At 41.4% G+C, this 72089-nt stretch overlaps 2 protein-coding genes across 2 annotated transcripts; both read left to right on the forward strand.

Annotated features, from left to right (window-relative positions):
- The first annotated feature begins 5458 nt into the window (after positions 1-5458).
- On the forward strand, positions 5459-16827 carry mccc2 (methylcrotonyl-CoA carboxylase subunit 2). Its single transcript, XM_068738316.1, has 17 exons — positions 5459-5607; positions 6516-6582; positions 7128-7212; positions 7977-8078; positions 8284-8411; positions 8502-8614; positions 9191-9304; positions 9741-9805; positions 10857-10956; positions 11033-11128; positions 11676-11748; positions 11844-11920; positions 13439-13505; positions 13719-13875; positions 14438-14552; positions 15192-15277; positions 16453-16827. Exons 1-17 carry the CDS (start codon positions 5476-5478, stop codon positions 16568-16570), a joined length of 1695 nt encoding a protein of 564 aa, XP_068594417.1. The 5' UTR covers positions 5459-5475; the 3' UTR covers positions 16571-16827.
- A 3593-nt stretch (positions 16828-20420) lies between these two features.
- tmem8b (transmembrane protein 8B) lies at positions 20421-47305 on the forward strand. The gene is made up of 14 exons (XM_068760852.1): positions 20421-20487; positions 24280-24469; positions 24818-25025; positions 28280-28413; positions 29045-29313; positions 32123-32199; positions 32287-32505; positions 36974-37070; positions 37410-37533; positions 40118-40260; positions 41786-41964; positions 42263-42409; positions 44454-44570; positions 46970-47305. Exons 1-14 carry the CDS (start codon positions 20421-20423, stop codon positions 47303-47305), a joined length of 2307 nt encoding a protein of 768 aa, XP_068616953.1.
- Positions 47306-72089: the final 24784 nt, after the last annotated feature.

The following is a 72089-nucleotide window of genomic DNA, read 5'->3' on the forward strand; positions in this document are numbered from 1 at the left end:
CCTAATCCTCAATTAAATTAAGCATTGTTTGAAAGTACCTTTTTGATAGAAGAGCATTGACTTTTTCTTCCACCACTGTCTTTTGAGGTCAAGTCAACCTGCTTGGAAGCGTAACAGTCCATGAAATAAGTGAATATATACTTTCTTCCTTTCTAAACTTCAGTGTATGGCTCTAATCCGTCAGCTAAAATGTAAATTGATCATTTTTAGATTTTAATTAAAACCACTGAAGATCTTTATGTTGATGTGCATCAGGTTTCACAACTCCAGCCAGATCTGTTTCCAGCTTCAGAGCCTCCTCACGCTCTCAGCTGCCACATACATGCACATTCTTGCACACATACACACACACACCAATTTCCCCTCTGCCTACATACAAGCTGAACTGAAATATCTAATCCTTCCCTTTATAAAAAGAGATAATGATGTTCGTTTCTCAACTCAAAAAAACATTACCAGCCTTGAATGTAGGATATCAAAGCACCACAGAGCGCCCCCCCCCCCCCCCCCCCCCTCTCACCGATGAATGTGTGCAGCCTTGTTAAGATGGCAGAGATGAATTAATCACCGGTCCACCCTACAACAGGGCAATAAATTGCTAGCAGCAGTTCTTGTGAGGAATGTACCTTTGAATGGTTCCCAATAGTTACAAAACTTATCTTATCAAACTTACTCAATCAGACACGCTCCCTCATGCACTCTCAGCTAACGCCTTTCACAGATGCAATAGCAATGAAACCTTGAAAAACGGAAGGAATTACTGAGCCGGCCGTAGCAAGGACAACTTTATGTGAGTTCAGATGTAATACTGTACATTTCAATGCTGTTACGGGGAGAGGATAAAAGTGCAGACGTGAGTGAGAGACAGGTTAGCTGCAGTTCAGTGCTTTTAATCAAGAAAAATACAATTCAACATGCAACCAAACAGTGTCAATGCATAGAATGGGAATATCAGATTTCATGAGTAAGATGAGCGGATTTGGCAACAGAAAATCCTAGTCAAAGGGAACTAACCAAAATTCAAGACTAGGAAAAGTCCAGAAATGGTAAAAATAATAAAACATTTGCAGTAAACAGAGAAAATATAAAGATGAAGACTCAAGAATAAATGCTGCCATAAAGTAACAATGGCTTCTGTCTGTGGGTAGAGAGATGATCATTGATCAGAACTATAAACCAACCCAACCAAAACAGATGGCCAGAAAATAATTCAAGACATCCAGACACAGAGAACCTGGCTTTCAAATTTTCAGGCCACAGAAGGAAGAAAATTAGAAAACACACACACACACACACACATGTGTATACTTAAATATATCCTGAATGCAGCATAAGCTGTCCCTCCGAATGCCATTGATAGAAATCTGACTTCATGTGATGGGACACATTTGACCTCTGATTGGAGCCACATTTGTTCGTGCCTTTCCTGTGGACAGGAACTGACAGAAATCCCAATGTTCCAGTATTACCGATAGGCAGGCAGGTATAAGTGGGCACAGTGACTTCCAATGCCATGCTTCCATGCAGAGTATTTATCTTGCTTCCTTGTTTGTTAATTTACTCCTCCTCAGTGTGGGAATTAGTATTGCCTTACATACAGCCTCAGGTTTCTTTTTCTTTATTGAGAAGAGTGTTTGTCTGATTTCGGCCTACAATGTAATGTCTTGTAATTAGAAATAATTATTTAATGGCCTGAAGCATGCTTTTTCCTAGCCAATACTAATAAAGGAATATAAAAGCCGACTGTATCCACATGAAAGTACGGGAAACATCCTGGTGAATCAGCGGTAATTATCCCTTCTGTGCAGGCTGGGAAGAAAAGACTAAACTAAAGATACACAGCAGCAGAACCGCCGCTGTCTCCTTGGCTTTCTGAATCCCATGAATGATCAATGAGTGACACTGAAATGTTATGATCAAAGCTTAGCAGCCACTGGAAAGGCAAATTGGCACGGCGTCCTTTTCACCAATGACATCATTCTTGTTATAAAAATCTACACTTTACCAGAAGAATGAAGACAGTTAAATCTTTCTGCAGAGGGCAAAATAATGCACTGCAGATATAAAAGTTTGATTTCATAAGGATGGTCTGCTCTGTAAAACACCGATGAAAGAGAATGTGATCAATTTCTAATCGTTCCTGACACCATTCAGTTCAAATTACAATATTTCATCTACAAATATACATTTATTCTAAATGTTATACCAGTTACACTTAAAAGAATGTAGGGAAGGGAACAACAACAACAACAGGCAGGTGAAAGGTGTGGGATTCTCAGAAACACCTGGTCGAACAACACCAGCTGAATTGTCAACAGGTGATAGTAACGCTGAGGAGTTCATAATTTGTGATTCATTTACTGACCTCAAGGTGAACTGGTATTGCATTTGGTGTTCGCATCACAACTGGCAGGCACTGGGATGCCAACGTACGTCACGACAACCGGTCAACTGCAATGAGTTTTGCGAACGCGTTCATGATTACTGCCTTTGGTGATCACATGACCTTTTCTCTCAAACCACCATGATGTTTACTGCAGATCTGAATCTGATGGATGAAAGGTGAAAGGTGAAAGATTATAACCTTTATGTCAGATTGAATTGTAATGAATGTGGTTGCCACCTACCTTTGGGTAATTCAACATTACATAATATATGTACGTATGAATGTATTTATCTATGTAGGTCTCTGACAAAGTATCTTAACAACAAGAGCAAGAATTAGCAGCTCCTACCATTTAATGTAACGCTGTATGCTAAACCTTTCTTGCAGCCGTGTGGCTTGTTTGCTTAATCCAATTTACATGTCTGCTAGGAAAGTGAGCAATTTCAAGTGCTCTTAATATAAAATGTTTAAGTAGTTTGGCTCGTTCCCACGTTGCATCATCACCTTTACTCCTTCTCTCCCTCTTTTGGCTGCTTGAAGAGCTGCTTGGAGAGCTGCAACAGGAGTATCATTCAACATAATGGTGGAGCGTCCTCCTCCACAGCTCTCACTTAGATCACTCAGTCCACGTGGACAGTTCAGTGCGGTTCTCCATCAGAACACAGCATGTTCACAATGGGAGATTAAACCGAGACTAGACCTGCCAGCTCGTACTACGCACGCTGTTGTTTTTCCGCCTGCTTAATATGGATGTTATTAGATCATGCACTGCACACACTTTCCAAAAAGGTTTTACCTTTTGCTTGTGCTGGTTATGTGCAAACATCCCGCAGCACAGGGTACGGACTCGTCATGTGATCTGGGATGTCTGGTCAGAACTCATGGTCCTCATGAACAAAAACAGACTCACAGAACTGATTTCAAAGCAAACAGCAGGCAGAGAAACGTTAAACCACAAACACCAGATGACTTCATTTGTAGTTGTCATTTATTTCAGGAGCCTAGAAGGAGAAAGTGTCTTTAAACTTGAGAAGGGCCTGGAGTGTCCTGAGCTGGGACATCTAACAACAACCATAAAAAACACCTGGAGAATGAGAGAAAGCTGTGTTTGTTATTTCAATTTGCTCTCCAGGTGTGGAGAGAAACTCGACAATAACTGTTTCAATACGGGATATGTGTGTGTGTGTGTGTGTGTGTGTGTGAGTGTTGTTTTGCATTGTAACTTGAGTGGGAAATGGAAGTCGTATCCAGTTCAGGGGAGTAGAAATATTTTTTTCAACTCCCTACAATATAAATAAATGTTTGCTCTTCCTTTTTTCATTTAACAAAATGAATGCTCAGAAATGTGATGAAATATTTCACCTGATACTCATCAAGACAGACACATTTTAGACAGTTCCAAAAAAGTATTAATGCTCAATAGCTCACCTTGAAGATGCTGTTTAAATGTAGTTTCTCCTGCATTGAAAGTACAGAAAAACTGTATTGGAAAAACATAGAGTGCAGGAAGATATTTTAATAAAAGCAGAAAATGCATTATTTTTAAAATGATGCTACATAGCGCCCTGATAGTTCTTCCTAATCTGACAAAATTTGACAGAATTCCTGATGACTTTCCACATTCATGACCAAAACATTAAATGTTCCTAGTTTCTTTTCTATCCATCATCTGAACCACTTTTCTGCACGCTCCTAACAGCCATCAAAACGGTAGACTTACAGAGGCTTTTCATCCCGCTGCATCTATTGTGTCACTTCATCGCTTTATCAGTGAGATGTGTTCAAAGGGTCATGGGAAAGTAGAGAGAGCTGGAAAAGTGAGAGGGTTTGAGTTCACACAGAGAGTGGAGGATTGCATATTTCCTAAGAAAACAGGAGCATCCATTTGAGTGGAGGTCATGGGCATCCCTACGTATGCTGATGGATCAGTGGAGGCGTTGGAGGAGAAAGGCCTCTTAAAACTGAATGAACTAAAAGCTCTTATTTTAAATGCTCTCCAACCTTTACTTTGCCAAATGTAGCGTATTCTAACGAAATTAAAGCACTCGGGTCATAAAGGAGTTTTTTTTTTTAAGCTTTTAGGCTAACTCTGATTCCCACTTCAAACCAACTTTAGAAGACATCGCTGCACGAGATGTGGACTTTTCTCTGCACCAGTTTCAGTGTTACTTTACATTTTACAGTCAAATGGACTATATTTATGAAGAACTTTTCCAACCTGACCAACCACTCAAAGCACTTTGCAACACAAGCAAGCTTTTACCAATTCACACACATGCAGTGTTCACGCAGACGTGTTTGTGTAATTCTTGTAAAATTCCACATGATGGCAGCATGGATCTTTATAATTATCTCCTCTCTCTTATATGAATCACTCTCAGCAACGTGCAATGCAAGTGCTCTGAACACAAGGTCCACTTGCTGTGTTTTTCTTTTTTCTTTTTTTACATATTTTACATATTATGATCTCCAGTCATGGTATGCAATTAATGAATCTTGAAATGAAGGTAAATGTTTTAGTATAATGATGAACATATACTGTGAAGTACACAGATGTATATATTTCAATCCTGTTCCAGTTATAGTTTTAAGGGGAAAGAAACATCAACATTTAAACATGGTCTTTAGCTGCTGGAACCACTCTTATTTAATAATTTTAATTTCTTTATTTATTTTCGGTCGAAGCCCGGGTTAATGGCTGCTGGTGGAAATTGGATTACTGCTGGTTGAAGACAGAGACGAAGGAGAGGAGGAAGACGGGTGCATCAGTAGCGAGAGAAGAGGGAATAGGGAGTAGGGAATAAGAATGCTGGGACGATGATGAGAAAAGCTAGAGCGCTGGTGGACATACTGATGAGGAGAGGAGCGCGTTCTGACGGGAGATAGGGACTGCATCAGTAGAAGGATGCTGAGGGAGAAGATACATGGACGTAGTGAGGAAGGACATGAGCATAATGCCATGTCTCACCCTAACCAGCAGGTGGCAGTATGAACCTTCCTTCCTCCGACTACTACTAAAACCCAAAAGAAGAACGCTGCAAGGTTTACTTGGAACTTTGACAGCGCTAACGCTAAACGTGAGCAGTGAGATGCTTCTCCGGACAGCGAGGACGTGGTCGCTTCGTTGCAGACGCGCAACTTTGACCGGATCCAGGTCTTACTATGCCGATAAAGTAGCTCGACTCGGATCTCAGCCGGATAAACAGTCCTCCGAATATCAGGTAGGCTGCCCTTGTTAGCAAGCTTAGCTAGTGAGTCCCCTCGATGCTAATGTCAACAACTTTAAACACAAGGAGAAATGGTGCACGACAGTTCGGAGTCACGTCACGGTTAGATAAACAGTTATTTTGTTTAGTTTCACGTCGAGCTGTCATGCTGAGCGCAGTTGTTTCATTTATGAAGCAGTGCATATTGTCCGTTCATGCTCAACGACGACAAAACCTGATTTATAGAAAGCGTAATAACACGATGCAACATTGGAATCTGATCACCGTCATATTTCGATTTCTACACGCCATTATCGATCCCTAAATGGTCAGCACAAAGCACCGCTTGAATGTTGGTGTACACTGCAGACAGGAGGACCGTGTTGATCGATGGTTCTTCACAATAAGTCCTGAGGGAACAAACACAGACATCAAAGGCGCTTGTTGGACCGAGGGACGTCGTCCATTCCTTCATGTCCTCTGGCAGCGCAGGGGCAGAGCCTCCCCGTGCGTCAGCGTCACGCACAAGTTTCACCGCAGCATGCACGATGACTGCGATCAACGACCAGACGGTCGGTTGTATCGCGGGCCTCATCCATCACTGATGAATCGATATATCGATGAACGCGATTAAACGGGTGATTTCAGTGAAGGAGACGTGTCTCCTATGAAACTGACTTTATTATCCTGGTTAGTGAGCAGCGGCTGCTGGTCTTTGAATTATTGTAAAGGAAGTAATGATTTGCAGCATAGTTTTAATAGTTTATTTTAACCGTCTCGGTACGATGCAGGATAGTTCCTCGTTGTTTGTGCCAAAGCATTAAAGCTTTTTCTGAAGTATAAGATCGAAATGTACTCACCATTATGTGTGGATTAAACTATCGCTGGCCTTTCGCTCGTTTCTTCATGTGTTTCTTCTTCAGGAGAATTATGAGCGAATGGGAGTTCTCGTCGATGAGCTGAAAAAGCTGACAGAGAAGATTAAGTTGGGTAGGTACCGGTAATAACGAGTAACGTTTCACATACTACGCTTGGCTTAAAGAAGACATTTGTATGACAGGAGAAACCGAATGGAGGAAGCTAGAGTTCCAAACAATCCAAGCAAATTAGGCGACCTGACCTGAGGGTAACCTGCGCCCTGCGTGAAACGTTTGACTCTCCTCTTTCCCAACTCCAAAGGACGTCTACTGTAAATTCAGTCCAAACAGATTCTGCCATTCCTCCACAGAGTACCTGTACCTCCTCTCCATGACTCACCTCAATTTGGTATCAATCACTTTATCAATTTTGTTGCCTCTTCAACTGCAGGATGGTGGATCAATACCCTGAAAGCAATGGGCTGAGAAAGAAGTCAAATAGCTGAAGTCTAATAGCTGTTCTGTCCTCAGCTGGCAGGATTCATTATTTATTGTAGTTTCAGTTTTTTCCTTTAAGTTATGATTTTTTAATGGTTATTTTTAATGTGTACTAATGTATTGATAATCAACAACAAAGTAGACAAAATGCTGTCAACATTGAATATTTTTTTAATCCAGGTGGGGGAGTGAAGGCCAGGACGCTTCATACTTCTCGCGGGAAGCTCCTGCCGAGAGAGCGTATCGACCGACTGTTGGATCCAGGGTAAAATGTACTTCATCATTCATAACCAGCTGACCAGAGGTTTATTAATATGAAGCATGTTCACCATTTCATTGTCTGGCTTCAGGATATTTAACAACTCGCAGTCTTGCTAAATGTGCAAACAAGGGTTCTTATCATTTCATCAAAGTAATACTGGAGAATTGCCACGTTAAAGTCCTTCAGGTGAAAAGCAAACACAATGGAATCAGGACAACTCGTTAAACATCCAACTGTGGATGTGTACATTAAATATCACTGCCCCGTCAGCGCTCAGTTATTAAGTTGACGAGCTGTAGCCTTATAGCTTTCTCTTTGAGTAATTGTTTTAAAAATGTAAAAGAAGGCCATAATGTTTCATTTCAGAAACACAAGCATCAGTCTCTGCTGTTTAGCGACGCTGTTATACAAAAGAAGCCTGCTCATTTATGTGGCAGTTTAAATATGAATAAATGAACGCAGTCTGGTGGCCAGGGCTTTCTTGTGCTCTGTGGTGTGATGGGGCAGTAGTCTGAGGGTGGTGCACAACAACAGAGTGATCCACAAAGCCGGGGACATTGTAGGGGCAAAGCTGGGCAGGGAACGAAAATGGCATTACTGTCAACTTAAAGATCTTCGTAGATTCCTAAAGTAGCATCAATACCGACATTACACTTTCCATTCTTAAAAAATTAAAACATCTAAGGTGTCAAAGTATAAATATGTATATAAAAATGAAAATGTTCCCTGTTTTTTGCAGTTCATTGCATTACGGGGTTTTCTTGCAGGGCCCCTTTCTTGGAATTATCTCAGTTTGCAGGTTATGAGTTGTATGGAAAAGAGGAAGTCCCAGCAGGTGGCATACTGACTGGAATTGGGCGAGTTTCAGGGTAAATATCATGTCATGTTTTCCTGTTTATCTGATGCCAGGTGATGCCTTTAAAGTTTAAAACATACATACAACATAGTAGAGCAAGTACTTCTGAAAAAATGCCACAAGATTAAATGAGATGTAAGTTTTTTTTGTTGTTATTTTGCCTCATTAGATCTCTCTGTTGTTAGTTCAGGTGTTAAATATTCTTTCATTTCCCATAGGGTGGAATGTGTTATTGTTGCAAATGATGCTACTGTCAAAGGGGGAACGTACTACCCTATTACTGTGAAGAAACACCTCCGTGCACAAGAAATAGCTCAGCAGAACCATTTGCCATGTATTTACTTGGGTGAGTTTTCTAGTCTTTGGTAGAACAGAAACATTGTAAAATAAATACATGGTCATTTCTGATCACTAATATTATTATTGTCTCCTTCAGTGGATTCAGGAGGGGCCAATCTACCCAGACAGGCTGATGTCTTTCCAGACCGAGATCACTTTGGACGCATTTTCTACAATCAGGCCAGGCTGTCTTCAGAGGGAATTGCACAGGTGAACCTTTTGTCTGCCTGATCGTGTCTTTTTTTGTTCACATGTCAGATACATTTAACTGTAGAAGCAGAGTGGAAACTAATTCCAAATGAACTAAGCTGCGATAACACGTTCGTCTCTTGCATCGTCTGTCGGCAGCCCTTTGCCATCTTGGTATTGACTGCTAAAAGGAGATTCATCCTTATGTTGTGCTGGAAGCGCAGCAGAAATGAGTCAGTTTGTTTGGGAGATGATTAAAGCTGTGGAGTAGTCGGGTCTTGTACTGCAGTTCTTGCAGTAGACCCAGGGGTGTTAAACAGCCGAGTATATTCATCCACCTCCACCAAACTGAGTACTATTTATTCACGCTGCTTTTGTTTCTCATAATGATTAAACTGATATATTATTCAGAGTGTTTTCCGTCTGTGGCAGCTATTTATTTTTTTAGTTTTTTCCCCTCGCCAAATTTAGTCTGACACACGGATTTGCAACTAGATTGCTGTAATAACCATTTGCAAGCCTAGTTTCCAGTGCCTATTACATTGTTATTAATTGCATTGCCAATTCAGACAGTATTATTTCTCTTGACTCCTTCAGATTGCTGCTGTGATGGGTTCCTGTACTGCTGGGGGAGCGTATGTGCCTGCCATGGCAGACGAGAGCATCATTGTGCGGAAGCAGGGGACCATCTTCCTGGGAGGACCTCCTCTGGTTTGTCGTGCTTCGGTTTCTGTATGATGTTCAAGAACAGGCCAAAGGTCGCAGCAACATACGAGCTCGTAATCCTCATATTGAGGCACACATAATAAATTAAGTGAACATGTCACATACTGTTGTTATTTACAGTGAGTCACGATGCATCAGGAGCAGAAACGAGTTCAAAGTAGGGCTGCACCGATCTTTAAAAAGTCCTGACATGCCGATTCCGATTTTGGCCGCTACTGATTTTTTTAAATAACTGACCGCATACACCTTCAAAGTTCCAATCTTAATTTATTGAACACAAACAAAACTTGTGCAACAGGTTACACTGCAGACCGATCACGCAAAATTAAGGAAATCGGTGCCGCTCGATCGGCGCATCCCTCGTTAAAAGCGTTATGTCTGTTGTTTTTATTTAAGAATCTCTGTGCCTCTGTGCTTGCAGGTCAAAGCCGCCACTGGGGAAGAAGTTTCTGCAGAGGACCTCGGTGGTGCTGATCTTCACTGCAAGTACGGATCAACAGCATTTTTTAAGAGGATGGACATTACTTTTAAAATTAGAATACCATTACCAGTGGCCCTGAAAGGGGCAGATTCCACGAGATCATTTCAGTAGTTAACCTTTTTCTCCTTCACCTGATACTCAATATGTGTGTGCAAGAATTAATTTTCCTAAAATGGCCGACTTGCAGTACTGGCCCAGCAAATAGAGATTGGTGCTGATTCATTTCAGCCAAAACTTTAAATTTCATTACATGTATTGTTCAGATGAAGGTTGTGTCTCAAGCCTACAAAGGTACCCATAATGCCATTTGTCACTGTTTATCTGTACTAGAGCCCGCTTGGTATTTATTCAAAGTGTTAAAGTGTCAAGAAGCAGCTGTACAGCTCATTTTCAGGAGATGAATGGCCGATGATAGTTTTTGAATAGATCTATATTATTAGACAGCTTTGGAGCAAGGGCAGGTTTTATTTTAAAATAGGTTGGACGCCTGCCATGTTAAAGCCATCAGAGGCACAGTGAGAGGCGAGAGATGGATTGATAACCAAATTGGCTGAATCCCAGGGTAGGCAGGGCCTCTTGAAGAATTTGAAGTGGATTATACTACAAGGACACACGGGATACAGTTTTTGTCTGATCGGGGACGGAGGACTAGTAAATCTGAGGGAACATTAGTATTGTTGAAATCGAAAAGTTGTTGATTTTGTTATAATTGATTTTGAAAAATCAATTATTATTTATCCATGATTTTCTTTTTCAAAAAGGTCTGCTTTTTTCTTACCTGTGCCTGGAAGTATTACAGTACTACAGTACACTACTGCCAGAAAGGGGGGAGGGTTTGCAACCTCTATTAACAAAACATTTCTAAAGTCATGGTGCAATCATGTGCAGTGTGAATTTGTGGCTGAGATAACGTCGCGTCAGCAAATTGCAGTCTTTTCTACCTAAAGTTACATGAGGGTGATCCACCGTTTGTGTAATACAAGATGACTCGTAAATTAATTTGATTGGTACACGGAGATTCTCTTTGAGCGCTTTGATTCGCTTTTTTCTTTCCAGAAAATCTGGCGTGACAGATCACTATGCTTTAGACGATAGCCATGCTCTGCATTTAGCAAGAAAGGCTGTAAGAAGCCTCAACTACAGGAAAAATATTGAGGTCAGTTCAATGACGACACTTTAGAACAGTGTTCTATTGTCTTTCTGTTGGCTTGTAATCGGTTTCTATTTTCCAGGTCACCATAGAACCAACTGAACCTCCACTGTATCCGGCAGATGAAATCTATGGCATAGTTGGAGATAACTTGAAACGCAACTTTGATGTCAGAGAGGTATTTGTCCAGTTTCCACACAAAACATCAATGAACTGCATTTCAAGAGGAAACGCCTTCTAATACAATATATTACCAAAAGTATTCGCTCGTCTGCCATCGCACGCATATATATGAACGTGAGTGACATCCCATTCTGAAACCACATGATTTAATATGATGTCGGCCCGCCCTTTGCAGCTATAACAGCTTCAACTCTTCCATGAAGGCTTTCCACAAGGTTCAGGAGGGGGCTTATGGGAATTTTTGACTGGCTGGCACTGAATGAGTTAAATCTAGGCCTGAAAACAGTCCCAGACATGCGGTATTTGTTGCTGTTCCTCATATGCCAAAGCAAACCCATCCTTACTGAGACTTTTATAAGAAAAATACAAATCTATATTTTTTAGCTCATTTTAGATCAATTTAATCCTCGGTAGGAAATGATAGACCAAAAAAAAAAAAAGGAATAATTCTACTGCAGTGGCTCTTTTAGCACATGTTTAAAACAAGAAATGAAAAATTACGTTTATTATTCCACACCTTTCATCTGTTCATTTGGTTGCAGGTCATCGCCAGAATTGTGGATGGCAGTAAATTTGACGAGTTCAAGGCTTTCTATGGAGACACACTTGTAACAGGTAAGGGAAACATCATTTCCTTTCAACAACCCGTGGAATGGCTTCTTGTGGAATCTACCAACCTCTCTGTTTCTGCTTGTATCTGATACGGGCAGGATTTTCAAGAATATTTGGCTACCCTGTTGGAATCATCGGAAACAACGGAGTTTTGTTTTCAGAGTCTGCAAAAAAGGTAAATATTGTTTGTGTCACGATGGTTGAACTGGTTAATGTGAATGTCAGCTAAAAGTTGTGGATTGATTTTAAAATACATTTTTAAGCTTGAATGCTGGAATAACTGGACAATACTGTGTTCGCTAGGCTGCAAGATAATGCTGAATTTCAAAGGTATTAAAATGGAAACGCGTAACTGAAGTCTCTGAAAGTATTTAATGCGGTGTGTGTTCCTCAGAGATTCGCTGCCCACAGCTCTGACTACTAAATAATTCTCCCCAGAGAACTCTCGCTCCTGTAGAGGATTTGTACTGACCTTTCAGTCAAGGTGCCATGTTTGTCTCGTGCAGGTGTTTTATTTTTTTCTGGTTTATCTCATAAATGCTGTCATGAATGGGTTTGGAATAACAAAGCATTCAAGAAAAAAAAAGAAGCCACAGACGACAGACAGCCGTGATGTTGATCCGGTGTAATTCCGTTAAGATACAGGCCGATACGGCGCGAACGGAGCTGGACTTCACACGGGCTTAAGAACGATGAGAAGCTGAACCTGTGATTGCAGACTAATACATTTTTCTAACACGTTGAATTGAATTACGGGCTCCGTCGTCTTTGATTGGTTCATTTTTTTCTAAGGAACATTGGGGAACATTGGGGGATGCCATCAGTGTAATTACTGTGGAAAGGGACCGTCTCTCTGCTTATTATGTTCACAGAGCATGTCCAAGAGAAATCAATACACAGCACCTTCGATTTCAGATTAAGTCCCGTCACGTAAGCTCTATTATGATGAGAATTGTTAAATTGTTAGAAGCTCTTGCACTGATGTTTGTGAAAAGGAACAGAAAAAAACCCAATGTGATTTCTGCTGTCCAGAAATCACATTGTTTTTCATAAAGCGATATTCCCTAGCAAGCAAACATCATTTCCACCTGCGCCAACTCCTTTTTGCATTTTGCGATGCAAGGCAGGATGCTTCCCTGAAAACTAAGCCGGCAGAGGTAACTGCCATGATCAAATAAACGGCTGAGGAGTTTAGCAAGACAAAGAATATGGAAATGAGCCGTCTCCACGCTGTCAGCGGTCTTTTCTGCTTGTTTTCTTGTGCGATAGCTTTTGGCAACTCTCGTGTTGTGCAGTGTGTTTTTCTGGATAGGCTCTAGGCCATTCGGCTCCTCTGAAGTCAAAGTCATATTTGAAAACCACAGTCTATTGATCTTCCTCCCATGTTGATACATTTTGTTCCTGACTGGTCTCGACTCGCGTGACGATGTCGATTAAGGTGTCAGGTACACACGCTGAACGGTACGTGGTTTGATAAGCGGCTGTTAAACTTTACGGGTCCAGCTTGTGGTGGGAGAGGAGACTTTTGTGATTTCTAGATTTCATGTTTATACAGGTATTCCTGTTGGACAGGTCCTTTTAATGTCTTAGGGTGCACAGAAGAATAAATCTTTCCTCTCGTTTCATTTGCCTGTTTTCTTTCTGGAGAGTTTTTTTGGAGTGAGATTCGTTGAATTTTTGAATTTCTTTTCAGGGGACACATTTCATCGAAATATGTTGCCAGCGAAACATCCCACTTGTTTTTCTCCAAAACATTACAGGTCAGTGATGACCTGCGTTTCTTTTGTTGTCCCTTTCTCTTCTCTTTCTCCTCACTCCATAGAAAGCACAATAATGAATGGTATCTTATTATTATTTGGGTACTAACTGATGCATAATAAAAGGCAGATCAGTTTTTGTGATCGCTGATGTGACGCCACACAAAGCCCAACCCGGTCTTCTTCTGAAAGCTCTCCTCTGCATCTCCATCGTAGGCTTCATGGTGGGTAGAGAGTATGAAGCGGGAGGAATTGCCAAGGATGGAGCCAAGATGGTGACCGCGGTCGCCTGTGCCAACGTACCCAAGATTACTGTCATCATCGGTGGCTCTTATGGGGCAGGAAACTACGGCATGTGTGGCAGAGCCTACAGGTATGGAGAGTTTAATGACCAGAAGTTAAAGACGCTGAAGTAGAAGCACAGCCAAGAGCTGCGAACATGATCCTGTGCTGAGCATTGTGTTCCGTAAAGGGAATAATGTGCACCGAGTGCAATTAGCTTCACGAGAAAAACAGTTTGACTTTTTTTTTTGCAATGCCAAAATGTTTATTTTATAACAAAAACAAGCGTTTTGATTAAAATGATTTGCTTCAGATGCTGTCGTGTGCCGCAGTACCGGTTCTGTGAACGATGAGACTGGATCGCCTGGCTTTCAAGTCCTTTAACATTTGTCGATTCGTGATAAACAATTAAGAAAATAAAGATAAGGATCAAAATGTGTTATTCATTTCGACATTTGTGATCTAGTATTACTCTCCCCAGTCTCAGCTCATTTATCATGTTTTGCTGTGCTCGTCTTCAGATTATTGGACTAATGTATGAGCATGAAATCTTAGTGCAAGTTTGGATTATTTGTTTTGGTCTTATAAATTATTTGTGATTATTCTGGCTCGACAAATATAAGCAAATCAACATTTCCTTATTTCCTTCTCAGCCCTCGATTCCTGTATATGTGGCCAAATTCCAGAATCTCGGTGATGGGCGGTGAACAGGCGGCCACTGTCCTGGCCACCATCACCAAAGACCAGCGGCTGCGTGAGGGCAAGGAGGTAAAGTTCCACTTCAATCATGCCATCGGCGCTTCCCTGGGAAGGTTTACTGCAAAGACTATTTGAATTAAGCAGCACTGTGTGGTGATAAAATGACATCTTGCATGTGTACTTGATGTATGTAAGTATGTTAGGTGCTGCAGTGATCACTTACTCTGAATTTAATTGCAACCAAATGGTTGTAATTCAATTGTCTGGTTGGCTGCCTTGTGTTCAAGATGAGTCGTCAGACATGAAGACACTTTGTAAGATTTTTATTTCAACAGTGTTCCTTCGTTTGGATGCTGTAGTTTGTCTTGGTTTTGAAGCGGCGTGTCTGCTGAAGCTCCAATGTGTGCAGTATGTCACCTCATTACAGGGTCGATAGACTAAAAGCACTGAAACATTGCACAGCACTGATTTAATGTTTCCATTAGTTGCGTTCTTTTCACAGTAATTTCCTGAATGTATTCAAGCTGAGAAAACTCCATTTCGGATGAAGCGGCGTTCTTTCAGCTTTACTTTTCACCTCTCTATAGAAATCAGACAACCTTCAAAATCTCTTTTTGCCTGTTCCTACATTTAAGTATAAATAATAGTGAAAAGGCTCATTTCAGCAGCACCCGCCTGGATTATTTTGTTTCTGCAATTTATTCACAGTTCACAGCAGAGCAGGAAGCTGCCATGAAAGTACCGATAGTGAAACGGTTTGAAGAGGAAGGCAGCCCATACTACTCCAGCGCGAGGTGAGGTTTGGAAATACTGTTTGTGAGCCACCAAAAATAATACAAATACAAATCTTGGTATGGCGACGCCATGAATCCACCTAACGCTGCCTCTGGTAGGCTTTGTATTACCATAACATTTCTCATGTAGGCTCCAACTACGTGCATTTTGGCATAAAATCGGTGACAGAGTAGATTGGATGACGGCATCGCCATAGTAGGAGTCAGGATCCATATCACCCACTACTAATATCTTTGTAAAGGGAAAATGTTTCCTGTTGAATAACAATAAAGGACAGAGTTGGACAAACAAAGAGCCGTCAGCCTGCATCTAAAATCTAGCTGTTTTCCCCAATTAAGGGATCGTGCGTTTCCCAGTGACGAGGAGGAGAGGGTGAAGTTTTTTTTTATGTGAATTTCTTTTCCATTTGATGTCTTGTTGGTCCGCGAATATGAGCCATGCTGACTTTCATTTTGTCCTGTGAGCTTTTGCAATAGCGTTTGTGACCAGAGAACATTCCAGACGATCAGCTACTTTCATCACATGGTGGAAAATTGAGTGTAGGTTTGGCAGTACGAGGAGAAAAATCAAATATAAAAATTTAGCTGATTTGTGAAATGAATGGTCCACACTGAGGTAGAACGTGTCTGACCAACATGGAGCCTAGTACAGAACACTCACATTGATTACTGATACAGTTGTGAACTGAAATAATGTAAAAAAGAAAGAGGAGCAGGAAAAATTAGTCTTTTTCCAGCTGAGTCTTGGAGTTATTCATAAATTGAAGGTATTATATTAATTTTAGATATTATTATAATAGCGGGAGGATCAGGACAGTTGATTCATTGAGACAAAATAAATGTGAGGCCCCAGTATTAAAGCTTAAGTTTAGTAGCATTCAGATCTGGAGTCATATGAAGGGATCCTTGGGACCCAATCGGATTTTAGCTTAGCTCACTGCTGCACTGTGTGAGTGTGCAGCTCTGAGTCTGCAGTGCCAGTCAATTGGAAAAAATCCAAGTGCGCAGTGGATCAGTTTTCATGTTGTGTCCAAAGGTCTTTATTTTTGCTTGATCCGTGCGTTTATTCTGAAGAAGAGTGAAGAAGAAACGTTACCTAACAGACCAAGAGCCAAGAAGCATCAGATGAATGAGGCGTAATGTGCTATCTTTTCATTTGGTGTACTCTTTTCCAGACTGTGGGATGACGGGATTATTGATCCCGCCGATACGCGTATGGTTTTGGGACTCAGCCTCAGCGCAGCGCTGAATGCACCGATGAAGAAGACGCATTTTGGAGTTTTCAGGATGTAATGGCCATCCAACTCGTCCAGGCGTGGATCCTCAGATCTACCTGCCAGGAGGTGGACGTGCACAATGTCTAAAATACTGTTTGTAGATTCTCTTGTGAGGCATCGCCAGACCAACAAAGAGGAAATAAAAGAAACCTTTTCCACTATTAAACTTTGCTTTCACTGTTGTTTATTAGCCAAAATGCAAATCTTTTGCTTCCCCTTTCCCCTTTAATGGATTCGATTATTTAAATGAAAACCTCAATGCTTGATAATAAAATGTGGAAACAGTCAGGCCGTCTTCTTCATCCATAACCGTCAACATCTTAGTGAAAACAGGACATGTGGGGGAAAGCAGAGGAAAGTAAATCTTCATAAGGGGGTGCTGTTTACCTATAAATACCCAGTTTTCCAACAGACTTGAGATGGATTGTAGAATTACACCTGATATTTTTCAAGCTTTTAAAATGACACAAAATAGAGTTCTGATATTGACAAGTGAGCTGTTTCAAGAAAGAGAACGTTCATCCAGAGACACTAGTGGGCTGCTTGTACCGTGGGAGCCCGTCTCTGCTTTCACATACCTGGATATCATTATGTAAGTTTCATTTCATAGCTGGCAAGAATGAGAAGCTATCTGGTAGAGTGTTCGCTGGAGGCAGAATGCTGTTTACTGAAGCTGAGCCAGAAGAGGAGCGCTCAACTTCACCAGCTGCCCACCCGTTCTACCCCCCCCTCGCCCCCCATTTTGTCAGTTTGTCTCTTAACCTGGTCCTGTTGCATCTCGATGTATGCACATACCGATATGGTCCATCTCTGTTGACCCTAGCAACCAGTTGTGGAGTTTCCCTCTGTACGATTTTTAGAAGCAAATGATTTGGTGCAGTAATAAAACTTCCTGTTTGAATCTCTCACTCTGAAGCCAGCTGGTGAAATGCGGTGCTGGAAGCGCTTCCTTTGCCTCTGTGCGGCCGATGCGGCGGAGCTGTGGAGAGCAGAAATAACTCGGGTCATTGTGTGTGTGAGTGAGTGGGCCTCTTTGCCGCCCACGTGCTCGTTCTCCACCACCTCCAACCACCCATTTTATTTATTTTGTTGAAGCTGGTTAAACAAATCGTCCTTTTCCATCAAATGTCACTCAGAGGCTCGAAACGGAACGAGCTGGAGAAAAAGTTTCAATTTTCATCAAAGTAAGTAAAACTTACCAGAAACCTTGGAAGTAATTCAAAAACAGTGCATCTCGTGTTTTCAATAAGATGCAGCAATTGATCTCTGGTGGATCAATTTAGCCAAAATGTTCTCACTGACCATGCAGGTCTGCTGATAATTGCAGTCATATTGGCTTCGTGGGCAGCCTTTCCTTTGATGGAAAGGCGAGATCATCCTTCTGGTCAGAATAATTGGTGTGCTTTCCATCTGATGGCGAACATTTTGGCTTTGTTGTTGGCAACCTTTCCACCAAACAGCGGATCAAAGGCAAATTGGGTTCAAGTGTCCAAACACTGATATTCTCATGAATAGCACAATGTAGTCTGGGTGTCCCAACTTCCATATCTGGATCGTTGGGGGATGAAAGGAAACAAGTTTCACATTGAATAGTTCAAAATGTCAACTTATTCATGAAATCCATTTTACATCGTGTTGTACAAACGAAATGCTGTGTGTGTGGTTTTTTTTTAGTCAGATACAGTGAGGCTAAAGTCTGGCTTGACTAATTATGGCAGTGCTTAGTCGTGAGGCCAGCAGCTCACAATGTGCCTGCTGTGTGTGGGTGGCGGTATCCAGGGGATCTGGCAACCTACAGCTTTGAAGCTGTGCTGATCCTCATCAAAGTGACTCATCAGATGCTACAAGCCATTGTCTTTCTATCAGAATTCACCTCATTTTGGACACGGGGTTGATTCAATGTATTTAAGTGAGTTAAAGACCGCCGGCGTGGGATGACTGTGTTGTCGAATTGATACTCCGCCTTTTGCTCTGCAACAAATTGAAGTGGAGGAACGTTTTCTTCATTTTGAGAAGAAATAGTTTCATCAGTCTGAAAAGCACACAGCAAATGTGTTTGTGTTTTTGTGAGGCTTTCTTTGGCTGCTTATACATAAATTTACACTATTCTGCATTCAGTGGTCTCAGCGTGAATAAACAAACTCCAGATAGGGTGACCGAGACGTGAACCGATTTTCTCAAGAAACTTGTTATGCGACAGGTTATTTTAAGGTCAGCCATGAATTGTCGCAATGTGAAATTCAGACAGCATATCATTCTTAATCCCCTCGACGTCTGCTCTTCCTTCAGTGGGAACAATTTGGATTAATGATTCATTTGTGTCAAATGAATTAAACTTAATTCTGGAGCTCATTCACTCTGACAGATCTGCTTGAAGAAGTATGACTCACCGGCTGTGGGGTGTGGAAGTCACCCCACAGCCTAAAAATAATCCTGCCACTGCTCCCTGGAGGGAAATGTATTGAATGTATGCATTCACCTGCTGAACTAGGTTTTTTTTTTTTTTTTTGTATTTAAACAACTGACGCAGACAAACTATCAGCGATCCAGTGAGATGGGAAAGAAGCGGAAACAAAAACCTACACATTAAAGATATCAGTGAGTCAGACTTGCCAATAGACTCAATTTAAGTCACTATAATAATACATTCAAACACATACATATGCATGCATGTGACCACAAGTGCACCTACACACAATATACGCCTCCCAGTCTGCCCTGAAGACAGCAGTTCAGAAATAATGACTCGTGAACTTCCACACAGTCTTCATCGAGCTTTATAATTTGAGTGTTGTAGCATTGAAATCAAAGATGTTTGCAACAACAACAACAACAAAAAAATGCAAATTCTGAACCCCATATAGGAGAGAGAGTATTGATAAATACAAGTACTTAAGATAACAACTGTGTGTTAATCTAAAAGGAAAACATTTTCTTCTTATTTTGTCTGTTTTAAGAAGACGACATGGCTATAATGAAATCATTTAAATGCCTGTTAGTTTCGCTTTGGGGAAACTATTCTAATGTGCTAATTGTCCCCTGTTGGATCTGAAGCAGCTGGACCTCTCAGAACACAGCTGATGTGTCAACACCAACCTCTAAAGCACATGCAAGGGTGCTTTTGATGGCGGACAGGGGTCAGCATGGGTACTCTGACTGATCTGTGGTCATGCAGCCCCAGCAGCAATACACATTAATGCACTCTGCATTCTAGCACCTTTCTATCAGAACCAGCATTATCATCTTATTAATGCTGGTTAAGTTCATGAATGCTATTACCTTGGTCAAATGCCATGGTAATGTTTATGTCTATGTTTATTTGAGCAAACCGAATGCAAAATGAATTTACTCAAAAGGGAAGTCTAAATGATTCCACCCAAATAATCCGTTTCAAATGAAACAAGCAATGCAGGAGAAGCCGACCAAACTACTAGTCCCTCATCCGGGGAAGCGCAACCATTAGAACGGGTCGCTTCCACTTCCTCTCAACTTTCCGACCCGGGTCCGGGGTGAGCAGCCTCCGGCCGGGGCAGCTGTGTGTGTGTGTGTGTGTGTGTGTGTGTGTGTGTGTGTGTGGCGGCCCGGGAATAGCAATGACGAGCCTTGTGCTGCAATCTACGTGAGCGCCCGTCCCTCGGACTGACAGGGCCGGAGGTCCAATGAAAATTAGACGACATATTGAGCTTGTCAAATCAAAGCCAAAAGGGGAGGCGCTGTCCCAGCCTCGTCGGAATTACGTCATGCACAAACAGCTGGTCGTTGGCAAAAATCTGAAAAAAAAAAAAAAAAAAAAAAATGTAGAGCAGCGCAGCGACTCGGAGCTGCAGCCGGGCTACAGCCCTCCACTGTGTGTTTGTCTCGGAACGATGAGGCAGCTGCGGCGCCCTCCGCGGCTCCTGCTGCTGCTCTGGAGCTCTCTCTGCGCTCTCGGAGGTGAGTGGCTTCTGTTCGGCGTTGGTTCAGAGGAGCTGTCCCTTTTGTCGGTGGTGCTGAAATCCTCCCCGAGAACAGCGTTCAGCTTTCCCGAACATCCACAGCTGCAGCTTTTTTTTTTGTATTTTGTATTTTGTATTTTGTCTTAACTCTCGGCCACCGTCTGAAACCGTTCCCGTGAACACTCTGGCTTCAGTCGGGGTGGCGCATGGAGACGGTTGCTGATCATTATGGCACGCAACACATTGACAAATGGGGAGTGCGCGCTACGATGCCTTGTGGCCAAGATAAAGCGCATCACGCTGGATCTTTTTGTTGCTGCTGTTGCCTTTAGGTGTCTGTCTGTCTCTGTGTTTGTTTGTTTGTCGTTGTTTTGATTTGTTAAAGAAAGGCACAGCAAGTTAAGACAGGCTGGCGTATAGTGCAACGCCACATTCGTCGGACAATAAGGTAATTCCGGAGTTAAATCTGGCTGTTTCTGATTCAGCCTAATTGAAAACGAGCAGATTTAACTGTGGGAATGAATGTTGGAGTTCAATATTTTAAATCACCTAAAATGTGGCCAAAAAAGTCAAATATATTTCCCTTTTTTGTGTAGATTGATCTCAGCTTTTAGAAGATCCTCTGCAGTCAGGTACGAGTTGGGTTTTTGTCCTGCTGGTGGACAATCACTTCGACTGTCTTTGCTGCTTTAACAAAGAGGCATGAAAGGAAAATCCCAATGGTGGGACAATGATGAATCCATAGCTCCAGCGTATGCAGCGCTGGTTCGGCTCGGGATATTAAAATCACTTGATAGATTTGTTCATGTCTCATTCAATCAATTCAGGGAAATGTTCCTTGCAACTTCTTTGAAGTCACTCAAATACATTTTCCTTTTCTACTCTTTCTGCAAAGGTAATTTCTGCAGCGTGAGGAGGATCAAAGGGAAAGGTTGCCTGGAAATTAGGTTCCATTCAGAAAATAAATATTTGAAATAAATTATTGACGTCTATTGTAAGGTTTATAGTTTATTCACACTTGATTGACAGGCAATTAAATGTTGCATTGATCGTTCAAGATTTCTCATGTGACCACATCTTTGAGGTTGGAAGGTGGTCCGCTGTTGTCATGGTGTTGTATTTGTTCCTTTTTGCTTCAGAGTTTTAGATTAAAATGTATTTTCATTGTCATATGGCTCTATTGTTTTGTTCATAAAAGATATTACAAGATTTTGAACATGTAGGAAATGTTAAAGCCGCCTTTACCTTTGATATTCCAAAATGTGGCATTCAACCAGCATCCTGCCTAACGTTCGAGGATAAATCTCTAACTGAGGTGACAAAAAGCCGGCTTATGTCTGTATTAAGCTTCTAACCAAGTAAAACCGAGTTTTGGAGGCGTTCATTGAGAAGATTACTAAATTCAGAGCGGCGCTGAAAGAAAGTCTGTGAGCATGCTGCTGCCTTTCTCTTCCAAATCAAATGTATTCAGTTAGCAGGCAGAATAAACAAATCAGATTAAGCAATCTTGCCATGTTTATACTTTTACACCAAGACTAGTCGCAGTGTGTGGCGTGTGGACTGGGACTAAGAATGCTGTAGTTATTTTTCGACATTATTATTTTATTTTTTTCTCTTATTCAGTGGGGGATTGAAAATGTATATATAATATGCAAGTTCATTATCCTAATTCTCTGAAATTAGCTTGGCATGGGGGTTTCAGTCAGGCAATATAGTAATTTCATATAATGTATTTTAAGCATTACAAAAAATTTGACATGACATCCATTTTAATCCATCGATTTTAAAATTAAAGTTAAAGTAGACGCGTGCACACACCTGTATTCGGAACACTGCACTCTCTACAGCGAGCAAGTCTTTGACGAGGGGGTGATCTCCCTTCCTGAAATATTTTAATCATGTTTGTTTGCCGAAGAACTAAAACTTGAATTTGAATCATCTCCCAAGCCTTAGAGCCGCTGATTTAGAACATCTGATTGCTCATGCAAATCTTGACGTTCTTCTGTCTGAAGGAGGTGGCGAGAAGCAATTCACCCTAACTGGAACCAGCCATATATTTATTCGTGGAAAAAGTGTTTCTTTCAAACAGCTGTCCAATGTTGTATTGTCTTTGATCTGCAGCTGGAAGAAACCCAGCATGCTTCTTTGTAAGCTGAAATAAGCAGAGCACTGCAGACTCCAGCGGCGCTAGTGTCCCATCCCCCATTGCGTTATAGTCCGTCACATGTGACCAGTTATAGGTATTTATATAATGTAAGGGAAAGACCTAAATGTAAAGAAGGTTCAGACTGTCATGCAGATAGTGGAGGTTGGGATGAGAGTGAAATTAAGGCTGGAAGCTTTCTACAGGATTAGACTTCAGCTGCAAGAATGCCTCCTTTTCCGCACCTTCGGTATTCATGGTTGCTTCCAGAGATGAGCGCCAGCGCAAGCTTTGACGGCTGGTAATAGCATTTAGGGAGCAGGGTCACCCCCCCCCCCCCCCCCTTTTCTCACTTTGGAGTGTGCCGCAGATTCACAAGATACTGTTCCTTTATGCGTTCACGGATCAGCACCTTTCAATGCATCAGGGTCTCATCATCATTAAGATCAAGGCAAAACATGGAAGCAACAGCGAAACATGCAGCTTACAAAGGAAAGCACGAGTAGAATCCTCTTACTTAATGTCGCACTATGACTCTTAAATGAAGTGAGCCCAAGCTGTTTTAGTGCTGCTTATTGCTGTTGACTTGCTATTTCCGTACAAATTGACAGTGAGATAAATTGCCCCCTGTGCCCTCTCCTCTCAAAACAAGAAAAAAACCATCACCACAGGCCTTCTGAATGCAGATGGTTGATGTGCATGCACACAAAGGGAATGTATTGCAACTGAAAAATATCCATCTCCAGCGGTAACTAAGGATACCTTAATAGTGTTCCTTTGAAATATGACTCTCATGCTTTATCTACATATGTTAAAATTCATTCTCACACTTATCTCAATTCTGTAATACGTTCGAGCATCGCAGTCGGATGACTGACACACAATTATCCACACATTTGTCTTACCCGCTGGGATCCCAGTGAGGCTCTTGTAGGTAATATAGGAGATTACACCTGTCACTTGTTCTGCGGCTTTTAGACACAATGGATTTAATCCATGGATTGGATGTTATCCAGGTTGCATGACATGCCTGCATCCAATACATATTCCTGAGATGCAGCCTGTGATCACATCTTTAGGTGATCTAGCCCTCCACAAATAGTTTTCCAGGCTCAAGGAGAAGTTTGTCATCATGGTGTCGAGTCAGATATGCGGCTTATGCCTCCGTTTTGTTTTCGGGAATAACAATGTGGACACGCTGGAAAATGCTCCTCTGCTTCTCTGCGTTGCCTTTGTAATCACCAGATATGTGTTAACCACAGGGAGCAGCATGTCCATCACGCCTGCTGTTCCACGCTGAGATCGCTCTGTACCTGAAGTGGGTTGTCATGAATCATGAATTTCACTTACATATCTCAACATCTCAAAATGAATTGGCCTAAAAAAACATACGAATGGTTTCCGGCGGATGCATCCACTGTTCCTCTGACTTTTTGAAGATGATTGCTTATTATTACACTGCATTGCTATACATTAGAAAAGCATTGTCCTTGTGAACGTTTTCGCTGAACTGAGAAGCCGACATATGGGGAGGAACGCTGATTCAGACCCTGACAGCCCACATCATGGCTGTAAACTCCCTGTCTGGCTGATGAGTCTTACATTTTCGTGTTCGGGGATGTCTTATAATTTTTGTATTCCCTGCAGATTGCCTTTTTGCGACCGAGTACTTCACTCGCACACCTCGAAAGCTGAATGCGTTCAACTCCTTCGCGAGTGTGGAGCTGTTCCACTTCAATGTGCCTGATGACACCATGATGGCCGTATGGAACCTCATCACCTTCAAGGAACAAGGGGGAACCTTTGGAGACAGCTGCCCAAACCGGAACGTGACCGTGTAAGGCAATGACATTCTCTCTTTCTGAAGTTGCTTGTATTTTTGTTGAAGCTCCTTATGTGGAGGATTCACAGGAGTCAGCATCTTACAACCGCAACCTTTAAGGAAAAAGGTTCTGCTGCTGATTAAAACAAATCCAATTATTAAAAGGTAGCCTTGACAAATAAAAGACCTGCCTTTCAGTTAATGTTCATTTTCTTTGGTCAGTGTTTCCTCATATTTATAAGCAGTGCGTCATCAGATACGCACATTCTCATGTGTCTGTGCCAAGGTGATGTTATGATTGGTGTATTCATGTTAATTTCATAATTTGGCAAAATGCTTCTGTGAAAACTGTGTTATCCATAGATACTTCCGGTCTGGGGCTCCTCCGGTAATCAATCCCCTGCACACCCGCTTCCCTCGGGACACAGTCGTCCCAGGATCCTTTGCTGTGACTCTTACCTGGACTCTTCCAAACCGCACGACCGGAGCTTTCAATGTGAGCAGCCCGCTCCCTGGAGACTGGTTCCTCGCTGCGCATTTGCCCAAGGATGAAGGCAAGATCTCAGTCAAGGTGAGCCTGAACATTCATCATAGTATCATCTGTGAGTTGTAATTGCGGGACAAAGATGTCTCCTGGGGAGAGCGCGTGTTCGCTTTAAAACATTAACCACCTGACTGGCCTTTCAACAATACAAAAAGGTTTACAAGCCTTGCTGGCAGCTCTGTGAGGGCTTGTATAGTTATAATGGTGCTATCAGCTAATTGGTAACATCAGCACATCACAGTGCTAATGCTAACATGCAGGTGTTTGCAGGTAAGCTGCAACGTTCTTCGTTTCTTGTGAGAGCACGCTAATGGCATTGGCAGATAAAACTGGTGTCAGTTTTACACTTCGCCATAAACCATAAACTGAACGTTCACTTTCAAAAAAAAATAAAAAATGACCCCAATGTGCATCAAAACCGCATCTTTTCTCATGGCCATTTACACTCATCTGATTGTGAGCTTAAGAGTAAACGATTATACATTTCACCCCCTTTATTACATCAATAAACTGTTTCCCAATTAACCGATGGCCTTAATCGGCCGTTTCAAGACTTCATCAGTGTAGATTGGTGCTTCATTTTCTATTTTCTCATTTAGAATAAATACATGATAAAGCAGCTTTTATACATCATGTTACCACATGTTGCCAGGTTTGCAAACAGATCCAATCAGAGCATTCTCCCCAGCCTCTCCCCCTCTTCCATATATGGTTACGTCTGGCTCCAACCTACCCCCCACCCCCCCCCCCCCCAAAAAAAACAAAAAAACAAAGTTGTATACAATGTGTAAAAAAAAATCTAATTAGAGGATTGTTAGAATTAAATTGTGCAGGAACGATTGTTGCAAATTTTTTGTCCAATTTTCTGATAGATTTATTGAGTTGAAAATTTGATCTGCTGTGAATGTTAGATGAAAAGTTATGGGATCTCCATGTGAATATAGGAAGAAACTCTTATTGAACGTTAGCTGTGAGCAGCAAAGCCAAACCTTCGCTATATTTCTACTCTTTTGTTATATTTTTGTTGCTTAGATGCGATATTCCTTCGCATCTAACCTGATTCTCATTCATGGTAAAAATAGAATTCAATTTAAAACTATGTTATTTATTGGGTTCTATTTATATTAAATAGGCTTAACAGTGTCAAAGAGGTTTTCTTCATCTTATTGTATGCTATATTCGGCCTCATAAATGCCTGCTGATTTCCATTTCATTCTCATTTATCTGGGCCCGGCATGGTGTTCAATGGTGCTTCCTTTGTTGGTCAAAAAAGGTTGTACTTGAAATGCAAATCAATCAAAAATATCAAAAGTCACTATGAACATTGCAACAAAAGAATTACTTCGCTTGGGGGGAAAGTGGGAATAGAAGCTGCAAAGGCCAGACTATGACCAGCCGCCAATGACACACCGTATATATATATATGGAAATAATCTAGGCTTTTCAGCTTCTGCTTTCTCAAGCAATTTTCCAGCAACCAAGATGTGATGCTTTCAGATCAGAAGGGAAACACAAGTGGAAGCATTGTGGAGATACACGTTGCATTTTTTTAAAGCTATTTCAAATAAATATTGCACACCCAGGGTAAAAGCTTTCTTTCGTTCAGCAGCCAAAGGCACAGAGGTGGTGATAAACTGCATCTTCTTAAATATAATACACTCAACTAAATGCTTCTCTTTAAACAGTGTGATTGGACAGTGATGATTCTCTCTTTCTCTATCTTCTCTTGCTTGTTTTTTTCATTTTGATTTATATGTTCTTATAGTATTGTGAACACAAAAGGAAACACTGGATATAATGCAAATTCTTCCTCTTTTCATTTCTTATCAAAAGCAGGTGCATCATACCCTGATGTTGGTGTAGTGTGTCAGACAAAGCGAAGTATGAATGAGGATACTGTGAAATATAAGAGTGGCGAATGATATCAGTGTTTACACACCAAGCAACTTTGTACTGCCAAATGTTTGTTTTTAATGTCGGGCAATGTAGGGCAACCATTTAATCTCGTTTCTGGGTAACTATTTGCATCTGCAGCAGCATGTGAGCGACGGCTGGTATAAAATAAAGGGAGCGATCTAACACTTGTTATAATTACTAATCACAATTCAGGAGAGGTTTATTTTGGTTTGATAAAACCAATCACTGAAGCAATTTTTTATTATTATTTTTTTGTATTAACTGTAAAAAAAAACCTTTTCATTTATGTATAATCTAACATATTGGTAGCTTTCATGAACTGGGAATTTACTCTGTGTGAGCCTTAAAATCATATTGTGAGATGTTTCTATCAATTTCATCAATATGTATTAACAGGAATAATAAAAAAAAAAAAATCACACAGTATAATGAAATATGAGAACACAAAACCTCAATCCGCAGACTCAAAAGTGGCGATAAAGTTCACAAAGCTGAAAATAAATGCTCTAAAATGTAGCATCTATTGCAGCACTGTTGTGATGAATTGCATTAGATTGTTCAGGTGTATCTAATAAACTGGAAACTCAGGCATACCCCAGAGTCTTTCCTAAAATTGCATTTGCTCCGTGGTTCTTTCTGACTGGAGGAGCTAAAATCTTGCCATTTGTTAAGGTTTCAATCAGGGGGTTTGTGCTCTGTGGCCTAATTGATTTAACGTCCTGCTAAGACTGAAAGTTTGGAGACAATAAATGAATGACTGCACCTTTCTTGGTATAAAAATAGTTAAAACTCATTACAATGAATTAAGGTGGCATTTGCAGTATAAGAAGAAGGGCTTCAGAAATTAATTTCTCCTTAATTAAAACTCACTTGCTCTACTAGATATGCATGCAGGTGGGTCTGGCAGGCTGTAATAAATCAAAGGGTCACCTCTCAGGGCCTGAACTAATACCACATGCCATGGTGACTCGAGCTGGAGGTGCTACTCACTGGACAGGAATGAAGTACCTCATTTGGCATTCACACCTGTCCTCTTGAATCAGGTGTGAAAAGGCCTTGGTGATTTTAAAAGCACATTTCACAGCAGATCATGTGCAGAAACAGTCTCCTGGCTCAAAGTCATTCCGTCTGCTTAACTCGGCTCACACGTCAAACATTAATGTTTCAGAACAACATGAATGAAGTCCTCGGTTCATGTTACACTGTGTAGCACAAGGAGCGAAGGCAGAGGGACTTTAGGGTGACAGATTGTGCACACAGGCCATTAGGGTTCTTCAGTCTGTCTGAATGACATCTAATCTCCTGCCTACCAGCTTTAAAGAAATATTGACGAGCTCTAAACCGCAGCTGTTTCATCTTTGTAGGGTCTCTCTGAAGAATGCCAGTATCTGTTCCAACCTCAGCTCATCGTCCAGAGGCTAATTGGGATTTCAATGCTTTATCCGGGATACTTCATCGACCAGATGATCCCCATCCATAACCGATCTGCACTTTATAAGTAAGTCTTCAAGCTGAGCTTCCCAAACCTTGATGTCAGAATCATTTGTCTTTGAAGCATCCTTGATTATGCATTTCCACAGGGAAGCATGTCTCTCCCCCCCTCCCCCCCTATTTTTTTGCACAGTCCACCTTCTCAGCCTGTCTCTTAAGTTGTGATTTTCCTGGCATCGTCTCTAGAAGCTCATTTAAAAAAAAAAATGTTCAAGCGTGTTCTTAGAGTATGAGCACCTTTGTTAGCTCCCATCGCTATAAAAGTTACTTTAGTTATGTGCGTTTAAGATAAACGGATCATTTCATCATTGGCTCTTTAATGTGCCTAAAAATCCGGAATTGTTTGAGCTCTGCATGAACAAAATGATGAGATAAATTTTAAATGTCAGTTATTTAAATACAGTTTTAAATCTACATTTACTTGTTGAATGTATTCTTTATAGTGTGCATATTTTAACTTTACGTACCCTATAACATCAGAGGCATTCCATTGTTTAGAATTATCTGAGCTGTTTAAACATGAACCGTCAGACACTTTTTACTGCATGATATATTCCATATATTTGCCTGCTGTTAACACCTAAAACTCTCTCTCTGTGTGTGTGTGTGTGTTTCTGTTTTCATGTGGACTTGTGCAGAGTCTTCATCCCCAATTTCGTCTCGAAGGTGAAGGTTCAGCTGGTAAACTGCAGCACCAAGAACAAGAGCAGCGATAGTTGTCCTGTGGTGCTGAAGATAAGAGCGAGAGCGCCGCCCGTGCATAACTCAAGTGCCCTCGACTGCAGGGAGTGGAACCCTTGTGAATTAAACGCTGTTGTTCCTGCCTGGGAACAATGGTACTACATCCTGGTGGAGAGATATCTCACCAACTGCAATGTCTACTTCCGGATCGGGGTGCAGGTCACAGGTGAGCTTGTAATTTACAGGCAAAATAGGATTCATTAGTTTTTAGTCAAGTCAATCTTTTTTCTGGCTTCTTGAGATCAACAATCATGGATGCCTCAATTTCATTTTTCTTCCCAAAACAATGAAGCAGTATGTATTCTGTTTTTATTCTAGATTTATTATATAGGTAATGCCATCGGAGTATATAACAGGTGGTTTTGTATTTCTTGTGCAAATATTTTAGTTACATATTTTTTTGTCATATTATAAAATAATATAGCCAGAATATTTAAAAATTTCTGCAAATTAAACACAATTATTTGATCGTATTTGATGTTTAAAGGTAATTATCATTTAGTGAATGACATTTTCTCTCACTTTGGTGCTTTCATAACATGTAAATATAAATATGTAAATATAGATATTGATGTTTCAAGGTTGGGATGGTTCCTCGTCTCAGACTCGCAAAAAACACACAGACTGCACAGTGTATCAATGAAATCTCACAAGACTCACACACGATACACATCAATCTGCAGAAGGTACATTTTTGATGTTCGTTCATGGACACACTTCTGCGCACTTAGTTTATGTTTGTCAAAAAAGTATTATTTTTGGATTTGTAATTTCAGAGTTGACTTCCTCGTACTCCACAGGGTTTTTTTTTGTGTGGGACTGAGACATCTACATCCTGGATCCCAACTATCTAACTATCCCTTCAAACAGAATAAGCATGATAACCAATAACTTGAGGACCACTGGATGACTTCCTATCAAATGAGGAACCACTGAACTCCCAAATCAGAGAGAACATCTCACAGAACATGAGAGCCCGTCTGTATCTGTCCAGTAGTTTCCTTTGAATTTCCAGCCCAGAGCCATAATAAGGTTTTCTGGAGTCGTTCTGCACCCTAGTATTTCTACCTCAGATCTTCCATTCAGCTCTCTGGCAGCCTCTTGTGCATTCTCAATCATCCGTGGGCCAGATTCACGCTGCATCTTAACATTTGACAGGGGTGTTTGGAAATAAATGCATTTCTCTTTTGCTTCTTTTTTTTTGTGCTGATGCATTCCTGTGTTTTCAGGATTATTTCCTTGGTGTATTCATGAAAGACAGCAGGCGGTCCTTGTATCAGTCTGCGGTAGGCCGGCTGCATTCGTGGCTCTGTCTCTGCCAGCAGCTCAGCTTTTAGAAGCCGTTTGTTGAACTGTGAACTGGACTATTCTCCTTGGACGATGTTCTGATGATTGTCTCTGTCCTGTAGAATTCTCAGCACTATGTTAGTGCATGATTATGTTTCCAGCGTGGGAGTTCCCTAGCAACTTTATCTTAATGCATGGTGCTTTTTTAACGTTCCTCTCGAATGTGAAGGTTTTCAAACCTTTCTTAACTTGATAAATCATGCATTGGGCAAAAGTAGACACAGTGCATTGGCCTTCATTTTGCACATGAAGACATCTTCAAGTGTCTTTTGAAGTGTGTAGGGTAGAAATGTGTCTCTTGATGGTAAGACAGGTCAGACACAGACCATTAAGAGGCTTGTACAAGAATAGGGTGGAGTCCAAACTGCGGCGCTTTGGACAAAATTTGCGAGAGGTTGGCTATATCATACGAATGCTACCTGCTGTTTCGAAGGAGTGCAGAGCCAAGATATTCTTTCTTCCTCCCTCTGCAGGGATGCTTCTTTGGGAAGTTACCTCCCCTGTAGCAATCCCCTCTCGCCGTTGGACGCTATACTATGCACTTTGTTACCATGGTGATGCAGACACTAATTATTCACACTGTGAATCTCCCCTAGCATGCCAGGCAGATCTTACTTGACCTTTACTGGATTTAAATTGAACAGCACCTCAGGTTCAGCCACCGTCTGGAGCTCTCACCCTTTTAATTCTTTCTCTCTTTTACTGGCTACTGTTTATCGTGTCTCGGAAATGTAGTTCCTTATTCGATTTCATTTATTTATTCATAGTTCATTTATCATCGAAGTATTGACTATCTTCCACGCCACTGTTTTATGTTGCTATTGAATCAGAAGTTAAGTTTCACTTTGCATCAGCCAAAGTAAATCAATTAGCAGGATGTGTGATGTTGCTCTCGCAGTGCTTCCACTTCCACTTCCACCCAGCTGCACATACAATTACAAAATATTGGCTGTACATGTGAGTCTTCACTGATTTACGCAGATTTTTCATGTTCCTACCGAAGGCAAATTTGCCTGGACACAGCAGCGTTTGGTATTTCGGTATTTTTACGAGTGCTTCAGCTGCCTGCCATCAGAACACTTCAAAGCCTTCCAGAGACAACACAAGGCAAACAAGGCTAAGCTAAAGACAAAGCCTTTGAAATCCTTTCCCCTCAGGGATGGGCAGAATTTGATGGTGCTTTGCCGGTTGCCATCAGTGACCATTTTGCCGTGAGTAGTTTTTGTGTTGAGGGAAAACATACGGTTTTGAATTACAGTGAATCTTTGTCTCATTAAAAAGCGGCGTACAGAACGCGACCTTGCTGTTTGTGGAAGCCGGCCCGATGGAATCATTTTAAACGTTTGCAAAAAGATGTCGGACCAACAATAGCATGAACAATAACATAAGTTTAACCAACTAGCAGTGTGGGAACCTGCGTGTTGGCGAGTTGCTGGAAACTGGTTGTTCGTTGTTCATTCATTGATATTGATTGAATTTAAGACGTTGCATTTAAGACGTTGCATTTAAGACGTTGCATTACAAAATAAATCTGTAACAAGCCAGGAACAATTTCACCAAACTGTCCAGTTCATGCAGAATTCTGTCTGAAGTGATGAATGTAATTTATATCTCCCTCATCTTACTAGATTGCTCCAAGTCTAATTTGTCAAAGGACCAAGCCCAGCCCAGCTCCTCCATGAACATGCCTCAGTCTTTTGGAACGGCCATAGGCTTCTCTCTGTCTGAGACGTTGTCAATGGCTATCCTGCCTGGCCTGTCCCAGAACAGCAATCTCCTCCACAACTCCGAGGACGGCGTTGTTTACCTGCCGCCCACGGCTGCCACCAACAAGTGCTGGCCCATTCGTCCGACTCTGCGCAATGAGCTGGACACCTTCTCCGTGCATTTCTACATCTTCTTTGGGCCAAACATATCAATTCCACCGGACAGAGCCGCCGTGTTCGCCATCAACCTGATGCCTGTTTTAGACAGCGGAGGCGTCCTCAACATGGAGCTGAAGCTCAACATGGTGAGTCGCTCTGATGACATCATTCCTACTTGGTGAACGGCGCATCCGTCATGAAGACATTATCACTAAATGTAGTAAAATATTTACATAAAATTACCACAACTGAATGACAACTAGGGATGTATTAAAATACAAAATAAATATAACTGCAAGTGCAAAAATGTATCAGAGATAATTGCGAAATGCATTTTGAAATAACATGGAAAATGCAATTTTATGCTTTCAGGACAAACTTTTCCAAAGATGAAATGGCAGTTTGAATGGGCCTCATTTTTCTTCCCAGTTTGTTTTCATAAATATATTCACAGTGTTACATTTTGAGCCTTGCTTGTGAGCAAACTATCAATGAGTCCAAGAAAAAAACGGTTTTCTTCTCTTAGAAAAATACAGATTCAACATAAAAGCATGTTGATGACTGCATGCATCACTTCCACTGCTGCGGCTCAGCCATTAGTCACAGCAGTGTAAAAGTTTCAATAAATAACCTAATTGCAATCAATGCTTATTCATGTTGTATAACATGGAAATAGAACTGGAATAAATTAGGGAATAAACTGAACCAAAAAGTTTCAAGCAGCTTCTGCTCACATTTCCAACACGTCAAGATGTTTCTCCTTTTTGTAATTCGTACATTGAGTCACAAGGCAACACATGTCCATTCAATGTCTAGTTTGGCTTTGGGAACTTGTGACGGACATGTGAAGACCAATAATCAATTAATCAAGCATCTAAAAGAGAAGCAAACACAACCTGAGATGGCAGGTTTAAGTTACCGTGCAGAATCTCCCTGCATCCAGACTTTATCATAAGTGACGCTGAACACATCTTACATTTCCACATGAAATCAAAGCAAATATCAAAAAGCCAGATTTTAAGGAAATGATCATAAGTGACTAAAATGATGTTTTATGGTTCATTGATTAAATTCCTGTTAGATGTTTCAAACAAAGTGGATCAGTCACTATCGATGCACAGAAACATCTCGTGGTTTAAAGGCACCCTCAGCCCTCCTCGTATTTACGTCTCACCATCCAATCAGGAGAGCCTCCCTGCCGCATACCCAAATATAGACCTAGGTGTGAATAGTTGTTAGATTTTAATGTGAAGGAATATTAGGATGTCACAGAGACAGGAGGCTGTCATGAAACCTGGTGCAAAATGAGATGCAAAATGTGTTCCACAGAAAAACAGTTGTGCTGTATTATTCTGACACCCCCCCTCACCCTACTGATGTGTCACTCGCCTGTCACAGCATAGACTGTAGTCACCTTCCACTGGTGGGGGACTCTGGTGGATTTGCTGGGCTTTAGGAGACAAAGGCTGAATGTGTTTGTCTGCTTTGCATGAGTGTGAAATTAATTCAGATGGTTTTTGTTTCCTCTGACACCAAAACTGACCGTTCGCCAGTTCAGTCAATACTTAGAAGTTTTCTTTAGACAGATCAGATGTGTAGATGAATCCATTTTAAACCTTGTATCTTGTGATGTTTTATATATGACTATATATGACAAGTGTTTTTTCTATCGGTGATGCTTTTATGGTGAAAGTGAAAATATTGTTTTGTAACAGTAGTTTATTTAGCCAGTGACCTTGAGCATTGTACCGTTGGAAGATGGAGCTCCTGGTTGAATTATGACTCCACCATTCGAGCTCCATGATTATAACTAACAGCTGCACAATAGGACAGGCTCTGAAATAGCAGTATTAAATGTGATTAATGTAGGTGTGTAACAAAATGTTTTACAAGTAACTGCTTTCAAATAAATCCCCAAACAAAATTCCAGATATAAATTTTAAATGAGACATAAAAAGCACAGAAATATTTGGACATAAATAAATCATAATACCCAGACAAAGGCATTTTTAGTAGTGATTGAAATTCTTTTACGAATCGCCGGATACGGGATAGCAGTGGTGCCTGGAAAAGGCTTGAGGGGGAAATATGATTTATTGAAGGTAGCGCTGGTCAACTGATTGAGTCATCCAGCACGCACGCATGCACACACACACACACTGAATGAAGCATCACTAAATAATCTGCACCTTGAGAACATCTTCATTTCTGCTTAAACATGTTGGACTTTCAAAATGTGGCGGGACTACTTAAATATGTTAAATAATAGGATTTTAGATTCTAATGCTGGATTAGTCCAATTTGTAATCCATATCTAAGATGTTGTGGGGTTGTTATTGGTGGCACCCTGGTGAATCTTCACTGATGAGAAACCCTTTCAAACTAAAAGCACAAATCCGCGGGCTTCAATCTGTGTAAGACACGCTAAAATCCTGATTTCACTGCAGCACCAGTTTTGTTTTTAACATAATGCTCACAGAACAAAAAAGCATCATGACATAATGTGATTTAAAGGAAAGGTGTAAAAAGTACAATAATTAGTACATTTCTAGCAGTGAATGTCAACAACACACTTGATCAGAAGCTCATTCAAGGTGCTGTGGCCTTCGGCAGGAACTCAGTCTATAGGGGTTTGTCTTGGGGTCCCGTGTGGCTGCCCATCACTCCACTTCTTCATTGTTCTCCAGCACAGCCACATAGAGATGCTTGTTGAAGTCATTGTGGGTGATTTCATCATGGATCTAAATAAAAAAAACACCATGATGTGTTATTCATTCTCCTTGCTTCCCCTTAATATCTAAAGACATAGGAATGTCATAAGATACAGTGATGTCACCACATAAGCTATTCTGTGTGCCAAGGATTTTAAAAAAATGTCACAGCATTTTGAACCGCAATGCTTTTTCTTTTGTCTTTTGGCTCAGCTTTCAAATCGTTGTCAGACAGGTCAAGTGCACTGAGCAAAAAAAAAAAAAAAATCTCTGAAGTCCTTAAAGAGGTGTCGCCTGATGTAAGAGACCTTTGTCTGTGCCAGGAAGCGCGGAGACAACTCAGAGGGAACTTATTTCCTCCTGTCTTCTCCCCTCCTTTTCAGTCACACACACATCCATCACAAAGAGATGCCAGTGTCCATGCGTTTGTCTCTTTGCATGGCCAGATTGTGATAAAATGTACATGTGCATGAGCTGTACTGCACATTATATATATTATTATATATAATAAACAACTATTAATTATTCTATTAAAGTTTTTAGAAATTGTCCTTTACGATTTAAAATAAAACTCATTGTCATTGGTTGAACAGTAGTTGACATCTATATTGTCCAACACGTCCAAGTCAAGGTTTAAAACAGTTTGCGAGGGGTTTCAAATGTCATTGTCAAAAGCGGGATGTTGCCAGAGGGGGAAAAACCCTTCACCTCAAGTTTGAATGAAAAATGCATTGTGATCCCTCTAATGGCAGTGTGATCTGGGCCAAATTGATGGGGCGCTGACTGCTTGACATGCTGCTAGTTTCACTAAGAGCATGTCTGGTTTTACTTATTTATTAAATTTGAGTCGCTTTTTTTTTTTTTTTGAGGCGGCTGACCCGCCGGCGTCTTTGTGTCTGGTCGGAACATCTGCTAATCCATTCATCAGGGTTTCTCACCCACTTCATCTTCAAGCTGCTGGGCAGAGTCAGGACACATTAAAGGAGGGAGGGAGGGGGGGGGGGGGGTCTACCTTGAAATGCCAGTGGGCTTGATTGAGTCTTACTACCCAGAGACTACAGGCCAGATGGTGAGTTTAGGAAGCTTGAAATCACAGCACCTGACAAGAGTTTGTTGAGTCATTGCATTAATCAAGAACTCCCTGCATTTACATTATGCTCACTCTGGGCTGGGGGCTTGATAGAAATCTTATTTATTCAGGAAATAATTGCCGAAAGTCATCCCTATCACCGAGCACATTTCCCTGCAGACACAAAGCAAATGTATGTAAATTGCTGTATCTTTTTCTGTTGAGTTTTTCTGTGGCAAAGAATGATGCTCACTGTCTTTGACTGACAGGTTAGTAACTTTGACACTTTTTCACAGAAGCATTTCTTTTGCTTGGCTACACATCCTCTTCATTACCAATAACAGAGACACTGTGAATAAATTGGATTCAATTTTTTGAAGCTGATGAAGTGTCAAATTGATGCCAGACTGCATGCAGGTGCTTTATGGACACAGGCAGGTGCTTATTGGGGGTGTTTGTGCTCCTGTTGTTCTTTTGCTGCTTTGCTAAATTGGGCTGCAGCGGTTTACTTTCACTTCTCTGCAGAACAAGCCAGTTAGTTTAAGCCTAGGCAGTCCCCGATGCTTGAACAATCCTCCAGTGACTTAAATGCATGCGCTAATGGCCGATTGATGTTTTTAGGAGATAATCTGTCAACATCTTCATTTATGTTTCTGGGGCAGACAGAGGCAGAGCAGTTTCACTTGATTTGTTAGTTTTAAAGTTTGCGTTTCACGGCAGAGGAAAAAAACGAGACCTGGGGTAATCATGAACAAAGTAATTCAGCGGAGTGATGGCAGCAGATGGTTGATGGTTGCACAGATTAATGATGTTTGCTTGCGTTTCCTCCTGAAGTCTACGCTGAAAGGAGCTGATGTCACAGTGTTTGGCTGTCTGAACCATGGGATGCCTCTTTTCTTACGGGAAAACTCATCACTGAAATGTGAATCAGGTAAGACTGATTTTACTTTGAGAAATAGCACATGCTTTGTAATTCTTAGACATAAACAGTTTATTGTTCCAAAGGAATATGACACATACTTAATGTTTGTTTCCCCCCCTACCTCACTTCTTCAGCTTTTATAACTCTGAAAATCTGTCAGTACACAATTTTCTATTTGCATAAACTTAAATCAACACTTTGGAGACATTTTACTCTTAGAACGGGTGCTAAATTATTTTAGCAATCCAATTAATGACACTGCGACACAAATGATTTGCTCTTCCCTCTGGGAGTGCTGCCCGTTCATTGTAAAGGCTCTCTCTGCTTCATTGTTTTTCTGTGCTGCAGAATCTGTGGCCGGCTTTTTCCTTTCTGTGAATGCCTCAGCTAATGTCACAAAACTGAGGATCCCCTACCCACTAACAGGCACCTGGTACCTCAGTCTCCGCTCGCTCTGCGCCACCGAACATGGGTAAGACACAAAATACTGCTTCTGTACTTCTACAGATGTTTGTCAATCCTATACGCTCACACTCTGCTTCATTGGTGGAATAGTTTTTATGTCTTTGGAGGGAAAGACAGACACTTTTTTTGCTCTCTTGACCTGATTTATGAGATTTAAAAGGTACCACCATAACACCTCTGTCTTCTCTCATTACTCTCAACAACAAACAGACCTTTCCTAAAATGCCATACTTTTACCTTACAATAAAAACATCACCTAAATGACATGATTTGAAGTATCCGTATAAAGTCAGAAATTCACTGAGACTGGATTTTTGACAGTCTCATAATCGTTTCTTTTTGTCCCAATTGCTCATATTGTGAACATTTGTAGGAAGTCACTAACGTCTCTAACAATCAATACTGTACTTTATTTACCAAATTAAAAACTTGGTACTGTAGTTAAACTCAGTGTTTTTCAATGGCCGCTGCCTCCCCCCTTTCATCATATCTTCTCCTCTCTGTCACCCTCCAGATTTATGTGGGACTGGCTTCACAATTGGTACATCTGGGTCACACCTAGCATATAAAAGGGTTAGAATAAAAGCAGATTTTCCACCCACGTTTGAATATATTCAGAAATGTTAATGTATTATAAACTATTCCTTCAATGAAATGTGACACATAACTGCATCTCAGAAATCCACCATGATGTAGGCTATTTGCAGGGTTCCTGTAATGATATCTAAATTCCTTTAAAGCCAAATAGCTAAACAATATAAGAAGCACATGTGTTTTCCTGTCTGCTGTAATGTTTCTAAAACATAAGGAATCAAAGTCTCGTTTTGTGTTAGCCAGACTCAGGAAGAGTAAAACTATACGCCGTCATTTTGTTCCAACCATCATCGCTCGTACCAGATGAGGCAGAAACTCTGGTCTTCCTACATCTCGCATACTAATCTGATGATAAAGCACCCCCCAACAAAACTTGTTGCTTTTTATTAAACAGCACCCTGCTTATCTCCCCTTCACATATCTTGCCAACTCTGCTGCTCTCTCCGTATGTATACGGTAATCATTCTGTTAGGGTTGTTAGAAATCATTGTGTTAAAGAGTAAGTTCAGAAAGTGTTTCCATTAACTCGTCCGACAAAATGTTCTTCTAACGTTTTTCAGCATATTAAGATGTTTTACCGAACTTTTAATAACATGAAAATATGAACAGAATGAAATCAAGCAGATTTTTGTACCACCACTCGGGACTTTCAATTGAATTTGAATAGCAAATAATAACAGATGGTGTGGGACGCGGTTTCATCCTCACATGAAGGCACTGCAGAGAGAGCGGGGGGAGAACAGTCACATAACTATATCTTAGATTTCCACACTTTCTCTCACTCTAAATCAATCTGGTCTCGTAAGAGAAGAAACGATTGAATGTAATAAATCAAAAATGCAATTATGATGACTGATATAGATTTAGAAATGAAGAATGGGGCAGTTGTGTGAATTAAGAAATGGTTCTTGGAAAAGGCAAAGAAAGGCATATCTTGCCTTCTTGCCTTTTTCTTTCTTGACTAATTGTATAACATGACATCTTAAAGTGCAGGAGTAGAGACATACGTAAATTAAATATCAGTTTACATGCAGTTATGGTTGTGTAACAACCTGTAATTAAAACACCACCTATGATGGTTTGGGTAAAAAAAAAACATTGTGTTTTCTGGAAGAGCAAAAAGGAAGATGTGAGAATAAGAGACTAAGTTAGTTTTATTATAGTGTAGGTTGAATGCGGAGAAACTAATTGAGAAAATGGAAGTTAAACTATCACCGTAGAATTCTGCCTCCTTTGTTGGTTTATAGAGCACACAAGTAATTTGTAGAACGCTACCTCTGTAATTGCTTTATGGATTTGGAGATTGCACAAACCTGCTGGAGTTAAATAGTCTCGCATCTCTTAAGAGTATAAAGCAACAGTAGCAGCTCTGTGAGTCTGCATGTATAGGTTTTGAGTAAAGTGTGAATTTCAGCACGCTAAAAATTCTCACAATAAATATAAAAATCGCATGCTAGCGATTAGCAAGTTTTCCACCTTACCATCTGCAACCCTTTCTAATTAGCACTGAACACAAAGTACAGCTGAGGCTCATTAGTTTTCTCCCACTCGGCCATAAAAATAAGTGTTGAACAAACTGGAGCTTTTATCCTGTGGATGATGATGATGATGGCAGGAGACGAAGAGTGAAGGGATCGCCAGAGTACAGGCCAAAGTGTGTGTTATATGTGCAGCAAATTAAATGTATGTATATTCAATCGTTTTTGTGGTGCCTCAAACAGAACCACAGAACGGAACCTCACTGTGAATTCTAGACGTCATTCTCTGATTAACCTGAATGTTTTATCCAAACGCCAAAGCGATCCATCCAGTAGTTGCTGTGATATTTCAGTAGTGGTTAAACAACAATCAGAGTGCAGAATACATTTGTTTGAAATCCATTTAAAGGCAAAATTCGACCCTAAAAATGAACAACAGCTAAATATGGCGGTGGTGCTGCAGTGCTGGTTGTGAATTTCTCCTCCATCCGACATTCTGAATGTCTGTGTCTTTTGCAGATTTGAGGCTTGCACCAACATCACTGCTGAGGTGTATATGCGCTCGTACCTGACTCCGTGCATCAATGACTGCGGCACATATGGACAGTGCAAGCTGCTGCGCACCAACAACTACCTTTACGCTGCATGTGAATGCAAAGCAGGTAACATCATGAAACATAATTTAAAAAACCTGCATTAATTAGAGTCATTGTCAATGTATTTTTCAGCTCCCCTCCCCCTTCTGTTTATAGATTTTAATTTGCATAATGTCAATGTGACCGGTGCGTCCACTTTACTTTGAAGTTGCGTTCATGTTCATGAAGCCCAAATATGAAGCCAGACAATAACTAGCAAAACAAAGGAAGTTGTTTGATTGCAGCGGATGCATTGCATACTAATGATGTATATGCTCAACAAAGCCTTTAATTATTAATCAGTGATTAAAAAAGACAGAAAATGAATTATAATGATTGGATGTGAGAGAAAGGCTTTATTTCTCCTTACGAGCTATAATAAATTTTATGTGAGGAAATGAGGTCATCCCTGCTGCAGGAGTTTCTGTTTTGTTGGAAAGTGCACATGCAGGGTGACACCAAAATGTTAGCAAACCAAGTGCAGGTCGTCCTCCAGAGGGGAGCTGGCAACGCAAAAGCTTTAAGTGTAAGTGCTGCCATCCAGTGATTCACACAGCGGCCATGCATTTATTTTCTAATATGAGCCGTTTTGACAAGACAATAAAACAGGCTCATAATTACAAACTGCTTTTCAATGAGAAATTAGCTCATGAAACTAAGCAAAGCCGTGTCATCTGAGGCTTTTTAAATCCTGCCTTTGATCTCCTGTTATCACCGCTGCTTTCTCCTCAGTAAATCCATTGTCATGCCACATATGTGTGACTGCTTCCTGGCAGGAACCTCGTGTTCAGTGCTTGCCCTTGGCCTATCTCACGCTGCAAACCCTTCATTCAACATTGCTCTCGAATATTTAATTCATACTGTATCAGGGCCGCGCAAAGACCAGGTGCAGAAGCAGACACGCAGAAAAAGACTGGGGCTGTAAAGTCAGTCGCTCATGGGGGAACTGTTGGGTCCCTGTAAAATAAAGAATGCCGTCCAAACCTGCCCCTTGGGAAGGGCCATAAGATAACTGTATTGTGATTCATAAATAAAACTGCCTTGACTCAACAGCTAGTGCCATAAATTGAGATTGAGGAAATTATCCACCATCCCTCATTGAAAGATAAGATTTTAAGTTCTCTGAACAACATAAAATGTGTCTTGAGTAAAGAGCACATTCATGGACTTCAGGAGCAGGACTCCTGCGAGACGCTCTCAGCTCCCCTCTCTGCATGTACTCAGGTCTTACCTGATCCACCACTTGAGAAGCATTTAGAGAAAGGATCTAATCCAGTCGAGTGGCAGAGTAGGAGGAGTTAAAGTCGGCGTTTAATAGAGAAAGTCCACCGGATAAGGCTTTAATTATCCTTCAGAGAGCAAAGTGTTTATACTGTATTATACGTGTTCATCTTACCTACTTTTTTGTTCCTGTTTTAAGAATTGAATTGAATTTAAGAATGTCAATTCTGCAGGGATGAACAAACATACTATTTTCTCACCAACTCAGACAAAAGTTTGACATTACTGCACAGCTCCATTCTGACTGTGTGTCTATGTTTGGATGCATTAGGCTGGGAGGGCTGGGGATGCACAGACAATTCAGAGGCCTACTCCTACAGTTTCCAGCTGCTCTCCACCCTGCTGCTGTGTCTCAGCAACCTGATGTTTGTCCCTCCTGTGGCCATCGCCATCCGAAGTCACTACCTACTGGAGGCTTCGGTCTACATCTTCACCATGTTCTTCTCCACTGTGAGTTGTTGCAATGCATACAAAGAAATTACCTTTTAGAATAGAATAGAAATAGAAAGCCTTTATTGTCATGGCATAGTAGCTACACAATGGGATTTTGGGTTGCCCAGAAAAGAAAAGTCAAACTGGAAAGGTCTTTTATATTTCTAAGAACGTCCAAATGCACATAGAGTAATTCTGGATAGATGGATGAAATAAATTAAATTTATCAAACAATGATATGTCGCAATACGTATTTAAATGCTAATTTCAGGTAAAGTTCTGCTGGCTAATCTAACCCTCCCCCCTCGTTTGACAGTTCTACCATGCATGTGACCAGCCAGGCATCGTGGTCTTTTGCATCATGGAGTATGATGTCTTGCAGTTCTGTGACTTTCTTGGGTCACTCATGTCAGTGTGGGTCACTGTTATTGCCATGGCCAGGTTAAAGTCCATCATCAAACAGGTAAGCACCGATCAGTGTTCCATCTACGCCTAAAGGAACGCCAAGAGCTGCAGTTTGTCTAAAGGGCTGTGAAAGTTGTTTGAACATCAGTTGTACTGGTACATTAATAAAGCCTGTAGCCTTGATACGGGGTGATAAACGCGCGGCAACGTTGCTCCACTCGTTGATATACATGAGCCAACATGAACGAATATCTGATAAAATGCAATAATGAACACACTCAAAGTGTTTCTCGTATATGGGACATCACGCTGACCTGAATCAGTGCAGCAGTGAAAAATGTAGAGCAGTTGAGGGTTTGTGTGACGTTTTGTGGCTTCATCCTAAAGAAAAATTCAAATGACTTAAACAAAAGTGTTTAAAGGCTCAAGTTTACCAAATCGTCTCTCCAACACTGATCTGTTTTATTGCAAGTTGATGTTCTTGTCATGGGTAATCTGTCCGTTAGACTGTTTCCCTCCACATCACTCCCCTGTAATAACCTGCACATTAGCGAGGGCTCCTGGAGCACAGCCGGCGCTCTGATTGGGTCGTTTGTGCCTCTAAACGACGAAGCAGTAATTTGCAAGAGCAACCCCAGAACTATTTTGCCCAATGCTGGCAAGGATTCAGACATCTGGGTCCAGACATCTTAAGACTATAACGTCTGGCCGTTGCCATGCGACGCCGCCTGGCTGCTCTTGAGCGCTGTGATAGCGGTCAACATCCTGAGATAAGCTCTAAACCGGGGACAGAATGAAGGGCTGAGAAGTTAAGCTGCGGACCTATGGAGGGGAGCTGTAAATGAGCGTTGTATATGCCTCAATTTCTAGTTCTAAATTGAAAGATCAATGCGTAGGAATCAGCCATGCAGGGCGCTAAATCCTCTGGTTGTTGACACATTGCGGTCGATAACAGTAAACACTAACAGGTGCACCTTCTCCCTGGGTCACTCCCTGGCTGCAAACCAAGATGAAGTAGTCTCAGGCGAAGCGCGTGCATGTGTGTGTATGTGTGTGTGTGTGTGTGTGTGTGTCCATGTCCATAAATGAGACAGGGAGAAGGGGGGTGTCGTGGGAGAGAGGCAGAGGGTACCAACATCTGCTGTCCTCTAGCGTTTTCATTTTTGCTGAGCGCTGCAGTGTGCAATGACTAATCAAATAGCACATGTCAGGACTGGCAAGTGGAACTGTGTTTATCTACGAGAGGGAGACCATTTGTGTGTGTATACCATATTTGCACATTTTCAACATAATATTACAGCAGTTTGTGAAACACTATAGGCATTTTCAACAGGATAGGGTGCATGGGCATCAAACAACCATTTCTGTATTTCAAAAGCTGCATTTTTATTTAATGGAGCATCTCTCCTGGAGTGAACGCTAGAAATTACATCTCATAACTGTGTCACTGCCTGAGAGAATCCTTTCCCGTAAACCAAAAACGCTTCTGTTGCATAACTCGAACAATGGAGAATCGATGGTCCAGTCTTAAACGGTGGCAGAATATATTGCGCCCTCTTCATTTCTAGTTTCAGGGGATTTAAAAAAAGGTAAACTTGCAGAAGAGGATTCCTTTAGAAATACTTAAAATAAAGACTAATTATATTTTATTACATCTTGTCTCACAAGTTTTTAATTTTTCCCCTTATTTAATGAGCAGTTCATTTTCTGTGGCAGTAAATTGTTAATCATGTCGAACATAATGACACAATTCTCCTGAAAAGGGTTCAGTATATAAACAGATGGACAAATGGTGTCATGGATGATTGTCAGTAAAGTACTGTAATGTACAATAATAAATATAAATAATATACCATAATATACCATGACTACATAGTACCTTCGAGCAATAGGGTTCTGTTATTGTCTGCCTCACTAAGCTAAATACGACTTTGCTCCAGACCTCCGTGAATGAGCCAGCTGCATAATGGAAAGTAGAACTCTTTAAGTAACAGGACACAGGGGAGCACACACACACACACACCCTCCCTTTACTGCGGATGTAAAGGTGTCAGCAGTGTTTATGGACGGCTGCGAATGATTGATGTGTTTCCTTTCATAAGGTGCTGTATCTTCTGGGGGCGATGTCTCTGTCCATGGCTCTGCAGCTGGACCGTCACGGTCTGTGGAACCTGCTGGGACCCAGCCTATTTGCTCTGGGCATCATGGCCGTAGCATGGGTAAGGGCAACTCTTAATCTTCTTTCACGGCAGACCAACTGTCTGCAGAGAAAACTAGGGTTTATTCCATAATGACATACAGCAGGAAAATAATAGCCTCTGCATTAAGACAGGTTTGAATATGAGTCTCATAAATGTATGCTGATCTAGCAATTTCAGTTTTTTAATCCTAAAACACAATGACAGGATAAAAGATCATTAATTTTAATGCATAATGTGTCTTTGAGCTTGTGCAAACATGTTAATGTAACATTAGTTAGTTAGTGCTGTCCCTGCATTACCTCTCCTGCCAGTAAAGGTAATAGGACTTCATCTCTCAGCGAAGCTTTGTGCCTGAACACGGGGCTGGAACATGTGCTCGGCTGAAACGTGTGGATTTCTGACCAATGAAGCTATTTTACATTAGCTTTAAAAGTTTGCAGTCTGTGGGTGTTAGTCATGGGCTGTAGTTCCATTATAAGTAAGCTTGTACTTTCACTGACTCTTCTTCGGGTAATAATGTGCTCCCTGAACTGAGAAGATAAAAAAATAATAGTCTTCCATGCAAGGTTCTTGGTGGGAGGAAACCCTTTAACACTAAACCACTGACATGAGTTTGAAAATACAGTTTGTGTGAGAGAAAGCTTTGCTTTGAATAAAGTGTGAGAGTTCTCTTTCTGTCTGTCGTATCACACAAAGACTGGAAAAGATGAAGCACAGCTCGGTTTAATTTGACCATCCAGTTTGGCACCAAATATAGGCCAGAGTGTATTTTACTGGGTGAAGATGTTCCACTTTGAGATGAACAGTAATACGCTGCACTAATGGGTCATTAAAATATGTTTCTGGAGGTTTACATAATACCATCAACTTCCACTGCATTTCACTTGCTTTCCTTGACACATTTGTCATTTTATTACAGATGGCTTATGGATTGTTTGAAAAACATAAATTGCACATATCTAGTATATTGCGACAAAATCAGAATGGAAGAAAACACAGATTTTGTGCAATATCGAAATGCCTGATGCTGATTTTCCAGGTCTAACTTCTCCATATAGCATCACCTGGGTCTTATGCTCATGCAGTTTTTTTTTTAAAGGAAAAACGTGGGCTCATGCTTTGATTGCGTGACACTTCATAATTTATCAGTTGCTCAGCAGAGTATGTACGATTCAGCGGTCTGCTTCACCTCAGAGTTTGAGCGCCACACATTTTCTACAAGAGCCGTTTCATTTCAGCTTGTCATGTTTCCGCAAAGCCTGGCATTATGGATGTTCCCAGACACAACCAAATTAGATCAGTCAAGCGGAGGGCACAGAGAGCTTCCTGCTTTGCATGGGTGTCATGAGCGGTGCGAATAAAGGGAGGAGTTCAAATCTGTCAATGCCAAATACCGCTAATCCTACAAATTAAATGAGCCGGCGGATGCACGCTTGGAAAAAATCTGCCTTTTCTTTTTTTTTGTCTTAACCATAAAAATGCGGAATAATTTCTGTAAGAAAAAGAGGTTTCATGTTTTTCTTCACTTGGCTTCACAATGAGTAGATATTAATTTTAATGTATAAAGTATAATACTGAAGTCTGCGCTAGTTCCCTAACAGAATACATGTAATTATTCATGTGTAATAAACGGAAATGTGTTTGGTAAAAATATCATGCAAGCAATCAAATTTATGAACCAATGAAAAGAATTCTGAATACAATAATGGAACACTATTTAAAAGCTAGTGAAAAGGAAAATAATGGAAATGTTGACTTCTTTCTGTGCTGTTCTTCCCTCAATTTTGGGCCGCATATTTAACAAAAACATCCTGTGCAGTCATTGCCTAAAGGAACATAAGCATAGATAAGATAGGTGGTGTCTGGGCAATCTCTGATGGCCATTTTTAAACAGTTATTATCTTATCATCCCTATGATGGACTTTATGGTGTAGTAATAGACATGAATACAGATTTCAGATGATAAAAGCCATTGGAGATTTCTGAGGAATCTAATACCTGCATCCCTTCAATCCAAATAAGCTGTCTGCTGCTCCCTGGAGGAAATTCCACTGACCTTAATGTTTGAATGGTCCACGTGTGATCACCGACTTCAACATCCTGCTTCATGACGCGTGTAAGAACGACGCAACATTGACTTTCAGAACGATTGCAACAAGAAATTAACTGAGCTTTCATGAGTCTTTTCGTTAAGTAATAATTTCCTACAAATTCATCAATGTTCAAATAATTGTCTTTGCTCATGTCTGTTATCTACTAGTCATAAATAATGGAGAGCTATAGTTCCATGTGAAGGATGAAGACACGTGGATCAGATGCATTATGACATGCATTTAATCTACAGTTTGTGCCTCACGGAGAGCAGATGTAAATGGGAAATTTGAAAGCATTGCTTTATGTGTCTGTTGGCCTGTCAGACGGTGCGAACCATCCGCCGGCGGCGCTGCTACCCACCCACCTGGAAGCGGTGGGTGTTCTTCCTCTTCCCGGGCACCATGATTGCCACGTCTGCTGTGGCCCTCTATGCCTTTGTGGAGACGGAGGAGAACTACTTCTACATCCACAGCATCTGGCACATGCTGATCGCGGGGAGCGTGGGCTTCCTCCTGCCGCCTCGTGCCAAGCCCGACTCCAAGGTGACTCCGCTAAAGCGTAGGCGGGGCTGTGGCTATCAGCTGTGTGTCAACGAGCATGAGGAGCTGGGCCTGGTGGACCCGGCCATCATCTCCATTAACAGCATCTGTACCAGCTGATAAGCCACCTCACTCCTTCACCTTTTGCCCAACAAACACTTCATTGCCTTCTTTTACTTGGGAAGTTCACACACGGGAAATTAAGCCACAGAACTTGGAAAAAAAACAAGCAAACAATGTAAATACTTTAATGCTAACATGATACACTGGATTCTTTTTTTTTTTTGGTTGATATTGTCATGGTAATTACTATCAATATGACTGTAATTTTATTATTCCATAGTGAAAGTTGTTCTGATGAATTGTGAGTGTACAGTGACACAATTTTCTGTGACTATGTATTTAAAGTCAAAGCTGAAACACTGCTGCTATCTGACGGTGACTGTAAAATTGCTTCTGTTGGTTATTTATTGACGGTCCTGCAAACAGACCAATTATTCTACTGTTGTTACACAGATGAGGGGGGGGGGGGACATGGGGTACATTTATCAAGGGGCAGGCTTTTCTGGAATTCTTTTGGAATATATCTTTTGCACTGAGACACAAAAATGTTATACTGTACATTTTTATAACAATATAACCTACAGTGGGCATCACAAATGTAAAACTAGCTGTCATGTGGAATGTTAGACCGTCTTTTGCAATTGCAATGTACTGCTTTTACACGAATGTGCTGTTTGTCCTTAAAGGGAATAATTCCAAAGTCCAGCTGCCTGTGGAGAGAAGGGGGGAGGGGCAGGATTACGTACTTCAGAGACCTCAAACTACGACCTCACCTCCCTGTTCTTTTCTGACAGGACCTGTGTGACACCACATTCATAAACAATAAATGTTTTCTTTCTTTGCCTCAGTATTACTCTGCTTTCAAAGCTTTTAAATGTAGTGCAACCGGTGAACCTCACACAAAGACGTCACATTGCAATTCTTTTCCTAATGGAAACTGGTGGTATTCAGACAGTGAGATAAGACGTTGTCAAGAGCGTCTGCCCAGAAACAGCACGAGAGATAAATAATTCTCCCACAGAGCAGAATGAAGGCAGCTTCGGAGCATACCATCAATATGCAGCCTCTCTCTTCCTTGCTTTATGTCTTATTAGGCTTGATTCATCAAGACCTCTTTATCATCCTGTGCTGTGAACATGGCAAATCTTATACATTTTTTGAGAGGAGAAAGATGGAATTATAAATTCTTTTTTTGCAAGTGTGCATATGGTGCCACAGCTAATCTCTGATAAACTGGATTGGGAGTCCACAGCCGTGCTAGCAGCATTTGGCTGCATGTAAGATACTTAAATACTTACATACTTATGTTAGAGGTTCCATCTTCGTCTAACATATTAGCATGCTAACATTCAATCATTAAAGTACATTGCAGGAGATGGGAATGTTAGTTTTAAAAATCAGCAGTTAACTGTACAGCAGGGGTCCCCAAACTACGGCCCGCGGGCCGGATCCGGCCCATTTCCACATTTGGCTTGGCCCCCTGAACAATACCAGAGACCCAAAATAAAATTTACTTATTTTCCTTTCCATAGAACATGAGTAGCCTCCCTTTTATATTTAATGATGGTCACATACGGCCAGAAAGTCAATGTTCTGTAATATCAACTTATTACATAGTAATTACTTTGTAATAACAGGGCAAGTTTCCTCACCTCCACCTGGCATGGTTGGCAGCATTGTTGAGGGGGGCAAAATGGCACCGGTATCGAATCCCACTACGGGAATGAGATGGAGCAGGGGCAAGAGGGCAGGAGCAGAGTGGAGCAGAGCAGTGGTCCAGTTCACTCCACCCAGGCAAGGCCCTGGGCCTACCCTGCCGCCCCTACTCCAACCCCACTCCCACAGTCGGATGCGAACCCAGTTCCTCCGGCTGCGAGTCGGTAACCCTACCGACCACGCCACCGTATAGGCGAGGAAACTTGAGGTATTCTCAGACCACAGCGTGTTGTTATGTTGTACGGTGTTGCTCTGTTGTTGTGTTGTTATGTTGTGCTTTTTCCTTTTGTGTTATGTGAAGTGGGCGTGTCTCAGACCAGGTGACGTCGTACTGGATTCAAAACCAGTGCCTCTGGTCTAAAGTCAACAATGCTACTGTCCATTTATCCTAACGCCTGACAGGATAACATCTAGGTGGTGTAGCGGGTAGTGCACTTGACTCCCTGCTAGAAGGTCTTGGGTTCGAAACCAAGGCGTGCAGCATTCAGGTTTTTTACAATAATTTGAGGTTTGTTGTTTGCTCCTCTGCAGCTGTATTGGATCAGCTGATTGATCCAGTCGTTCTTTGCCTCTGCACTTCGTGATAGTGCTGGAGAGAGACTGATTTTGGGTGTGAGAGGCATTGCGTGTGTGACACTCGATTCATGTCACTGTGTGTAGTCATGCCAATGCATAAACTTGAATTAAGATTGTACTTGAATTTTAAGGTTTTCATATGGTAGATGTTGCTGCCAATTCACATATTTTATTATTTCCATGTGTTTGTGCTAAGCTGAACAAGCCATCTCTCAGCTGCTGCAAACACAAATGCGGCATCTGTCTTCTCATCTCATCTCTTTATTAAAACTGGCATTCAAGGCTGTCGAAGGGGAGAGCACGAACATTTTTCTTTTAGATTTGCAAGCAAAACATTTATTTTTAGAGTAGAATAGAGAAGAAAAAACAAACATATTAATATTCTCCCAATTACCAATCAGGAGTTGCTTTCTCATTTAAATGTTGCAAATGCAGCATTTATTTACAGCACCAGACAAAGGAGAAATAAAATGAATTGCTCATCTTCACCTTGGCTGCGACTGCGGCAGCTAATTATACTTATCAGTTTACTTGGAGTATTTCTGTTCGGCATTGAGGATGTGATGGAATGTTACTGCAGGGCATTTAAAGTTCTGACACTTTTCTTCTCTCTTTGACTGAGTATTAAAAGTTAAAATACACAAAATGTTGACAGACAAAGAGCAGCCTGAGCAATGCACATATAAACTGTATCAATCCATACTCGTATCACACATGCTTTAATTTAAAGAGCTGTGTTGTTCTCTGATTGGCTGTCTTTTCAGTGGCAGAAGATGAAACAACTAAATTATTCTGAACTGATTCAGTTGATACTGAGAAGGGAAGTAAATTGAAGCACAAAATTAGACACTGGCTAAATCAACACAAAACCTTCCACAGTATATGTTATTGTATTTTCAGTCATTTCCCTGGCACTACAGTGAAACGCTCAATAAGGGACATGACTGACGTAGTGACTCAATATCCCGAGTTCACCCCACAGTGGGAATAAAGGATAATACATTAGTCCAAAATGACAAGGAATTAAAATTTTAAACTGCAGACATCCATGTAGTTGCACCTCACACAAAATTAAAGGGAGGACCTTCTTTGTATTCATGGTTCTTGGTTAACTTATCTAACAGGATTACTGCTCTGACCCACCAGCCCTGGAGCAATTTCAGCTCATCTAATTTGCAAAGCTGGGCTGAAATATGATGAGGCGCATGGGGTCAGAATGCTGTATGCATGTTCTGTTTTGCTACTTGTTAGATTACTCTGGTGTATTTATGCTGATTATCTTCCTCATTTTTACTTCAGGAATTTAGTTTTGTGTGTTCTTGTTCCTGAATGAAAGCAGGTCAATTTGAAATTTTGATCTGATCGTGATGCTGCAGGGAAAGTCCGAGTGATACGCAAGTGTTTGACACCTCTACATGGGCAAAATAGCTTTTAAGGTTACCCTGCATTTGGAGAACCTCATAATCAGAATCAGTGGAACATTCTTGCTGTGAGGCAAGAAGGTCCTGCATTCAAATCCTATTTTTCTGTATTTGTATGTTCTCTGTGTGGGTTTTCTCCGGGTTCTCCGGTTTCCCCACCCACCTCCAAAAACATGCAATTTAGGTAAATTGATTACTCATAATTGTCCGTAGTGTGTGCATGAGTGATTGCGTGGCGCTGTGATGCACTGGTGACACTCACCCATAGCATGCTGGGAAAAGCTCCAACAAGTCCTGCGACTCTCAAAGTGGAAGAAAATGGATGGATGGATGGATGATCTTCTGGGAACCTTGATTTCAGAGCCAAATTACATGACAGCAAACACGATATTTTTTGAGACATTTGAGTAAGAAGGAAAGTAGTGCAGCATATTTTTGTGTCTGAAGTCACCAAACATAAATCAATGAATAAAATAAATCAGCCAATTTGAATGCTGTACAATTTATTAGCTTTTTTTTTTTTTTAAATAAATGAATAAACAAAGTCAATAGAAACACAAACTTCAATGCAAATGATCATTGCAAGATTAAACTAATCTGAGCTGTCAAAAGGATCTAAATACCATGTGAAATAGGATTTTAAAATGACAAAGCAGCTACACAGACAAGTCAGACAGTCATGTTAATTGGTGCTAATGCTAATTAGCAGTATGCGTTCACATCACTGCAGTTCAGGAAGAAGTTTCAACTTGAACTTCAACCTCGAATTATATTTGGCAAACTGCTGAGGGGAACTATTAAAAAAAGGATGACAAATTATTTCAAATGTGAAGAATCTATAAGAACCCAAAGCTTCAAAAGCTTCAAACAGAAAAATGTGTGCATTGCTTGCATCCAAGGTCAACACAAAGATGCATAATGTGGTTTTGAGATCCGGGGTGCTGGAGGGCAGATGGACAACTAATGAGTCATCTTCCAGCCCCTTTTCATCCAGAACGGGTCGAATTTGAAGAAAGCAAAAGGATGCACTTAATCTACTGTGACTTCTGCCCACCATTAAGCATATTGGCCAATCTGTAATGGTTTGGACATCCATCTGGTGAAAGTCGCATGTCCAGTGTTTGCTCTGCATGACCACATAGCAACGGGGAAATGAGGCAATTATATACGACCAGATTTACTCTAGGGTGCAAACATTGGCCCATAATGATTCTCAGCTATTTAAGGCTAACTTGATTAACTATCAGTTCATTCTCAGACAGACGAGTTGGCAGGAAATAAATGAAATAGTTGTTCATTTCTTGGATTTCCCTCCAGATTCACATTTCTTGTTAAATTTTTCATCTCAACTCTACGATCCAGTAACACAACCATCACAGGGGAAAAAAAACCCTCATTATGCTATCACTCACTTAAATTGAGCTTGAAACAGTAACATACTGTATTGGCAATAGAATAATTACTTAGCAATTAGCATAATGACAATTATATAATTGATAATTGCAAAAGCAATCAAGTAATCATTAAGTGGAGATTGAACAATGTTAAGTAACTGATCTACAGGGACGGTTAGTAGGACAATAACTGTCTGCAGAGGTTCCCATTTACGCTTCACCGAAAGACCTTCGTGTGCGGCAGAGTTTTCGTGATAAACAGTTCTGGACTGCGTCTCCGTGTTTGACACTTAGTCTCCGTGTTTGACACTTAGAAATTATGACTTCCTCCCACATTGTTACTTAGCGTTTCTCTTGTATAAACACCTGCCTACTGTTCCAAGAACCAAAGAATGTGTGCCTATATAAGCGAGATGTGCTCACTGCCCTTGGCTTCAGTCGGACAACCGGTGTTCTGCTTGTATGACTGAAGCCCCAAGGCCTTGGTAAAATAATTAAAGACCAATCTTACATAATCATGTGTCTTTATTATACAATTATTCAAAGTAACAGAAAACTGCCAACACAACTTGGTGTCAGAAGTGGGATGCCCTGGCTGGCCGCCGGAGTCTGGGTGAACAGTGAAGGCCACCAGGTCTGTAGCAGATCTGCCTCTGAGTCCGATCGGCGTTACGGGGAGAGGACTGTTCGCACTGACTTCTGGTCGCCACCACGGGTCTAAATAAAAGAAAAAGGAAGCCTCCAACGATTTACTGGTAAGAAAAATTTAATGTTTACACTTGTTAACTGCTTTCCATTTTTCCTCATAATAATTGCTAGGGTATTGATGTCCAGACGAGACGCCGGTGTTTCAGGACTCCAAGTGATAAGTCCCCCGGGGCCTCTGAGTGAGAAAGGGGAAACGTCAGCAAGCTCGCTACGCACACAAAGTGGTAGCTGGAGATAGAGGCACTGCTCGCCCGAGGTATTCTGATTAGGTACTGAGTATCTGGCCGAGGCACTGCGCTCGTTGCTGACGGCCACTAGAGACGTCTAGTTGGTTATTGTGTATTGCTCGCCCGAGATATTCTGATTAGGTATTGAACATCTGGCCGAGGCAACCCGCCGGAGACGGGATCTTCAGGCGGCAGACAAATGAAGGATTCTGATGATCAGGTGGTCTGGACATCACCAATAATGTCGACATGCAAAGGAAATACGGTAAGGAAAGTGCTAACTGTTTCCCACATTTTGTATCTCGGTATGGCTTCCCGAACACTGGGAGCCTGAGTAGTCGCCAGCTGGCCGTTTTAAGAAGTAAGGTTGACCTGGAGAAAACTGTACTACTCCAGAAGAATTCGGTAAAGACTGCTGAATTGGCTGCATGGGAGGAACGTAATAAATGCCTTAAGATGTGGGAGACAGAGAGCCGCCTCCGTACTGAAAAAGGGAAACCAAAGGAAACATGGAAAGCAGAAATAACAGTGAATGATCAGGTAGCCAGAATTACCGAGGCAACTCCTAATCAAATCAATTTTGATTCTAAACCTGCAGCTTCCGTTCCCCCACCTTGTTCTAATAATAATCCCTTTCTTCCTCTCCTTTCTTCTCATCTCTATCCGAGTTTGGGACTCGCGGGTCCCTCTGGACCAGCACCGATGGAGGACTGGGCCCCACCTCCGCGCCGCCAAAGGCCGACAGCACCTCCGTCCACGGCTGCTCCATCGCCCCGTCTGCATCCTCCACCTGGCCTGCGACCCCCCCCCCCCTTCATGCCTACGTTCACACCAGTCTCATCGGGAGATGGGCTAATGATAGACTGACTGCTTGCGTGTGTGCGTCACGCCAAACATGCTGAAGCACAAGAAACTGAAGAAAAAAAGAAGAAAACAGACAGGGGGGAGCTGCATCTGCTTTGACCACACTGGATGTCCTGCAGTCGTCCAACGCTGCACTGACCACCATGCTCCAGACCAACATGCCTCCTTCAAGGGGACGCGGACCCCGGAGGGGCCCTCCTTTCAGTGATAACAGAAAGAGGGACTTCACCCCTTTTCCCCCTCCGGCCCATGGCTCTGATGTCTGCTTCCTCTGTGGAAACTTGGACACTGGGCTGCTGACTGTCCCCAACGACGGTGGAACGAAAGGCGGAATGGTCGCCAATGGTTCCGAGGTGATGGTTTAGGCCGTGGTGGACGTGGAGGTGGCCAGGGCTCCTTCGCTGCTGGCTCCGACTGACTGACCGTCGAACAGCCCTCGGACAGTGAGATGCACACACACACACACACGTTAGCATCGCCGGTTAAACCACAGGCACCTGCGAATGCTACTGATGATGTTCATAGCCCGTATGCCTTTTTAAGACATGCAGCTTATCAAACTTTGCCCTCAATTAATTACTTTTCTTGTTAATGACGTCGCTGTTCCCTTCCTTGTCGATACTGGTGCCACGCCTCAAGAGGAGAGATAGTGGCACAAATATCTATGTGCCTTTAATCATCATCATAATAATAATAATAATAATAATAATAATAATAATAATAATAATACTAATAATTAATAAAAAAAAAGAAAAAAAGAAAAAAGAACGTGTATTCTGTTGGAAGCCATTACTCCTGTGATTGTTATTCTCTTACTGTTTGCTTCCTGCGCTTTACCATGTCTCAGATCTATGTTACAAAAGATGATAGCATGCTAAGCTCAGAGGTTCAAGTCAGTTGATGTAATATGATATGATATTAGGTGATAAACGTTAAAAAATGTCTAAAAATGGGAAGCAGAAAGTTGATTCAGAAATATTAAGTCAATATGCAGGAACTAATTGTTTTCCTTTGCTCCACAAACTGCTCCACTGTGCTGGAGTTTGGCCCCCGCGGGTCACTCTGTTCCAGCCACTGGGGGTTGGGTGCCTCCTCCCACCGTCCACGACCAGAAGACATCAATCACCATCACCATCAGACCAGAGGTCCCCGTCCACCTCAGGGGGCACTCCACTGAGGGTCCAATGCCCCCCCCCACCAGCCCACACTGCTCACTCGAGCATGATAGGTGGGGCTAACGACAGACTGACCGATTGAATGCACCACGTCAAACATGCTAAGAAGAAGAAAGAAGAAGAAAAAGACTTTCCTCCAAAGAGCATGCAACGCTCGATGTCTCAAGGCAGCGTGCCTCCCGTGAGAGGACGTCCCGTGGGAGACATCTTCAGGAACAAAGAAGAGAACGTGCTCTGATCCGTTGGAGGAGCGAAGACCCAGACATATGCTTCAATTGTGGTCAGAGGGGACGCTGGATGAGGGAGTGACCGGAACCACTGAGGGACCGACGGAAGATACGGGGTGATCAACAGCGGTGTCGTGGACGAGGGGGCGGGGGTCCCTCCTTCTCTGTGGCTGGCTCGGATTGACTGACTGACGGATCGCCCTCCGGTTCACGTGAGATGCAAACACAAACACACACACAAACACAAACACACACACACACACACACACACAGCTCAACTGATGTTTAAACTTAATGATGCAAAGAGAGATGAGCTCAAACAGCAGCAACACACGTTAAAACACAAAGCTTATGAACAGCATCCTGTTGTTCTGTTATTGATGAATGCGATTAATGTTTTATGTTTAGTTGATTCTGATGCTGTGACACACAAACCTCTATCTAAGCTGTGATAAATGTTTTAGACTTAGAGTATCACAGAGTTTTTACGTATTCTTTATGTTCTGATTATTTTCGTTTGGTCATGATCTCATGACGCCTTCTTTGAAACAACTCTTTGTGATTCTAATGGCTTCGCCGCCATGACGCGCATGCGCCCCGACTGTCCTGACCACGGCTCTGACGCTGTGCCTCCCGACCTTTCTGACCCTTCCTGTTTGTTGACTGATGTCTCTCTGATGGTTGCACGTTCTTTGTTTGTATACAACTGGTCTTTGAATGAACCTGATGATCGGATCTTGTTGAACTCTGTCATGCCCTTTATTGGCACGTCTCATTGTGTCATGTCCGCCTCTGCCCTGCATTGCACCACACACGTGACTCATGGTCCGGACCTAGACTTTGGAAACTTTTTTTTTGATGTTGCTGATATTTCTGACATGCTTTCTGTGACTGATGCGTTCTTTAATTCTATGTTCACCGCGGTTGTGGTGAATCTCAATCCTGTTCAGCTACAATTTTTTTGGTGTTGCCTTTTCTTCTCCTCACATCTCGGTGACAGGACATGGGGGCCTTTGCTGGAAGGACTTGGACCTCTTTGTGAACACTGCTGTGGCGGCCGCTGACTGGTCGGCCCCTGATGCCTGTGGTGCCCGTTTCTCCGCCTCCTGCCGAACGTTCGGGTTCCCTTTGTCTGTCTGTGTCTCTTCTCTGAGGACGTGCTCTCCACAGCTGTTTCTCCTTCTCCTGTGCTCCTCTGCCCTGCTGTGGATCCTCGGAGTGTGTCTCCCCTCCTCTCTCAAGTCCCCCCCTCACTCTGGGCTGCCCATAAACATGATGTCGGCCTGATAAGGAACTGTCAGCCTGTCTCCCTCATCCCTAAATCTTCTTTCCACACCGGGCGACGCCTGCGAGGGCCTCCCTTGTTAATGTAGTTTGGCTCGGCCCTGATGACATGCCGTGCCTCCCTCGGAACCTGTTTTTGCCCTGTGCTAAATTGACCCATGGGTTTGACCATGTGTCAAAGGGGAGGATGTGTTGCTTTCAAATTTGGTTGAAGCACAAAGAAACACAAAGTGCTTCAGCGATGGAGAAAATGATTCTATCTGACAATGGTTCAACAATGACTAACAAAATGCTTTCAGAACTCAGTGACAGACTCAAGTTGGACCTGAAGACACACTGCAGTTACCAGACGCACTCTGGTGGCGCTGTAGAACGAAACAACGCCACACTGAACGAAGTTATGTTGGAATTATCCTGGATTAAATGTTTACCTTTGGTACTGATGCAATTACGGATGAGAACTAAACCACAGCATAATCCGTTGTCGCCAATTGAGGTGTTGGTTGGACGACCTCCAACCACTGGACTGGTTCCTATTGCCAAGCACACTGTGTGATGATGCACTGACCCAATACTGCATGAATCTGACGCAGGTACTGACTGAGACCAAAGAGAGAGGACGTGTCGTCTTGCCAGCAGCAGCAGATGCTCCTGCCTGAACATCGGATCCAGAGACTTCGTGCGGGTAAAGAACACCCGACGAAAGTCCTGGACACACCAACAGTGGCGGGATCCCTTCTAAGTTCAGCTGACGACCCACACAGCTGAAAAGTGACCCATCAACACACACTCCTGACCGAAGAAGCTGTGCCAGAAATAAAGAGTGATTGGTGAATAAAAACGCATCACTCCACCGACCCCTCATCACACGCCCCTGATGGAAGAAAAGAGTGATTGGTGAATAAAAACGCATCACTCCACCGACCCCTGTGCACACCATCCTTCCTGATGCCGCTGCTTTTCGACCTCCTGCCCCTGCTTATCGCTCTCACCAACTTCGCTGGGCCGGAGAGGGACAGCACTACGAAGATACAGGACATTATACTCATCATTTCATGCATAACTCCTGGTGTCGTTCTGCCATTCGAGAATCATGAGTTTTGCCTACATGTTTGAATTGTCTATGGTTCGCAGAGACCGCAACTAGTATGGTGTATGACATCTCACTGCTTTTGGTTCTCTGTCCTATCTTCTTCATTTTTAGTGATCACTTTTAGATGTGATCAAAGGGGGAAATTGTATTGGCAATAGAATAATTACTTAGCAATTAGCATAATGACAATTATATAATTGATAATTGCAAAAGCAATCAAGTAATCATTAAGTGGAGATTGAACAATGTTAAGTAACTGATCTACAGGGACGGTTAGTAGGACAATAACTGTCTGCAGAGGTTCCCATTTACGCTTCACCGAAAGACCTTCGTGTGCGGCAGAGTTTTCGTGATAAACAGTTCTGGACTGCGTCTCCGTGTTTGACACTTAGTCTCCGTGTTTGACACTTAGAAATTATGACTTCCTCCCACATTGTTACTTAGCGTTTCTCTTGTATAAACACCTGCCTACTGTTCCAAGAACCAAAGAATGTGTGCCTATATAAGCGAGATGTGCTCACTGCCCTTGGCTTCAGTCGGACAACCGGTGTTCTGCTTGTATGACTGAAGCCCCAAGGCCTTGGTAAAATAATTAAAGACCAATCTTACATAATCATGTGTCTTTATTATACATTTATTTAAAGTAACAGAAAACTGCCAACACAATACCTCATTTGCCTCATGAACCAGACATGCTGCATGAAGCTCTGATTTAAATACAAACGAGATCTTAGTAAATGTCCATGAGGGAGAGCAGAAGTTAGAAAAGAGAACAACATCGTCACGAAAGGAAAAAGCTGCTGTACCTCTCTAAGTTGGAAAAGACAGGGAAGCTGTTCTTTAACAGCAAACAGCTGGCACTGAGGGGGACGTGGAGACTCTTGAGTTTCGGCTCTGCTACTTAAGTCAGGGCTTCAGGTTAAACACTGTTCTGGGGAACAAACCTGTTAGTGGAGTTAACAAGCAGAGGGGAAAGCCCATCACGTTTTAAACCTCAAATATTATTTTGTTGATGGACACAAGTGAGCTTATTTGACCTGCATTATCAAATTAAATACAGGAAATAGCACATAGCTAGTTAACCCTTTAGCCTGCTTACCATACGCCCAATCCACAATGAAATCTCCAGGCCAAATGCGTCCGTTCCAGTTGTCTCTTTAAGGCATTGCCGTACCCACCACAGAGGTCAGGACCTCGGGATTGGCAGATTTGTTTTTTGTTTTTTACATTGGTCATGACTTATTTGCCTACTAGTTACTAGAACTAGAACAGTATGGTTCAAGAGATTGCAATGTTGCTCTGTCTCACTTCATCCACTGCTTTCATTCAGGCTCAAATGCCTCAACAACTTCTGGATGTATTGCTTATTGCTACTCAAGACATTCATGCTTCTCATATCATTTTAATCACACCAAGGACTTTTCCTCCAAAGCCTCATTAAGGTTTTGACAGCTGTCAAGTGAATTCATGGACTTCCACCCATTGCCGTCAACAGGTCAAATGATGGCCTGCTAACATGAGCCATGTGCTGACCAGCACATTCATAGAGCTGACGGCTTGACTGTGAGGGTTGCATGTTTTGTTCCTGTTCTCCTGCCTAACACACACGTTTCTGCTTTGCCTTGATTGGTACCTGATGCTGCAGCCGGCGGATTGTTTTTTTTTGGGTTTGTCTGTATTTTTGCTCCGCCCACCCGTAAGCCAGTAGATGTTTGTATTATTGCTGTTTTTGTTCGGCTGAGTTTTTAGTTTATATTGTGCTTGGACTCCAGCCGGTCCTTTCCTAAGTTGCTTTTACCTGTTTTTTCTTGCGTCAGTAAAAAATCTAACACTATCCCTCATATGTGTCTCTGCTTCCTGGGATCCACCTGTTTTTCCTAGCCTTAACGGAGCAGAAAGATTTTGATTTTTTTTTTAATAATGCCAAAAAAGGTTGCCTGTTAATTATGTCTCTTTTAATATGTACATAGTGGATTTGGATTTCCCAAGCATGACCCATGAAGCCTTTCTTCCTGTTACCCCAAGATAAAAATCAAAGTGTTATAGCAAAATAATTTCTGTCATCTAGTCATATTTGAAAATGTTCTTTTTTTTTAAATAGAAAAGTATGGTTCTGTCATATTTGACATAGGCCTCATTCAATACCACATTACATTTAAATAGAGGGCATTAAATTAAGTGCCAAATAGAGAGTTGTAGAGGGAAAAAATCTGTCAAAACTGGGCATATCTGAATAAGAAGCTTCACATCTCTGATTTGACTGCACTGCTGCTCCTCCTCCGGATTCTTGTCAGCCTGCTCTGTACCAAAACATGCAAAACAGACACCCTGGCAGTCAGATGGGACCTGAAAGGTCATGCTAGATTTCAGATGCTGTGTAGAGAGGGATCGTCTGAATGTCGGAGCTTGGAGCTTTAATAAGGGCTGTCATGGTTATATGCAGTGTGTGTGTGTGTGAGGCCCCACACAGACATCTGTCATACAGGGCGGAATGAAGACCGGCCTTCACACAGAGAAAAGCCATGGGGTCTGTGTGTGTGCTAATTCTGTTCGGTGTTATAGTGAGTTAAAAAAAATAAGATTGTAGTTAAATTAGACTTTGGCTGATCAGAGGGGTGGGGCTTTAAATATCACTACTCAATGTTATTTCTCAATTGTAAATCATAAGATGGGAAAAGGTGTCAGTGTTTTTTATCCTGCTATTATCATCATTAGTATTATTATTATTATTATTAGACATCACTCCGAATTTTAGATGGTTTTTAAAGTTTGAAAAGAAGTCCAGTCCTGTTATAATGGTTGCGGTTGGTTTTATTGTTTGAAGAAATCATTTTTCTCATCTGCTCTTCATTATTTCTGCTACAGACATTGTAGTCTTCAGGTCATTTGGTCAGAAGAGTGTGATGTTTGTTATTGTAGCAGCCAGAGGACGCTACAAACACAAGCTCCCCTGATGATTTTCTGCTACTCATCACTGCCTTCTTTTAGACAACAAAGTCTGGTGTGACCTGGGCTGTGATCTCCTGACCAGGTGTGTGTCACTCATATAAGGCTCATACTGCAAACTTTTGTAGCATTGATACTCATGCATTTATGTTTTGTAGATAAATTTGATCAGCTGGTCTACCATTTTGGTTAAACGTATCATATTATGCAGGCAAGAAACTTCAAAAATGCAGAGTATAAGAGTATGGTAGTAGAACTTTAGGAGTGAAATAGCTCTTTTGCATGTCACTTAGTTATTTTCCCAGTAAGATGAATCTGAATTTTAATTGTGTGATCATTCATGGTTCCCAGATTTATGTGTAACTTACAATCGCTGATTCTCTGCTGCTCATGACATTGACGTTTGTGGTTCTGAGTCTTAAATACTGTGATTACATTTTAAATTGGCAATCATGCCCCTTGAATCATTTTAATCTCATTTTCTTCATATATTGTCAAGGAAAAACTTCATTTCTCACAGATTGACTATCCCACCAACTTTAACTTGCATGTTTCTTGACTTTATCAAATGCTGACACAGAACACACCGAATCACGATTGGAAACATGCTTAAGAATATCAACGTGGTAGCATTATCCCTGGGACTATCGTAAGCATCATAGCGCACCATTATTTCATACCATCCTGATGGTGCAGTAAGAATGCCATCATACATCATCCACAGCCTGACATGTTGGTTTGACCTGATAAAATGCTCTTGGAAAGTCTAAAAAATGTATTTGATTAATTAGGGAAAGTTTGATAATGATGTTATTCACATGGGGGGGGGGGGGTAAGGTTGGTGCTTGTTAATGCTAATGGTTTAGGGTAGTTGTACTGTGTGTGTGTTGCTGTTTCCATGATGCTGCAAGTTCTACACCGTAACAAGCTCCACAACCAGCATGATGTTCCACTCCTGTGGAGCGAAAGACTTCCTGATTGGTTCATTCCTTGCTACAAAACCACAGCCTTGCCAATTAGGAACTCAGACTATCGCTATGGGTGAAGGACAGGGAGCCTAGCTAGTTGGGTCAATCACTGGGTTGAGACGGGTCTGCTCCGAACAGCTTGTTGCTGCTTGTGTGTGTTCGTTGGTGTGTTGCCATTGGACCAGAAATGCATAAAGTTTTATCAAGCCAATGTCCTCTTAGTCGTTGGCATTTAGAGTTGTACAACCATCCTAGAAATCACAGATCTGATGCTCACATTTAAAAGCTGAGAAGAGTAGGCTATGTGCCAACAGTGAACCAGCAGCAGCAGCAGCAGCAGCATACACACTGTATATATTTGGTCTATTCCAGCTCCTTGTTCGCTCTGTATTTCATTCAGTGATGCTCAGGGTGTTTTGTCACAGACACATTGGGTGTGTGACATCTGGTTTGGGCGAGCAGGTGGAAATGATGTTGGAAGGCAGCCAGAAATAAAAAAGCAAGTAAGTGGGCAGGGGAGATGAGAATGAAGACAAAACATGCTTATTATCGGGATGATAAAACCAGTTGTATGATAGCACAGGCAAGCTGCACGTGACAATTGTTGTGCATTTTAAAAGTTTGGAAATGCAGCTTTTTTTTTTACAAACCTTGTAAATTGTCTGAAGTTTATGAGTTTCGAGTCTAAATTCTGTTTTGCAGTGTAAATACTGTAAGCATTTGGCCTGCTCTTACATTGACCAGTTTTAATACACACTACAGATCTTGAAGAAGCCGAGGGTATCAGCTCGGCATTCAGAAATATACAACAATGTTGCTGCCCTACAGAAAGACCTATTAGCCTTTGTAACAGATGAATTATTATAAGCAGGACCTGAATACATGCTAAAGTGACAGTTTGAATTATTATGTACAATCGGAAGAAAGTGTAGTTCATGATGATGACGCAACCGAGCGCCGCACTCTCAGGCTCATGAAACAGAGTAGAGCTTAATAGAGTCATGAGGTGGAAATGATATGAAAGGAAATGTGATTCTTTCAGCATTATTACACAGGAAGTCTAATCCTGCCTTTGTCTTGTTGTCTAGCTGTTGAAAGTTATAATCCATTTTTTAGACAGTCGCGTCTCGCCATCATCAGAGCAATGAAAAGAGATGTTGGGTTCATAAATGCATTTTACTTGAGGGCTGAAAAGAATATGCTTCAACAATCATCTGTGGTTTCCAGTGTGGAGTGCCAAGGAAATGAGCCTGTCTCGATGAAAGGAAGTAGAGTCAGGAAGTTAACAGTCCTGTGTTGGATTTACTTTGTGCGACAGTCTCTCTTCCTTCTTCAGAGCCCCCCCCCCCCCCATGTATAAAATATGCATAAACTAAGACTAATTACCTATCATCAACCAAAGTGTACATTAAAAACAAATCAGTGCACCTCAACATGCGGTTCTTCCGTTGCCTCGTGCTCCTTTCATTGGGGAGAGAACAGGAAGTGTGAAGAGACTATTTCCCTTCATCTGCGGTGGTAATGAACACATGCGCACCCCAGAGGTGTATCCTTACCTCACCTCTATAATCTCATTTCACTCATGAGTAAATTGAAAAACATGAGAGGGACCACATCATTAAATTTGGACATAAAAACTGATAGAGGGAATTCAGAGTAGTGATTAGTCCTTTTTCACAGTGAGGAGTTAACGTGACTTGCAGAACAGCAAAGTGAAAATAAAGTTGATTTAAATGCCACTAAGAGGAAGGAAATTATTCCTGACTGCAAGAGAGTGCCCTCTTATTATTTTCAATGGCGCTGGTGTAAAGAGTCACTTTTCACATTATTAGGGCTTCCTCATACTCAAACATCTTCTCTGAATAGCTAATAGAAAAGATTAGTTAGTGGTAAAGACTTTCACATTAAAATGTAGATGACTGTATCAATGGGGAGGGAGAGGGGGGTGGTGGTAAAGGGAGAGGTAGGCAAGGTCATAAAAAACTCCCACTGAACAGTTTTCGCACGGAGTTGCCATCTGTGGGTGTCACTGAGGTGCTGTGATGGGGAGATGGTAACAGATGCAAACCCAACAGGGTGACAGACTGATGGCTCCACTTTCATCAGGTAGATGCAATAAATGCAAGTCCAACACAAAACGAAATGTAAAGCACTTTGTACCAGTAGATATACAGTGGAACGCTACACAGATGTGTTTCACGTACTTCTCCAAATGATTCCTATCCTGTTATGTTGTCGTCCAATTACGATATTTGATGACTGACAGTATAATCTCTTTTTTTAATGTACTCAGAAATTATATGAGCTATAGAATATATAACTGGTCCATGTTCTAAATTCTGCAAGGAGCCCATTTTCCACTCGGCCTATTGATCGTTTGTTTGTTGGCTTGTTAAATCAGACATTTGCAGATGTTATCTTCGTCTCTCAGAATCTTTCAGGACAGTAAATCGATAACAGAATTCAGATTCACCCGCATTTCATCATGTTGTGCAAGAGAGATGAAAAATGCAGTATTTGTATGTTTTAAATTAATCAGTCATATTGCTATATCTTTATTTTAATACATATCAATTGATACAATGACCATATTCTACAATATGCATATGATGTTGCATGCGGCATGAGTAAGCAACGAAAGGTTCATATTACACATGCATGACCCCCCCCAACAAGCCCAATATTGGGACGGGACGGGACCTTACAAAATGTCCACAGTGTAATATATATACCAGCTCAAAAGTGAAGTTTGTTGTCAAAGATGTCAGATCAAGGATTTTCATTTCAGAAGGAAACCTAGACTTCTGTTATAAAATAAGAAGTAGCGCATACGTCACTTGGAATTGTATTATTTTGGTCCAATTGATTAAAATTAAGCTATTTCACCTCCACAATCTTCTTAAACAAATCCAAATAACCCAGAACACATAGATAACGGTATATTTTAAAGTGCATCTCAACTGACAACTTAAGACCTTCAATATATTGAAATAAAATTAAATAGTTTTATCTACTTCATCTACTTATCACAGACTAAAGTAGTGTCAGGAGAAAAATGGATCTGTTAACAACTAACAGCAAAGGGTTAGACTACTGACCTTTAATCTGGTTGAGATGAGAAACCTGATTAATTTTCTGCTGGTAACACACTGCTTCACTTTGAGGTGATAGTTATAAAAAGCGTCTAACACTGTCTCGGCGGTTCACAAGAATAAATTAACAACATAAAACCCACCTGAAAGTGCCATATGAGAGCCGTCTCACATTATCCGGATGAGCTGCCTCCTGTCTCATTCAATCACATTGATGTGCTGCTGCTTCTAGATTAAATGAAGCAAATTAATAATCACACTTTCTGTGTGAAAAGAAAACACAAACAAATGCCTGCGAACTGAGACGGCAGTCCTCAATGGAGAAACCAAATGAACTCCGGTGGTGTTAAGGTTGATGAGTGGTGAAGCAGTGAAATAATGTGGGCGAGTCTACAGCTATCAATCTATTGTAATATTCTGAATGTCATCTTTTTTTTTTAAATAATAAAACACAATGATCTGAGCAGTTCCAGTAATATGCAGCAATGCTTATATTTATTTCACCTTATGCAAGGAGTACATAAAGTTAAAAATAAAAACTCTGAAAAATAAGGTTATTTTATGGACAGTATAGAACCTGCCTCTTCTGAAAGAAACTTTTTAAACTATCCTGAGGGTAAATATGTGTGAGGCTGAGTGGGAGTGACGGGACTTTCTAGGTCAAGGGAAGTGAATCCCAGGAAAGCTTTTACTTAGAGCAACACGATTTGCTTATCTTGAGTTGCCAAAGCCATAATCACATTGTCACTCTGCAAGGCTGTGCTATTTATAGGATTTTTCTATTCATATGAACAGCAAATTACCGCGATAGGTAATTACCCTCCGAAGTCATAAAGAAAGCCAGGCCATTAACCTTATTGGTGTCCTCTACTGGAAACAGCTTAGTTTTCAAATTACAGCATCATTTTTTTAACTTATGGATTTGTTGTTTAAAAAGCCCCCACAGACATAAATAGTTTGAGGGGCTGCATATGGAAATAGGTGGCATGGTGTCTAAATTGCCAGGGCATTTGCATAATTTTTTTCCATGTTTGTGTCGATATCTTTGGATGTTGTCCAAACACTTGCAGGTTGGTTGGATTAGAAAACATTGTTTTGTTCAAAAATGAGAAATGGGAGTCACTGGAGGTCTGTTCTCTGCACGTTGGGGGGGGGGGGGGGTACTTAGGGCCCCCGCATTCAAACAAGACAGTGAATAATTAACTGGATGCGAAGGTCTGCCACAATCATGCCACTTAAATTAGATAAATACCATCACGGCCATTCTTCATTTTCACTGCCTGATTCACTTGACATTTTGCATTGTTTTGAAATGTCAAACTGTCTGCAGGATGTTTTTGCATATATTTATTCACACACGCTCTCAATCATCAATTGTGATTAATCACAGCACCTCCCCCACCGTATTTCAGTTGCAGACACTCTGCACATATCCCACTCCTGTGTCTGTGCACACGAGACAACCCCAGTCATCAGCCCATCATTCTGTGGTAACCAGCTCCATGCACTTTCAACACAGTGTCAGCATTTGCGTTTGAAGTATAGTCAATCAATGGTATTTAATGGATAAGATGATAAGCCATACTTGTATGTGTGGTTATATGGTAAGTATCAGAGCGCATTGCAAATGATCTCTATCATGTTACTACATGAAAGACTTTACAACAAGTTATTGTCTCTGCTCCCACTTGTACCAGGTTTCTCTTCAGTAACTATGACTTCAACTTGAGTAAACACATAAATAATAAATGTAATAGCCACGCAGCTTCTTTGATTCAAGACGAGTGTCTCACATCTGTAGCCCCCCAGCCACAAAGGACTCCAGTTCCAATATGCTGCAACATGAGAGCGCGACAGCGAGCAATCAGTTCAGCACCAAACACCAAGGACAATAAGCTGTGTCTCCCTGAACATGTCCCCCAAACTACTGCCTCTCTCTGTTTCTCCCTGTCTCACTCTCTCTCTCTGTCTGTCTGTCTCTATCTCTCTCTGAGCATGAACCAAAAGCCCAGTGCCACAACATCGGGAAAAATACATAGTGGGACCTGTTATAACAATGAGACTTTATAATGTGCTAATGTTTGCTCTAAAATAAATTGAACAAATTAAGATCTATATACTTATTGTTTCTTTTGATAGAGTTTTGCTTGCATTACTGAGCATGCTGAAGGAAAAATAATTCTTCTCATAATTGTAGATGCTCTGAATCATAACCTCTCGAGTGTTTTTTAGCAAAAGAAAAGACTATTACAGGTCAAAGTGATGGTAAAGACTTTCACATTAAAATGTAGAAGACTGTATTGATGGGGATGGAGGGGGGGGGGGGCTACCTGACACTTAAACAAACACCTGCCATTTGAAATGCACCTAATAGTTAGGTTGTGGTTTGCTGTCAGTTTAGTGTGCGTTCATGCAAGAGAAGAAGCACACAAGAGAAGATTCCCTTCCTTAGAGTGGAATGCCTGGGTACCCAGTGGTTTATCTTGAGGATGCCTGCAGGTGTTAAACTTTGTTGGGTGACTTTATTTGTTCCAATTAAAGTACATAGAGGAGGAACTAAATCCTGGAGAAGATGAGTGACAAATAATTCAGCCAGAATCAAGAGGCAGCAGAGGGTTGTGCACACCTCATAAAACCTGTGGCACTTCAGTGGCGACTGTTCTCCGTGACAAACTTGGAGTTAAACAAGGACAAGGATCCCTGCGGAGTAGCTGCAAATAATCATTTTACTGCCAAATTTGCTGTGCTTCTCACCTTTAAAGAATGTAAGTTTAGAAGAAGAGTTAGACTGTTAGACGCTTACTTCTCAGCACTCAATATTGGATGATCTAACAGCCAGCCCTGTTTTGTGACTCGTTGCCTTTAACAATACAATACATTATCTGCCTTCCTTTACACTTTCCCCTCACTTCAAAGTCACAAACAAGCATTTATTAAGGATTTATGTAAAATGTAAGCTTATTCAGACCATTTCCTACACATGGTTTCACAAACTGCAATTGCACACATTTATGGCAATCATAAAATAAAAAGTCCAAGGATGAAAAAAGTTGTAAATGAATGGAAACATGCAAACATGAATGGCCTCATTTCACAAAACATGTTTAGCAGATGGTTTGCTTAGTCTTTAAAAAAAAGTAGACTAAAGAAATGTCTTCCTGAAATTTGGCCTCAAGGCTCTTGGGAAATCAAAGAGCGGTTTTGTGGATTCTCAACAAGGTAATGACACTTAGCAAGCGCTCCGATGTACTTGAATGGACAGCCTTTAACCTTCCTCTTTATTATAAGCTTTTTCCTTTGCCTGAGTCAGGCGAAGGCGAAATTACTTCAATTTCCTCCAAAACCCTGTAATAGTGTTCAAGGACCTCTGTCCAACAAAGGTCAGTGTCTCTCAAAAACATTGGCAGGTAAATTATGAATGCGCCAGTCTTACTCTGACGCCACGGTGTTGATAGTGGCCCCATAAGGTGCTTTAGATAAAGTGAATGTTCAAGAGTGTTCCTTCAAAGCGGTTGAGATTTAAATAGCTTTTTCCCTTTGTACATGAGGATGCTAACCTTTTTCAAGTCAGTTAAATCTTGACAGTTAAAGAGGATTTATTGCTGGAAAGTTTAGTGTTTTCTTCATCAGGTAGAACAGGCACAGAATGTTATTTGTCATACTTTGTGTCTGATATCACCTCTTGGCAAGTAATGATACCAGCTCCAGAGTGCAGGGTAGAAAGAACAGGACTCTGTTGGAGGTACAGGGCTGAATGCTTTCTCTTTTTTCAGGTGTTGGGGAAATAAATGGATTCCTAGTATCACTTCTTGAAAGACAAGCAGTGGCAAATTGGATATAAGGCAGCATATTGAGTAACATTACTGTTTGATAGAAAATTAAATTACGATATGCTTTGGCCAAATTTCAAAGTAGTTTTTTTTTTATAGGAAGATTATTGCATTTTTATGGAGTGTAGTACTCCAGTACTGTGTTGCTCATCCCCAACATTGTCAGACATAAAATGAAAGGAGGCTATAACAACTGATGCAGCATGCCAGGTTGCACACACTGAATGGTGACAGTTTCACTTCAGGTGTAAGATGGGTTTCAAAAATAGGCCACTGTAAATACAAGGGGGGGGGGGTATTTGATAGAGTGCATTGTGTAGTGTACTGGTGTCGCTTATGTGCTGCCTTCAAATAAGCAATGCAAAGCAACGGTGAATATAAGAAGATCCACTATTATGGATACATGGATAATATTTGAATAACAGTCAAAGCAATAATGGTGGAGTACTAAGTTAATAACCCAAACTAATGCAATGATAATTTGTGGCTATAGCAACACGTAGCTCTGAATGCTGTTTGTTGGATTCGGTTCAGTGTTCAATGCATCCTTCACCATTGAAGCAGGTTTTAGGAGTGTGGGCTAGAGTGGCTGCTCACAGAGAGTCAGTGAGTGTTCAGTGGTAACGTGTTTGGTGAATACACTGTCCATGAAGGGCTGTGATGTTGTCAGTTTTGAGGTTTGTGCACACATTCTTCAACAATGGGCCAGAGACTATATGAAATGGTCAAAATAAATTTTGAGGCGGATTCGGATCAAGGAGTTGATCAGGTGTTAAAGAAATTTAATCGTATTAAGCATCCAGGTTAAAAATGTTTTTATTTGGGTGGTCATAACGCAGAGAAAATAAACCGAAAATGCACATAAAGACAAACAGCAATTTACACAAATTGAGTGGCACAATTCACCAATATTTCATGCTTTGTACAGTTTGTAGGTGAATGGAACCTGGAGAACTCAGAGGACATGCAAACAACTACACCACCTTTCTGCCCTACAATTGTGCCTAAAAAACTCTCAACTTTCATAATTATTGAATTTTGGAAAGCATCTTTATAGCAGATACAATTTCAGTGTAAAATGTCTGCGGCTCTACTATGCTCTATGTGCATAGGGCAGCCAAACGTCCAGAAAATGACAGGACGGGCCACGTCACGGGTAAATTGAATTCCGGTTGAGCAAGTACCCCTCAGGCTCCACCACCTGGACCCATGCATGCTGCAGCAACAGTGTTCAGGTGCCAGTTTGTTGAGTCCATTTCTATCAGCAACCATAATCTATTGATGCACCCATCATCCTCTCTATCCATATCTGTAGTTTAATAAAATGATGCAACGCATTAAATTATGATCTGTGCAACTTGGCGAAGAATGTTGTTGATCTTGGAATTATACAGCTTCAAAATATTTGCGGTTAGCAATGTGTAAAAGGGTAAATAATGTTTTGACTGTTCTTTGGGGCAGTGAGGGGGGGAGGGGGGGTGACAAGAACAATCAGATGTGTGCATGGAGGAAAATTCTGAAAAATTAATTTGATAAATCCTTTCATTTTGTAACATATTGTTGACCTAAAAACATCATGTTTAGGATCACCAGGCTAAAAAAAAAAAACTGGAATAATGTCTTGCTGTGATGAAAGCTAAAGTGCTCTTTGATCTGGAGTGGTTGTCTAACGCCTCGTCAGAAAATGCTATGACAAAGGCAGAAAGCTCTAAGGCAATCTTTGTTATTCTGCTAGAAGTAGTGCTGCCCAAAGGGAGAGGATTCCCAGACTGTTTAATCAGCCGTATTAATCATATATTATTTAACACAATTACAAGAGCAGTATAGCTTCAATCCTCAAAGGCAACAGCATGAAAAAGAGTGTGTGAATAGATTAAAGCCTTTGGCACTTCTCAAGCAAGAAAATTTATCATTCAGGACTGAGTGAGAGGACATCTTTCTATCAACCTTACATGATGTCAGTCCGGAGGCAAAAAGGGAATGACACACATGCTGACGCTGCGTGCTAAATTAAATATAATGTTATAAACGTCTGGAGAGTCTGTGCTTCTCAGCGTGGTTTATACTTTAAGGCATCAGGTTTGAGCACTTAATTTGATTAATCCCCCCCCAGATACAAATAAGACAGAGGAGAAAGCGATAATATACACGGTGAAAACTTTGAAAGGTGCCACTATCAGGTTCTTGTTTCACAGTCAGACTTTTTTTTGGAGAAAAAACATCTTTGCCAAAAACACAAAGTGCAAGCAGAGCTTGCCATTACAGGTGTTTTTCCAGGCCATCCATCATTGTGGCATGGCAGCGCTGAGGCATGCTTAGGTGAGCCTGATTAAAGCCAAGGATGCCTCCCAACTGTTATGAAGGAAATGAGAGGGGAAGGAGAATTGGATCCCATGCTCCATCCGTCTTCCTACTGCTGCACTCATGTGCTATCTGGTTCAGTGGCTTCTGCTTCATGTTCCCTCTCCATTACTTGAATTCTACAGCAGGTGCTAGTGATTTGTGCATGTCTTTAACAGTCTTCTCGCTCCTCTTTTACGTGGGGATGATCCTTCATCGGAGAATCGCCGAACAATCTATTCCTGAAACCTACGCGTTCATAACACCTGGATAAGCAGCAGCTACTATTGCTACTAAGGCTTTTAGTAAAAGTATATAACTGAAACTAAGATGGCACCAAAGCGATCAAATTCAAAAAACATTCAATCTAAATAAATATAAATACTCATCAATAGCACCAGCCATAGAAACGGTTGTACCAGTGGTGAGCAGTGTGGTTTTAGCGCTTTGTTGTTAGTAACAACTGAGCAATGTATTGTACACTTTTGTCGTGCTGAGCACTCAGAACACTAAAGATGCTGAGCTACAACAATGAGCTCTGTAGAGCTCATAAAATCCAAGGTGAGCTGCAGATTCAGGTGACAAAGTATTAAAATACTCCTTTATTTTGTTACACTATTGTCACGTTATCATTGTCATATGTTGATGGTACTTTAAACATTTGAAATAACATGAAATATGAATAATATTTCATAGTGATCTCCCTGCATAGGATTCGAGCTTGCTTGCTTTGCTGCTTGTGTAAGATTGAGAAGTCAGTCACTCAGTTTCATGCTCCTCAGGACCGTATGAGCTGCCTTAATCTTGTACGACACATTTCAATTTGTAAATTTCAATTTGTAAACTAAAATGAAAACTTGTGACATTAATGCAGCTTACCTGTGTGGATTATAGACACATTTTCACACAGCAGTCCAATCACCAGATTGGAATGACTAAGAAAAATCATGCTGAAGGCTGATTAAGATTTTTTTCTTTTT

Source organism: Brachionichthys hirsutus, chromosome 4 (assembly GCF_040956055.1).
Source record: "Brachionichthys hirsutus isolate HB-005 chromosome 4, CSIRO-AGI_Bhir_v1, whole genome shotgun sequence".
Taxonomy (NCBI): domain Eukaryota; kingdom Metazoa; phylum Chordata; class Actinopteri; order Lophiiformes; family Brachionichthyidae; genus Brachionichthys; species Brachionichthys hirsutus.

Coding starts and splice junctions, on each gene's coding strand:
- mccc2 (XM_068738316.1), top strand. CDS start 5,476: ATGCTTCTCCGGACAGCGAGGACGTGGTCGCTTCGTTGCAGACGCGCA. Junction 10,957..11,032: donor ACTACAGGAAAAATATTGAG/GTCAGTTCAATG, acceptor TCTATTTTCCAG/GTCACCATAGAACCAACTGA. Junction 15,278..16,452: donor CCATACTACTCCAGCGCGAG/GTGAGGTTTGGA, acceptor ACTCTTTTCCAG/ACTGTGGGATGACGGGATTA.
- tmem8b (XM_068760852.1), top strand. CDS start 20,421: ATGAGGCAGCTGCGGCGCCCTCCGCGGCTCCTGCTGCTGCTCTGGAGC. Junction 32,200..32,286: donor TGCCTCAGTCTTTTGGAACG/GCCATAGGCTTC, acceptor CACAACTCCGAG/GACGGCGTTGTTTACCTGCC. Junction 41,965..42,262: donor TCACCATGTTCTTCTCCACT/GTGAGTTGTTGC, acceptor CTCGTTTGACAG/TTCTACCATGCATGTGACCA.